Here is a 70,181-nt window from a genome sequence, read left to right as displayed (position 1 = left end):
TGATGATGTTCTATGTTCCAGATTATTCTGGTTAGGTTTAGTTCTTCCCGTGTAAGGTCCGTGTTTCTTAGTCTGCGTCCTTGTGTATTGTTTCCTGTTTTATTTTGAAGGATTGTATCTTATGTCAGTGCGTCCAGCTTCGCTCCCCCTGTCTCGTTAGCCCTGATCTCTCCCAGCTGTGTCTCCCTCCTATCTTCCATTCCCTGATTACTTTCCTGTGTATATTAGCCCTGTGTTTGCCCTTGCTTAGCGTCGCACCCTCAGATTTATTCCTGTGTGTTCCAGTTTGCGGTTTGGTTCGTTTTGTTTGGTGCCAGCAATAAAGCTGTGGTCTTCAGTTACATTTTCGTCTCAGAGTTCTGCATTTGGATCCACATCTCCACCTGCCCGCACACACAGCCCTGACAGTAATGTTTTCTATTAGAAAGGCTAAATGCAAACTATATATTATACAGTTTTCACCAGCAATGGGGAAACACCTGTGTGAAGTTATGAGACTTTGAGCTTTGTTTGCATAAGATTTTCAATAGTGAATGAACACTTCTTCATGTACAATGTACAGCACATAGTTGACATTGCACATATAATCCACCTTCACAACTGTAGACTTGAAGTCATTTCCTGAAAGCACTATCAGCTCACAGCACCCATTTATTTCATGTTGTTACAATGTTTCTGCGAGAAAATGCTATCACCGTTTAAATGTTTCTTACATAGTAAACATCAAAGTGATTTATTGTAAAATCAGTCATTTCATTTTTGCTGATCTTTATAACACCACAGGTATTTTGTACAACATCCATGTTTCCATGTTCAAACCTTATACTGGATTGTCTGTGGTGCAGTTAAAACCAGGTGGCCTGCAGTTTTTAATGCAGTTCAATTATCTATCTGAGAAAGGCCCCAGCAGAGCCGTGGACGGGCTCCGACTCCGCTGAACACAGCAGACAAGAATAAACAGTTCAAACTTAAGACAAACATGTCAGGTATACACAGTCTTCTAACTGAGTGGCCTCTTAAGACACAGCAGTCAAGACATACAATAAACTTATTGGATAATTGAAAATGTTTCAACAACTTTTTGCATTTTTCAGGAGCTGACATGACTGAATTTTGTGACAGGGGGTGCTGCAGCACTCCTACTTCCCACAGAGATGTGATTGATTAATTTTCAGTACATGCATTTATGACCGAATGCACAACCCTTGATAACCCAGGAAATTAAACACATGAGTTTCAACTTCTATTCAAGCTTCATTCCAACAACAGAAGCATTTGCCGTAGAGTTTTCTCACAAAAACATGAAATGAACGGGTGTCGTGAGCTGATAGTACTACTACTTAGTGGCTGCTGTTAAGGAATAATTGCTATAATCTCAATACATGTTCTTAATTGTAAATTAAGCTAGGCATTGTGTGCAAAACCTTTCCCCAGCTAGCTAAAAATGGTACCTTTCTTTTTACAACTTCCATAGTTAAAACCACAAATGTTTCTTTCCTGTTTTTTTTTTTGTTGTTGTTGTTGTTTTTTTTACAGTGACAGCTAGACTATCACGCCACATTACCCTGCATTAGTGTAATAAACAGTTTATCTCTCTTTATCTTTTAGGTTTAAATATTTTTCTTCAGATGTTTTGGCAGGAGTAGGTATACTTAATATAACACTTAATATATCAGAATCAGAATCAGAATACTTTATTCATCCCGAGGGATATATACCTCACAGGGTAAGTACACAATTTAATATAGTACAGTATTAATTAATATAGTTTAAGTAATATTTACTTGAAATTAACAAAAACTAAATAAAACCAGAATCAAGCAACCCCTTGATGACAACACGTGTGATAGCCTCCAGCCCCCTTTCGCTATTGGAAAGGCAGTTAAGGCAATGGATGTATAGTTTCTAACATTCATTCTGGGGGTTTGCTAGTGATCCCGATCTCTCCTCCGAGGCTGGTAGGATACAAATTACTGAAGGTTAAGAAACAGAGAGAGAGATACAGAGCGAGAGAGAGAGGGAGAGAGAAAGGTGGGATTTGCTGGCAGTCATCAGAGGGAGGTCGTGTGTGCGCTGATTGGATATAAACACTGGCATAATATGATTTCTGCTTCAAGGAACAGTTCCCGCTGACTGATTTAGACCTGTTCAACATTCGTCTCTTTGACGGAGAAACGTGATTTTCCCAGAGGTGAGGTATGTTTCGACTTTTCAATTGTGTTTACACAAGACAACTTGTGCCTTGCGTTTTATTCTTTTTTTTGGGAGGGGGGCAGGAGGGACTGCGTCATATTTCTTTGTTTAATAGGTAGCTCCTAATAATTATCAATCCTTAATTATAATCGTCATGGCAATGTCAAATGACAAAATTATTTCAGAGTGTTGTGTGAGTGTTTCCATAACCAACAGCCTTATGTTGGCTTATGTCCACAGATCCTGTGTTGATTTGTTTTCTCAAAATTTCTCCTTCTAAAGTTGATTCTAATCAGTCTAATGGTTGTAGAAACCGATAAGCACACTGAGTTCCTGACCTCTGACCTCCATGGAGTGGAGTTGGAGTAATATCAAAAAAGACAATAATAGTTCATTAAATTCTCCAATGATCTCTCAGCCTTAGAGTCATATAAAATAACAAATGAATGCAGACAAGTTCACCAATTAAGAATTAACAGTATTTTTAGATGGTGATAGTTTAAAATCTTTTTGCCACAGTAATGGCATAAAATATTATTAAGACTATTGTTTCAGTTCACAGTAACAGCATAGGGACCTTGGCTGGATATTCCTCAGGTCCTCTTGAAAGAATTCGTAGAGTTCCTTCAAATCAGTTGGTTTCCTGCAGAATCCAGGATCATCAGTTTTATTGGATGTGTCACCTCTTTCCTGTAAAGGTCTGGAAAAAACCCAAACTGTCACCCTCAGATGAGTCCAAATTGGTTAGGATGTTCAGGAACAACTCAAAACTCCTGGAACACCAGCATGACAGACAAAGATTGAGCGATTTCCTAAAAATGACAAGAGGTATTTTTATAGGAGTAGGGGTGAGCTCTTCAAACCAAAGAACACTGCATCAGCTATCAAGCACGATGTTGGTACAATCCAAAAAGTGGTTGAATAATAAAGAAGGAGAACTACCCCCAAATTCTTCAGCTTCACCTCAAATCAGCAGCCAGAAAGTCAAAACTTTGACACAACTGAATATTCCAATGGGACAATGATCCCAAACACACATCAAAACTCGTGTTGGAATGGATAAAGTGGTTTAACATTAAATTTTTGCACCAGTCTTCCCAAAGCTCCAACCTCAACAATATTTAAAATTTGTTGACTGTACTTAAAGGCTGCTAGAGGTTAGGAAATCATTCAATTTAGATGAACTCTGCAAAGAAGAGTGGTCAAATATTTAGACAGAATTATGTCAGAAGCGTCTTGAAGGCAAACAAAACCATATGGTTTGGATGCAACTTTGTAAGGGATGTTTAACCAAATATTATTAGTGGGTGTATTGATACTTTTGTCTATGTGGATTGGAGAAAATCTAAAATAAATAAACTTAAGCAACCAATTCTTGTTTTTTAAGTCATTAGAAATGTATGGTGTACAATCGTTCCAAAAGGAACAGTTCAAAGAAATTATTAAAAGCCTAAAATGACCATGATATGCATGATGAGTGTATATGAGCTTTTGAACACAACTGTATGTGTTTCATCATGTGTGCAGTGAGAGAGAGAGAGCAAGCAAAAGCCTGCTAGTCCTGTTACATAAACTAAAACCTGTTGGGTGCAGCATCATGCGGGCTCATGTGTAGTTGTGTGGGTATTTCTGATGCTTTGGGGATCTTAATGTGTTTACAGAGTCACTTTATGGAGGCTCATCTCACTAATGAAGAAGAACAGCAAATTCCCACAGCTGAAATTACATGATGACAAGTTATTGTCATAGTTAAAAACTCTATAAATATAAATGAAAACACAACTATGCATTTGTGCCACAGCAAGGCAGAGCTCCACTAATATGTCTGTCAGTGGGGTTGACCACCACAGTTTTTTCTATTTTGCTGTAAAATTGTCCACAGCTGGTTACGGTGTAAGAGCATGGAGTAAATGGAAATCACTTTCATTTTTAGTTCTTGTTAGTCTTTGCATGCTGCTTCCACTTTTTAGATTTTTGGATGCAGATCAAATAGAAATTCGTTTAAAATCGTTCATGGGGTCAAACTGTTTTCTCTGTATTTACAGGTAGAGAATAGAATATGTTACACCACATCCTGATTTAATCTTTATTTACTCACTAATGACCTCTGAGTGACCTTCTGTAGCTTTGTGATGACCTATGCATGGCCAGCCTGGTGCACCTCTGAATGATGAAGGCTTCTTACATATTCATCATCCTCTTTCTACTCGACAGGACTGTGGTAAAGTATTTTATTGTGCCAGCAATGACCAAACGATACCTGATACTTGAAAAAAAAGCTCTGTAGCTGTAGAACTGCAGCTGTACAACATCCAGTGAAATGCCAGTTTATTAGGCACTCTTTGCAAAAAGCCCTAGTGGGGATTACCAGAATGAATATAGATTGTGAACAGATAGTAAGCATTGGTCTAAGAGTATCCATAATAATGTTAAAAGTCTATAAAAGAAAAGCATGCAAAGGAAAAAAGTATATAGATGATTTTAAATCTCAGTCATTTGTAAGCCACAGAACTTGTGTCCTTTATCGTCATGTAATTTAAATGCAAGTGTTGACTAATGTAAAGCTAAAATATTGTCATATGTTCACTTTTGTATTTTAATATACCAATTTGAAACCAAAAGGACATTTCTGTTAGTCCTCATTTTCACATTCCACATTCAAAGAGGTGTTTGTGGGTTTAGACCTGGTTTAAGGGTTAAAATTGGTATTAGGCTTAAGTGGTTGGGTCTGACTGAGGGTACAGGTTGGGTTTAGTATTTAGTGGCTATAAATGATCATTTCAGGTCATTTGTGTGTATGTGTGTGTGTGTAGAGTATATCAGCGAGGACTGTTGAAGATATGGTGGCAGAATGGATCCGCTACAGAAATGAGTGTCTGGTCAGGATGAGCGCAGAACCCGGACCAGACGGTAATCCACACATATGCTCAATAATCATATTAATGCTAAAACATACATTAATTAGATTTAACGCTTAAATATAATCCATTAATTTAAGCGTTAAATCATTTAATTTAGAATAAATGTGCAAACATGGTGAAAGTTTTATAGAACATTCATCCATCTCACCGACTGATTATAAAACACAATTCATTCATTCTTATTCTGTCTCCAGAATTGGTATGCAGTCGTATGTTTGACGAATATGCTTGTTGGTCAGATGGACAACCCAACTCTACAGTCAAGGTGCCCTGCCCCTGGTACCTACCTTGGTACAACCAAGGTAGGTACCAGGTTGCAAACACACATATATAGATACATTTAGGTAAAGGTTTTTTTTGTTTTTTTTTTACAATTACACATTTTCCTGCATTTTTTCCCAGCACACCACAACAATGAGTTTTAAATGAAACAACTCAGATGTGACTATGTGACTTGCAAACCTTTAGCTTTTAGCGATTCAATTCAAATAGCTTAATAAAAAACTTTATTAACTGTTTTGGAATTACAGCCATTCAGAAGCTCAAAAAATAATTGGACTGACAAACACTTTCATGGCCATGTGAGAGCTGTTCCCTTGTTATGTTGGGATAATTTAAGCCGATAAAAGATTGTTGATTTTAAGTGTTGAACTTGTATTTGATAACTGTTCATTACAATTCTCAATATGAGGTCCAAAGAGATGAAGGTGACAGACATGGTGGCCATCATTATGACAAAATAAAAAATAAAAAACCCAAAATAAACCTATAAGAAAGACGGCAAAACTTTAAGTGTGCCAAAAGAAGGAACACAGTATAGAACTCAACAACATTAAAAGGTCAGAAAGACCACAGAGCATAACTAAGCTGGATGAATGCAGATTAGGTACCATTGTAAAAGTCTACAATTAAGAGCCACCTTCTGATACAAACTGATACACATGAAAGAGCCGGCACAGTTTTGGAAAACCATTGATATTTGGAGAGATTAAACCAAGATTAATTTGTACCAGAATGATGGGAAAACAGAAACAGTTCAAAGCATACTGCATTATCTGTCAAATATGGAGGCCATAACGTTATGGCATGGGCATGTATGGCTGCCACTAGAACCGGGTCACTGGTGGTTACTGATAACTGCTGATTACTGATAAAATGGTGGTGACTGCTCTTAGAAGAAGCAGGGATAATTCTGAAGTGTACAGGGCTATTCTATTTGCTCACAGTCATTGCTATTCAGACAATTTCTGCAAAACTGATGGGGCCGTACTTCACAGTGCAAATGGTTAGTGATCTAAAATATGCTTTAAAAGCAACCCAAGAGCTTCTCAAAACAAAGAAATGGGATATTCTTCAAGTCAGTCGCCTCAACTAAACCCACCAGAGCAAAGCAGCTTTTCCGTTATTCAGTAAAAAACTGAATGCAAAAAGACCTAAAACAGGCAGCAACTGAAGATGGCTGCAGTAAAAATCTGGCAGAGCATTTCAAGAAACAAAATCCACTATTTGGGCATGTCCATGGGTTCTAGACTTCGGTGACTTAAATGACTACAACTGATACTTATTCAAATATTCAAAACAATACTTCTATCCAATGTCCAAATAAGTGACTGTATTTTAAACCCATGTTAAATATTTGATTTTAAAATCTGCTGTAGTGATGTACAGATAATAAATGATTAAAAAAAATATCGCTATCCAAAAACACATGGACATAGCAACAGGCTATATACACACAGATAAAAGCATTGTTTTAATCACAGGCATGTGTTTTAGCCTCTTTTCTGTTTTCCTGTAGTGCGTAGTGGCTTTGTGTTGCGTGAGTGTGGCCCTGATGGCAAATGGGCCACCAGAAACTCCAGTCAAACCTGGAGGGATCATTCTCAGTGCCAACCTGAGGACAGCCAACAGGAGGAGGTATGCCAGGAGCATATGGGAAAATTGGTCAGAAAATAATTAATCAGAAAACTGTCACCAAAGTAGAATTGATTTAAAATTAATTTAAAAAGTGTGAAACTGCAAAATCAGTAGAATCAATGCTTTATTTTTCCATTTGAAAGTGCACAACTATTCTGAATAACAGATTTTAAAACAATTAGGGTTTAGTAAAAGGAAGTTACGTAGGTTCATATTTAGTGGCCTCACAGTAATAACCCACCCTTGTCTTTTTGTTTTCTTCTGTGTAGGAGAAGCAAATTATTATTTATGCCTGCTTTCGGGTCATGTACACAGTGGGCTACTCTCTCAGTCTGGTCAGTCTCTGTGTGGCTCTGATTATTCTTCTCTTTTTCAGGTAGGTAATCTGTCTCATACTCTAACATTTCTCCAAGTAGCATTTAAGCAGACTTTCTTCTCAAAACCAACTTTTCTTAACTAGAGCTGTGAAGCTCTTGCAAGTGCAAATACCATAACAACAATAATCCATGAAACATGGGGAAATTACATGAGCCTTAGCACTGCAGCTATAAGCTCTGTTGTTACAAAAAATTTGAAACGAAAAGTGAAATCAATCTCACTCTCTATGAGCCACATGTTTAGCAGGCTGACTTTGTTTTGTGATTATTATGTTTTTAACATTATTTAACCTTTGTGAAACTTGCAGTAAGCTCCACTGTACCAGAAACTACATCCACAGCAACTTGTTTGCGTCGTTCATTCTGCGAGCTCTCTCCATCCTGACTAAAGATGCTCTACTGGGTAAAACCTACCTGGAGTTCGCAGACAACAGGGAAATCTTTGAAGTGAACAGTAACCAGGTTATAAGCATAAAAACTTGTATTATTTCAGTGATACTAATATATGTGTCATTTCACAGATGACATAGTTGAATATATTTCACACCCCTTCCTTGGACCGCTTCATCATTCATGCGAGATAACATATAGTAATACTAAGTGATAATTAGTTATTAATTTGACTTTATAAATTGTTACATTATAAAATAAAAGTGTTCATTACTCGGGCAGTTTTTTTTAATTTCCTCATATAGACTTAAGTATAGCCAGGGACTCTGAAGATTCATAACTGTTAGAAGTGACGGATATTTCTTAATTCTACTTTTTTGTATCTCCTCCTAAAAACACACTTAAATATTAGGCATTGTCCAGCTGCCTTGTGGCTCAAGTGCTGATGCATTACTGTGTGGGAGCCAACTACTACTGGCTTCTCGTGGAAGGCCTGTATCTGCACAACTTGCTGGCGCTGATGGCTTTCTCTGAAAACTGCTTTTTTGGTGGATATCTGTTGATAGGCTGGGGTAAGCCAAGGACACCAGACAAAAGTAGCTACATACAACACAAAGGAAATGAAGTAGTTAAAGGCTTGGCTCACATTATGGCAAAATTGGTTAGGTCAATCTCACAATCCTGAATTTTCTCTGCTTACCTGAACTGTCGTTGTTTCAGGCACCCCAGTGTTATTTGTCTTTCCCTGGATTCTTGTACGTTACATGTATGAAGACACAAGGTGAACTTTTAGTCTGACTTTTTTAATAATTATTTTGCTGACTTTGTGCTGCCTTGTACTTATTTGTATTCTTTTCTCGTCTCTTCTTTAATCTCTTAACTACACTCTACATCATAGCTTTAGTATATGTATGCAGTAGTTTTAACACCATTTTGTTCTGTAGTAAGTCTCCATGCTTTTACCGTGATAAAAAAAAGTGTTGATGTAATGGTAATATATACATAATGCATATGTTATTACAATGCATGAAGTCAGAATGGAGCACTTCAGTAAATAAAAACTGCTTATCATCTTCATGCAATGTCTGTGTTTTTCAGGTGTTGGGAAATAAATGAAAACATGGCTTACTGGTGTATAATCCGTATCCCTATTCTCCTGGCCATAATGGTAATAGACACAAATATAAAGGTTATAAAGTAAATTTGTCAGTATGAACAATCATGTGTGAGTTATGTGACCATAAACAGCCCTGTGACCTACAGGGGGCGGGGCACTCTGTACATCATAGTCACCTACATATCACCTCCAGCTTTCAAATTAAAACTAAAATGACTAAAATAATAATTACAAAATAAATATACTAATGAGTCTGTTTCTCTTATTTTATCTTTTCAGGTTAACTTCTTCATCTTTATTCGCATCATTCTGATCCTTATATCTAAACTGAAAGCCCATCAGATGAGATATACTGACTATAAATTCAGGTATGTAGATAACAACAAAGTAATGAACACTGACAATGACAAAAGATACGGTTTTTCTCGATCGCCGCAATTCTCACAGCAGAAAAAGTCATTCTAGCATTTTTCATAACATGTTGTCACATGCACCTGTGACACAGACTGACAGTATGTATTTCTATGTGTTCCAAGTAAACCTGTGAGAGTGTGTAAACTTCTGACAGTATAAATATTTGAACAAAACTTGAAGTAACTTGACTGGAAATACTAATACAGTATCCAGAGAAGTGAGAGCTCCAGAGAGAGAGTGTGCTGATGAGTTTTTTAGATTCAAGTTAGAAGTGCCTCAACACAGTAACAAATATCTTTAGTAGTGAAGTATGTGTAGTAACCATAGCATTGTGTGTAAAAACGCCTGGAATGTCTAATGTGGGTGAGGGAAAGCGTTACTGATTTGAGAACTGCATTATGTATAGTGAGAATTTTTTATTAGCACTAAGATGAGTGAAGGTGCTTTCATCTCCTTGTTGTCTTGACATAATTATCTAATGTTTGACCTAATTTGCTCACCTATCTTTAATTTAGTTTAATTTTAGTTTTTTTTCCTTTCGTTTTTGCTTAGCAACTACAAAAATCAGGTGAAAATAAAACATGAATTAACTAATTGATAGACTTTTTTGTAAGAATCTTGTGTGTAAGTGTAAAGATCAAAACTCACACATATACAGACAGTAATTAAGAGAAGACAAGTGAGGGAACTCTGTTACATCGCTTGACATAACCTTTGCCTACAAAAGCATATCACTGCTTCAGTGAGTTTAATAACAGTTCAATAAGTAAACACCAGGGAACATTTGATTCTCATGTTTCTCTCCAGACTGGCCAAATCCACATTGACCCTGATCCCTCTGCTGGGGATCCATGAAGTTGTGTTTGCGGCGTTGACGAATGTGCAAACAGATGGAGTCTTTCACAATATCAACCTCTTCTTCCAGCTCTTCTTGAACTCTTTTCAGGTATAATCAAGAATCTGCACCTAGATAATATTTACCATCATAATAATTTGCAGATAAAAGTAGCAAAACACTACTAAATGACCTCTAATACAAACTCTTTACAGGGTTTACTTGTAGCCGTCCTGTACTGTTTTGTCAACAAGGAGGTATGTAGCATGTGATGTGGTGGACAAAACAAACTTCTCATAATATTAATCATTACATTTTTGAATGAAGCCTCAGTTTAAGGTTAGAGCGGGGCTTGTTTAAGGTCAGCGTACAGGTTATAGTTAGCTGAATTGAATGGACAGCCGAGAAATTCATGTAAGTCAATGTAATGCCCATCTGGAGTGAAAAGGGACTAGGTGACACTAGAAAAGGTGCAGGCCCTCTTGGTCTTGATGTCGTTCATATGTTCTACAGTTTAAGAATCAAGACATGCGTCTCTTGTAAATGTTTTTCATGTTCAGCAGAGGATGTGTTACTCATTTTTTGCAGATTTTAGCTTTTGCATTTGAGATATTTCCCTTACTTGCAAACACTCTGCAGTGTTTAGCCTCTTCATTTTCTTAGTCGTTAACCCAGTCTCTAAGTCAAGTTTCCAAATTCAGTTCTCGTTATTATCCTATTTCAAGCTTCTTTTCCTCCCCTTTCTTACAGGTGCAAGCAGAAATAAAGGCTACATGGCAGAGGCTGAAGCTGTGGTTGACTTACCTAGATGAACTGAGAAATAGTGACAGTAACACACTGCAGGTGGGTGTCAATACAGTGTACATAGGAAGCCACCTCATTTAGCTAATCAGCATCATATTTAATCGTTATTTCCCCTCTTCTCACCGCCATCTTGCTTTAGTTGGTTGTGCTTTTTGTGGCTTTTATTGTTGCTCTTAGGTTTGTTTAAATAGGATCATGCATGTCACTTGCCTCTGCAGTGAGTGGAGTCAGGGGTCGCCTTAGGGAAATAAGGTCTCTCCTACTGTCACTGAAAGCTTTCTATATTGCCACTGCCTCAATTTAAAGTTTGCCAGCCCTCAGATAAAGGATAAATTTTGACCTGGGTCCAGTGGCAACCAGTGCCAATAACATGCTGTAAATGTAATAATAATAATAATAATGTAAAAAAAAAACTTATTTTACAGTGGTTTTTGCTGTGTTATTTATATAATTTGTGCATTAAAGAGAAACTGAAAACTTGCATAAAGGCTAATAAAACAGGCAGAGCAAAAAACATATGATTTATATAGGAATTTCTGTTTTGTAAGAGAAGGTAGCTAGTTATCCTTTGATTAAGGGCTTGCCTGTACCTTCACACTGTGCTGGTAAGTTTCTAGAAATTTTAATAAAACTGATGTTTCTTCAAATGTGATTATCAGCTAATATTTGAAAATAATACGTGCTGTAATATAAATATTAGCCTAGTCCTTTCCCAAGGCCACACATTTTGATTATGTGCCCATTTGTAAGCTATTAATCAGCACGATGCTTGTTCACTGACTCAGTGAAATAAAATTAATTAAAATGGTTTCTTCCTTTTTGTGCTTATAGTTGTGTTTACATTTTTATGCAGACTCCTGTCAGCATGCCTCCATCTTCCCAGTGTCACCATCTGTCTCTTTACAAGCTACCTGACGGCTGCCCAGAGGTCAGCCACCTCTCTCCTATGCCCCACACCTCTCTTTCACCAGCTCCTCACCCTCAGGTTCCCACTACTGACTGCTACGCCTACCACCAAGACAAGATGGGAGACAAATAGGTGAAAACTTCCTGGCATGTCGCTGCTCATACTAAGGATAGAGGAGAGGATGATGAGAAATTACATGAAATGTATTGCTAAAAAATTCAAAATGGTCTTAATATTTCTTAAATAATTTGAAACTTTAAGTAATTAGCATGTCCAATCAAGACACTCTTTGACTAAGGTCAAGATTTCACAGCACAAATGGCTTTCACAATCAGAGGGTTATATTATGTTATCCTCTGTAGGTGGATCTGTATTTAGGCATCAGGCATTTTTTTGACTGCTCTGTATTTCTTCAAGGCAACAGAGTGAATCTCAAGTATGACTCCCTTCTCTGAGCACTTGATTAAACATAAAATAAAACAGTGACATTGTCACTTTGTGGACAATTAAAGGGTCATATCCTGCAGCATAAAAAAGCAGTTCTCATTTTATTCACACAGAGGAAATAACTATTTTATTTCTTTTGCTATTCAAGCGGATGTGAATTTTTTTCAATTAACAATATTATCTATCTTACTGTGCACGGTTGGATCTTAACTCTCCATGCAGCCATCCAAGGTACTTTTGCAAGTTATTATAATAGCTCATTCAATTCCCCACAGAACATATTTAGACATTCATTTCCACTTTTATAATGCAACTGATAAATGAGAGCAATTAAGCAAAAAATGAATACTCAGAACAAGACTAATTGCATAAAAATATTACACTGGTAATGAAGGTAAAACTTGTTTGCAGTCATTTATTTAAAAAAGCAATGTGATGTGTTGGTCTTATTTGAACCACTTTGACTGTGTTAAATCCCTCTTTCAAAAAATAATCTGTCACTGTAAATGTGTGTAAAACTAACTTAAAATTGTAACAATCCAGATGAACAATCCAGTAAGGTTTTACTGGCACTGCCACCATCTAGTGACAGAAACAGAAAACACACTGTAAAAGGGAGAATTTCACACTCCTATGAAATCATGCAGGTTTAATGAACTGCTTATTTTGCTGGCAGTTCTACTGTTGAGTAATGTCTCAACTCTACATCATATACATAATTTGCTACAGGTTTTATTGAACAAAGTTATAGCATAGATTCTCTATTAGCATTATGTTCATTTCCATAGGGGAAAAAACAAAACAAAAACTACTTATGTTCTCTTTTTAAATACTAGTAAAGCAAATGTGGGAAAAAATGTTAGCTCCCCTTCCAAAAAAGGGGAGTAGGTGAGGTAATGTACATTTAAATTGTCGTTGTCTAAAAGTCAGATTTTGAAAGGTTAGTTAAATGTGACATTTGGCCTAAATATATACTTTTTGTTTTAGTCCAACTACTGCTGTGTTTTATGATATAAGATGTAACAGTGTTCGTGACTTTTCTTATCGATTTACTTTTAATAATATAGTGTTACTAGATATACTGTTTATATTCAAATGTCACAAACATACAGTGATTGTAACTGAAATAACATGAATAATAAAAAGACTAGTTGTAGAGTCTTGAGTGATGTGCTTATTGGACCAAGGAAGCGCGTGCTTTGACAGAGGAGTGAAAGGACGACCATTTTCAAAAAGAAGTGATGGTTAACGACACCAGCTGTCAGCCACTTACAATGCAATCTTCAGAACCCTACCAAGGGGATTAAAACCCCACTATAATTTTGACTTCTGAGACTCACATGACGAGGAAATGTCACCCAAAGGGTGGCTCCTCTGACATAATGACCCACGCCTTGTGTCACACTTTGCCTCATGTGACAACACATGTGAGCTCAGAGTGGGTCAACAACAGTCAGGACCACCACCAAGGGGAAAACAAACTAGTTAAATACCTGGGGCTCTCTATCAGTTCTTTTAGACAAAGACACTTGAAATGAAGTGGGATTTGGGGCATCCTTCAATAAAGTGTAGCGACTTTAATCTCTGGGACAAAGGTAGGAGGAGACAAGCAGGCACATATTTACACATAAATATATAAGAAATGCCTTTTAGATCAAATCACTACATGGTGTTCTCGGTGTAATGGAAAATGAGAGTGAACTTCCAAGAACCAAAACTGCAATTCAGAAAACAGGGTGTGTTCTGTGTTGACTCATTTGTTTTGTTTCAGCCTGCCTTTCAGTGCCGTCAGTGATAATTATATCCAACTCCTTCTCATGAGATGCACTTCAGTGGTTGAATAATCTGGTTTTTTTTTTAATAAATATATGGATTCATAAAAACTACACAAACAGGAACCCAAACTGAAGTTACTTTAATTATATGTACATTACCACAAACCACACTGTCCCACTATTTATCCGTATTTGTTGAAAGTTCACAGCAGATGGACTAACCCACAGTCACATTTCATATATTTTTTTCTGGATTAGAGACAAAACTGGAAAGAACAAAATTTTGTAGCGTTTTGTTTTCAACAGCTTAAGCTCCATTATTCTTTCATTTATTTATTTATTTGGCACAGACGCAGAGATGGGATATCCGCAGTCAGTCAGGCCTCACAGCTTTGCCTCTGTATCTATCAGTGGTGTATACAAGTAAGCAGCATCGTCCTCCTCATAGATGATGGTGACCGTCTCACCAGCATCAGACACTGCTCCGTTGGTCTGCATGTACGCCTGAGAAACAAAGAGACAAAAAATTATTTCAGTTAAATGAAAACTTAAATGACTTCAAGTGATATATTGGAAGACAGCTACAGCTGCCAGTCTGAACTTCATTCCAATAAATACCCTCTCAAGTAACTGCAGTCGCTCTTCATTCAGCAGATTGCTTTGTCTCAGCTGGCTGACCGTGTTCTCCAGTCCAACGAGTTTTTCCAGGTGTCTTCGGTGCCGCTGCTGCAGCACTTTGACCTTTTTCTGTAGCTCACACACAATTCCCTCCAGCTGCTCCTTACTCAAACTGTTCTTGTGGTAGCTGATGATGTAATAAAAATAGAGAGTCTAAAAACCATAATACTGCAAAGGGATATAAGAAAGACTCTTTCATTGAATGAAAAAAAAGAAATTTAAATTAAGCATCAGAACTCACCAGTGCTCCTCGAGCTGGTAATCTTGCTCTGTATCGTCGTCCTCCGACTTGCCTTCATCTCCCTCTCCTCCTTCAGAATCCAGTCTTTCCAAAGTGAGGACCAGGGATGTGGGGGGAGGTGCTGCGTGTTTGGACACTATAGGCAGAGTGGATGTGATGGGTGTGGAGCTCAGAGCCGATGATAGTACCGTTTCTGGTGAAAAGGTAAACTGGGTAAAGGTGTCTTTGGGTAAAACATTCGGTATCGTCTCGAGGTAGGCAATGACTTGAGTTTCATGGTTGCCGTCGTCGCCATCTGAGAACAACTCTGTGGTATGCGTCACATCTTCAACTCCACTTAAAGCCACAGCCTCATCTGTGCACTCAAGGGTGGAGTCATTCACTACCAGCCTGTGTCCCTGAGTTAAAATGGCCGCAGTTATTTCATTCATAAGCTCATCTTGCCCTTCCCCAGCAGGACATTCAGACATAAGTACAACCTCTGTCTTCTCCCCACTGTTACTTAGATGATCTATTGTGTGTAAAACAGTTAAAGGGAAGTTTACCCCCGTTTCTAATCTGTCTACTGTTGCCAGTGAGTCTAGTTCTGGCTCAAAAGAGCAGTCAGATTCTCCAACATCACTCAGTTGCACCAAGCTGGTTTCTTCTTGTTGCGATGGATCGACAGCAATCTGATACAGGTGCACAGTGTGCACTTTGTTTTGCATGTCTGCTGTGTCAAAAACCATGGTCTTGTCATCTGATACCGATACGCTTGGATTACAGATAGTTCGAAGACGCTTTGTTTTCTTCTCGCCATCGTCTGTGGCTTTCCGTTTCTAAAAAGATAAATCAAAAAGCATAAAACAAGGTTTTATCTTAACTCTCCATGTTAAGATAGAAGCTATAAAATAATGTATTTGTTATTGTATATTCTGGTACGCAACAAAAACTTCTGTATTAGCATTCTGTATGATTCTGGTTAGTTTTGTTCAAGAAAAAACAAATGCTGTGTGACTCTAGCATAGAATCTCCACAATTACAATAACACTATTACTACTTAAAATACTGCAAGAGTTGCTCTCGAGCCTTATGAACTAAGGTAAACTGCTTAAACTAAAATCCAGGTAGGAGAATGAAACTTTCCTGTGTTTTAAAACAAGACCTCAGCATTCAGTAAAATAATTGGCGCTACTTTGCAACACTAAAAATCAAGTTTAGTTTCTTTTTGCTTTACCTCAGCCTCCTGAAACACAGTGGGCACAGCGTCTCTCTCAAGGTAACGGATCCCCCATCGCACTTTGAAGCATGAAGGTGCAAAATGTTCGTGGCAAATATACTGGTGCCGAGAGGGAGCCCAGTTCTCACGTCCCATGTTTCTCAGCCACTGCTGCAGCCTGACTGGGTCCTGAAGAGGGAACCTAGAAAACAATGAAAATTACACACGTAAAACACTGATCACGCTTCCTTCAAGTGAAATTGTTCATATTAATGTGCAACTAGAAAATAGCTTCCTAAAACTCAGTTTACATTGTGTGTGTGTCAGTGATTGGACAGTGCAAATCAGTGCATCTGATATGATCTGATCAGGTAACTGACTGACTCTGTGGACTCATCACATTTTGGCTTGCTCTGACCAACTACATCTTGCAGCAGCTTGCAGCTAGTGTAACTGTGTTCATATTTACTTTTGTTCTGAACCTGTTGTAAAGTTGTGAAATCTGTGAAGTTGTTGCATGTTCTTTTAGACATTAACTGATACTGAAATTACACAGCCAAAAACAACAACAACAACAAAAAAAATAATAAATCCCCCAAAACAGCCAAGGTGTTAGGCAATATTCTTGAGGTACTCTTATTATTGCTGAAAAGTTTATTTTATTCGTAGGATGTTTCATCTTTTGAATCTTTACTTGCATGCTATAGCGACTTACACAATCTAGCGGTGGGCAGATTGATACTTTAACAGACATGCCAGCACATGTTGCCCCTCCCCCCTCCTGCTGCCATGTTTTGTTATTGTAAAGTCACGTGACCCAGACTGAGTAGACACGTGTAGGCTGTAGTGAGTGAGGCAGAGGAGCATCCTGTGGAGGTATTTTATGGCTGTAACTAAATATACTGCAAATATCCGTGTAGGAATTAATAAAGACCCAGACGAACATCATCATGGTGTGGTAAAAGTGATGTTTCAGTATCTTTGTGTCAGATATTTTTCAAAGTTTTCTTGGTCATCACAGATGTTACCAGAAGACTGATTACCATGGCAATGATATATATGAAATACTTTATTGGAACTTAACAAATGAAGTATGAACTAACTACGATAATAACGTAGTAATACCGTTTGTGTCAACTGTCAAGGCATTATTCACATATACAGCACAGTAGAAACCAACACAAAGTGCTTTCCAAGCAGGCACATTCAAACTCTCCAGAATAAAATAAAATAAAATGTTTCAAAACAGGTGAAGCATTTTGAGATGTGTGTTTTTAGTCTAAAGGGCTTCTTTTCTTTTAGTCTGGACTTCTTCTCATCCGAGAAGCTTCTTCGGTTCTGAACTGAAGCAACTCAAAGAAGTCCGGACTTCTTTCTTTCCAAGCTCCTTTAGACTACGATGACCTGGATGACTGAGAACCTTCACAGACGTGTGTTTTAACTTAACTACTTAATTAATTAAAAATATAAGGTGTAAAAAAATAAAATAAAATTAGCTGTCAAAGTATTCAGATTAAGCATATTGATCCACTGCTGTCCTCTACATAAGCTGCCTTTATAAGTTAAAAGTATCGTTGATACTGGCTGCAATATCGTACAATGGTTCTGCAGCTCTAGGAGTGCATCAGCTTAAAGATAAGGATGACACATCACTATTTCTGCCTGCTCTTCTGCACAACTTGTCAATATAACTTACTCACCAGAATACCTTAGAGCTACAAATCAGACAGCGTTGATATAAACAAAAATGTCTTGATTAAAAGTTTGCTTTAATCGAGACTTCACCGTGTTGACGGCCTGGCTTAAATCAAGTCAAGTGCTGTGTTGATTAAATGAAGGCTTCTTCAAAATCAGAAGTAGAAGACACAAACTTATCAAACGTATAAAAAGCGTCTCCTGTGCGGAGATTTTCTAACCTCGGTTGTTATTTTCCGTCAGTAAAAACGAGATTGTGAGACTAACCCGTCGAACAGGAAAAAGTTGCTGGAAATTGGATTGCGCCTCTACCTGTCTCATCTGAGCATCGCGTTTAGCTGGCCTGCTAACACCGTTTTAAAACACCTGCTCACCTGTAGAAGCTTTTCCTGTTGCTGTCACTCGCGGAGTCATTCTTGCAGTTTGGGACCGAACAATATTTTGGCATCTCGGAGCGCTACGGTAACTTCTGCTGCTGTCTTCGTGTCCCGCTGAGTTCATAACAAGGTGAAACAGGTCTGTGAAACTCGTGCTGTGTTGTAAACTCGTGGCGCCTTAGATGACGAAGGAGGATCAGCTGTTGGGAGTCTGCGACGTCAAACGAGCGCGACCGCCACGCCCACAGGAAGCAGGTAGCTTTGCTTGAGGAGTCGCGGATGAGTTGGCAAACTGTTTGACTTTTTCTAGATGTATACATTTTAAACGTTGTTTCAGGAAATAAGCTGTTTCGTTGTTTTATGGGACTCTTTCGTTAGTAAACCCAAAAGTGATAGAATTACATAAATATACAGTACTGTGAAAAACGACGTCGTTTCTTTATATTTTGCTGGGAAAATGGGTTCAGGCTGTTATTCTTCAACACAGCCTGTTCGGCTGCTTTCTTGTCATTTCTTCAGGACTAGCTCCCCAGGCTTCGGAGCTCTTTTGATATTGTCTGCCGTTTGTTTCCTTCTCAGTGAAGATGGTGCATCAAACTCTGACTGTATTCATATTTCCAGCATTTTGTTTCCAAACAATGCAGACCATGACAGAGCCATGCTTTACAGATGGCTGTAGACACCCAGTGTTGCACCTTTTTCCTGAGATCCTCCGTACAGAAGAGTTTCACATTTGGATTCATTACAATAGTAAACCTGTTACCACTGATATTTAGTTCAGTTCTTGTGTGACTCTTCAGATCTTCAGTAAGCCTGGATAAGTTATTTGCTCTAGTTCCTTGGAAGCAAAATATGATGCAATTAAGAGGGGTTCAAAACTTTTGCACAGTACTGTACACTGCTCTTTCTGCTAGCTTGTCCCCATCTATTTTTTACATTTTGTTTTAAATATTAGCTAATGTATTTATAGCTAATAGCATCTCCTCCACTCTTGCTCTTTGCTACCCACGTATTGGCTTGAGTTTGGATCTGTGATTATTATTTACTTCATTTAGTCTCCAATTTAATACTCCTTGCCATCTTCCATATTTTCCATGGATATGAAATCAGAAACAAAATGAATAATTTTTGAAGAAAAAAAACTTATCAAACCTGCTGTCTTCCATTGCTTTTCCAGTCCTTTGTGATCTATACTTTCCATAGCATTCTTATTTGTAGCCTTTGCTGTTTCTGAAACATATATTAAGTATTTTATTGAAAAAACAATCTGATCATTGTAATTAAACAAAACAAGGTAATATATTTGAAGCTTGTTGAAACTGCAAAGCTGCAAGCTTAGACTATTAGCTGACGTAAATAAAGATATAGGCATGTTTCTAAAATCACTGGACTGGCTTTTTTATTCAATATTTTTCTCCAAACATTACACAGAATCTTTAAATGATACAGTTATATACATACACATCAGTGTATTTCTTTATCTAAAAAGTTGAGGGCCACTGGACAATGCAGCTGTGCGTTTCAAGACAGGATTGCATTTCTGATGTTTGTGTACTGAAGAAATTCACATACGGGGTTAATAAGTCACTGGTAATTGAACATGTATTGGAGACTAGAGTGCCAACAGTGTTTGCTTTACAAGCTAGTTTGGAGAGAGTGGACTGTGCGGGAACCGCTGGGTCAGTGGCACAATGACGACCGAGGAGATGAACACATGGAGAGCAGCAGTATCTTCCTTACTGGGAAGCAGTGCACGTGACCGAACCAGCTAAATACACCACTAATGGCAAACAGCACCTTTCAGTGTGTACCCAGAGACTCAATATCTGTTTTTTAGACTGGAATCATACATGTAATAAGATTTTGGATTTGTGAGAAATAAACCGACATACTGCAGAGTGGTTTGAGAAACACTGATAGACATGCTGCTTTTCAACCAGTTTCCAAAGCTCTAATCTCTGTGTATGCAGGCCAACAGTATACAATGCTAGGTTTCAGAGTCACAAGATGCACCTTGCAAAAACTGAACAATCATTTTCATTACAGATCTTTGGTAAATACCAGCTATATGATGCCGTCTGAGGAGCTCACATATTTAGAAACAAAGCAGCTTGAAGGAAACTCGTCAGAAAATGTTGTGGTTGTTTTTGTACCCACTGATGGAACACAAAAGCAGGCAAAGGGACAACGGAAATTGTAATTTTTCAGTTTTAGCCGGTAATGTGAAGGAGTATATCCAGGCCTGGACTGGGCTGGTCTAAGTGATCTCTTCCCATCCGAACTAAACCACACACTTTATGCGTACAACTAGCTGAAGTTTTTTAGGGAGAGGGATCCCTTAGGCTAAGCATGAACAACAGCATGTCCGAGCGCTGGAAGGAACGAGGTGGCTGGGATGGTTCGGATCCGATGAGAGGTCATCAGTGTCACAGACAGATTAGATGGGTCTCTACATCATCCCCAACTGCATTAGCGTGTTGGCATATGCCATGGGCTTGACATTCGGATGAGGCTGTAAAAGGAGATGAGAATTAGATTCCAATTTAAGAAGATTTTTAAAACTCTTAAGACACTACTAGCTAAACTTTTAGCAGTTAATAGTAGTTTAATGTTTTCGGCTTTATTCCACTTGGTTAGGATAATATATGACTCTACTGCTCATCTCAGGGTGTTATGATTTCTAATGCATCATTTTCACAAATTGTCAGATTACTTATAAATTAGGAATAGGGAAAAAAATGGCCTAAACATGAGGGAGAAGTTCATCTCAGTAGTCCAGCAGATGTCACTGTGCATTAAGCTAACCACATATTCAAAATTTGTATAGTGATGATCTTCATTAAAATATCCACTTAAGTGATATAATATCAATGTTGTTTCTAGGTTTCTTATCTTTAAAATTTTTGTTAATGAGAATGAAGTACTTTTAAGTTTTTGTTACACTTCAACCACTTTTCCATTAGCGCAATTCAATCCCTGTTTCATGTAGAAACATCTGAGATATCGCTTCTTTTAATTAAGGACCTGAAAGTGATGTACCTTACTGACTAAACCTCAACATGCACTTTATGTATTACGGGTAAATTTTTAATCTTTTAGGAGACACTGCCTGCACTGTTTTATTTATTAAATAACTATTTATTTCTATATCATCATCATTATTATTATTATATTATATTGATTTTATTAAACTCAAGATAACAGGACACTAACCACAGCTGTGAACTGGTGAAATTCTGGTTTGAGGTCTGATCCCCTGAGGTGGATATATGCTCCTTTGTTTCCCATCTGATCACTGAGGGAAAAAAAAGGAGAATACAACAGTTAAAATGTGCCACTTTTTTAACAGTCAACACTTAAGTTAGGTAACTTGATTACTTACCAGTAGTTGGGTGCTGAGAACACGGTGATGCACTTCCCTGAGTGAGTGACCTCGTACCCCTCAGCTTTGACCTCATGACTACGCACAATGAAATCCAGCTTGTTCTGCTCCAGGAAGCGCTCCGTCACATCGGGCCCAAACTGGCAACTCACCCCTCGCTTACTGATCGACCGGCCATTCTGTGTAAGAGGGAGAGAGAGACACAAACTATAAAGCAGGTACTGCCACAAATTGCATCCAGATCTGTAGGAAGCACTGAATTATGCTTCAGTATAAACCTGTGGGTGAGAACTCACCTGTGGCTGTGGATCTGACCAGAGGAGGTCACACATAGGACCTGTGAACGCATGGGGAAAAGTGTTAAATTATACTTGTCATCCCTTTTAAAGGTTATTTCTTATAGCAATTTAAACTGATAATGACTTAAGAGTCTGGCCCCACCTGAGTCTGGAGGCTGTCTATTCCTGTCAATCTTCCTTAAGTCTTCCAATGTGACACCATCTTCACTGAACAGCCCACCGTGCATAACCTGACATGGAGAATTTAATTAGAACTGTGAGTACAGCAATAAAAACACATGAAACATTGTGCAAGAAAAGTGATGAATACAAAAAAATAGTAATCAGTAAGTTATCTTAACAACACATACTATTTCAGAAGCATAACTGAGGTGACAGAAATTACATACATTAGCATACTCCTATATACTTTATATCTCATCATTTTGAATTAACTTCCACTTAAATGACAACCATAAGAATTAAATCCATACATATTCACACCTTAAGCACAAATAAATTACTCGCCAGTGTCACCTTTTAGTTCACATTCTCAAAGCTTACCAGTACTTTATTGTTGATACACTGTGCAAGAGGAAGCCACTGGAAGACCTCGCTGAAAAGCTGAAACATCTGGGCTGTGTACTTGGCTTTGACCTCCCCTTCAAATCCATACATCTGGTTCATGTTGTCCGTCTCATGGTTACCTGCAGATTTAAAAGTGGTTACTGCGGATTACACAGGACACTTAAATATTTTAATCAGTCATTACTATGGAGGATCAATTATCCAGCAAAAGACTTCTGGGTATCGCTCTTTAGAAGAGTTGTTTGCGATTACCTTCTGCAGAATTTAAACTTTCACCACTAGGTGACAGCATTTCACCCCCTATTTAACAACTTCTGCCATTCACCACATTGCTGCTATGAACTAGAATTTACTCCCAGTTTCTTGTGTGGTTAAATAAATGTTGCACTGACATGTTGCACCATCTAATGGTACAAATTTGTGTGGTTAGTGGTCTGTATTCCATTAAAGTAAAACATGAACCTTTCTTGTTTAGTTGACTATTCTTCAAAACAATATTTTTACAATACATAGACTATTTGAACATAATGCCATAGCAGTTGTTGTTTGATATTCTATCAATATGTTCAGTTAATCATGAAAGGTGTTAAATTACTGATAAATTATAGGACTTTGCAGTAGATGCCTTTAAACCCAATGCCAACAGAGATATGTAGTTATCATGATGTACAATATGGCACGTTACAGCAGCCTGAGATCCATGCACAACACTCTTGAGCGCTCTCACCTCTAAGCAAGTGGAAGTTGTTGGGGTAGAGCAGCTTGAAGCCAAAAAGGGTAAGAATGACCTCAACAGAGAAAGAGCCACGATCCACAAAGTCACCATTGAACAGCTGAATGCTGTGGTTAAGCATTATGACGCACAAGTTCTGGACAAGTTTGTGGCATCTGACTGTTACAATTTTAGACACAGAAAAGTACTCCAGTGAACACAAATTTAAAACCAATGTGTGTGAGCGTCAGCAAAAACAAAGGATACATAAGGGTTGGTGTCAGAAGGTAAGCCGTTCAACTTGAAGATGTTGAGGAGATCGTAGTATTGGCCATGAGTGTCTCCACAAATAGTTATTTTTTCTGTCTGTGACAAAGAGAAACAGAACATCTTTAACAAAGAATGGAGAACTTTAAAAAATGGCCATGTACAATCATCTACTACCTGTACTCCCATTATGGGTTTTGTTAGTGTTAGCACTTAGAAAATATGACCACGCTCTAATTTTGTACTCATTACTTGTGAACTAAAAAACTTCACTTCATTCTTGAGTATATGAAGAAAAATCCTCACCTCTTTTAACGTGATTTCAACAAGACTTGGCAGTTTTGACAGAACATCTTTAACTTGCACCAAAATCTGGGAAAAAAAGAAATACATACATACATACCAGTTTAATTTGAAGCATACACATATTTCCATTTCCTTGTCTTACTCTACTATATGTCATATAAATAACTATGGTTACCTGATAAGCACACTTTCTGTGCAGTTTCTTCTGATCTTTGAACCAATCCATCATCTCTTTCATGAACTTCAATGTTACCTTCCCGTCTTCAAGTTTTGGGCCTGTATAGTCATCCTCAATCGCTGCACAGTCAAGATTAATATGGTTCACATCACATCTTTCACCTTATTACCTTCTGAATTAAATATTATTATATGACACTAATGTATATTCCTCAAATAAGAAAGCAAACATACTCATGTTTTCAATGTCCAAAGAGTCAACAACAGATTTCTTTGTCTCGTCGCTGGCAATGGCTCTCTCAAAAGCCTTCTGTTTCACAATCTTGTTACATTCTTGATACTTCATCCTTGCATCCTTGTCATTCGGTCGAACCCTCACTACCTATTATCAGGACAGAGACATGAAATAAACACCCTGGTTAACCTTTAACTGGCATTAAAGCATACATAGGGACAAGGACTTTGTATAGATGCAAAGCTGAGAATATAAATAGAAACAGAAACATAAAGGATCAAATCTCTCAATTAACATACGTAAAATGAACAATGGTTTTAGTCACATGATGTTCTGTCCCATATCTCTTAAGAGTTATACACATTTAAATCTAGCCCCAACCCTTCTTTGCTTACAGAAGCGTTGAATATGCTTTTTGAAATATCATGGTTAGTGGTCTGGTTTGTGCAATAAACTAGAGACTAAGACAGAACTTCAGAGATCCCTAAGGTCTATCGTTATATTTAAATTATATTGCTTATTATGAGGAAGGCACAAACCCCATTAACTGTGGTATGAGAGCCTTCAAACTGGATCTAATTGGCATCATGACAGGATTACAGGATAATCCCCACTTTGTGCTGTTAAGGCAACACAAAGAGCCTAACTGGTGGTGACAGAGCAACAGATGGAAGTGGAGAGCTCTGTACTTTGTTCTATTCAAGGTTAGACTGGATGGCAAGTGTACATGATGTGTCTTCTAATAATAAAAAATGCTATTGCTTCTTACCGTTTCGTAGTCTTTTAGTGCAGCTTTAAATTTGCCCAGTGCCATGTTGGAGGTGGCACGGCGGTAATATCCCTTAATGTAGTTTTTGTCTACTTCCAGGGCCTTTGTGGCATCCGCCAGGGCATAACCATAGCACTCTGTGCGTAGGTATGCCAGGCTTCGGTTGCTGTAGTATATGGCATTGGATGGATTGAGTTCCAAGGCTTCTGAGTAGTACTTGATTGCATTTTCATAGTCTTTTTCTGAATAAGGAAAAGAAAAAACAAAGTTGGAGTTTAACTGGACCTTGATCATACACTCAAACATAACGTAATGAGTTACCCACTAGTGAAAGAAATTGTAAAAACTACAATGGTGTGTGTTTAGCAGTGTATATCACTGCCATGATACATGGTTTTCTTAATCATAGGACTGTTGAATTATAGCAAAAATAAATTGTTGATCATTTTGGTCAATCACGATTATTTAACATAACTATTTATACACACAGACACACACACAAACATAATATATACACATATATATTTAATGGGTTTATTTTGAAGGGCATAAACTATATGCAGACCAGTCACCAAACATATTAAGAATTTTTTTTTTTAATTCAGCATTGTTTATGAAGAAATCATATCCCCACCTTTACAAACAGACAACAAACTAAAGCAGGTTTTACAAGTTTTGCAATATATACAACTAAGAAAATAAAACTGCCAAAACGTACTAGTTCTAGACCATATTTGCTTTCTAATGTGTGCCATATATTTCTCTTGTTTATATATCCCTCTTGATTGTATATATTTCTCCTGTTGGCTATTTATTCCTGCTATCTACCATTTATATTTCATTCCAGCACAGTTGGTGTGGAGCACCCACAATTTCATTGTACATGTAAAATGACAATTCTATTCTAGAATCTGACACCAGGAAAAAATGTGTCTTATATTAGGAAAGTAATGGGACTGCAACCCCGGGGAGTGCATGTCTAACATGGTTATATGAATTATAAAGCAGAAAAATACCACCCCGTCCCTCACATAACAGTCTTTTCTTTGCACCTACCGGTACTCTGACTCATCAGTATCAACCCCGCAGAAGTTTCCCAATTAACCAGCGACAGACAGACCTGTCGTGGGCGTGAAAAATACATCCTGGACAATGTACTTAATACAAAATGTGAATGACGGCTGATAACCTCATATGCATGTTTCACAGATCACCACTGTGTCCAAGCTGGATTTTATATGCTTTGATTTACTAAGGAATCTACCTAAATGAACTAGAAACCCTAGCGCCGGTTGCTTAACAGACACTTTCATTATCTATGTGTTTTGAATGGGGGCGCAACGTGACTACCACGTTTCAATGCTAATCGTACGATATTAAAAGCGCCTCTTCAGTGACTTGAAATCTAATTGCATTTCAGATAAACGAATAAGAGTTGAGTTGCATTGAAGATTTCGTAACTGCTGCCATGAGTTTAGGGAGCTCTGCCTCGCTGCTCTTCCTGTTCAAGCAGCCGCCGGCTAACAGAAAATTCTAGTTCTATGTGAACCTCACCTTAAACTACAATATTAACCCGCTGCGGCGGCTAAATGGAAACAAATCAGTGACTGTTAAACACAGCGCATGGTCATAAACCTTATAACTTCGAGACATTGGATAAATAGGGAAGTTGGTGGTGTAATATACACGACACGAGTGACGGCATGGGTTAACGTCGGTGCTGTCGCTGCTGAGTGTAGTGGCTACTAGCTAGCTGCTGTTACCCATCAGTGCCGCGGATCCCAATGAATGGGGTTTACCATTAGCATGCTCTCTGAGCAACACTAGCTTAGTATTTGCGACCGGCTTTGCTTGAGGTGTACTGCAACACAATCACGCCGCTGCTAACCAATGGTCACAGTGTCAAATTATAAAAAAAATACTGAAAAAACACACTGACTTGACAGGTTTTAGAAATTACCTTTAAAGTACTTATTCGCCTTCTCCTTGAGTAGCTCGGCATCGTTACCTCCCTCCGCCATCTTCTTCTCACTGCCGTTTTCCGATATGTGCGCCATTGGGATGGACTGTCGTAAAGGTCGCAAAGTTAGGTGTAGTTTTTACCATTTGTCATATTGAAAGTAATTTTACGGGGTGATCATACGTGCGACATTACGAAACTACAACATGTAACCCTTGCACACTGTTCGGGTCAAAGTTAATAACATTGATGTTATACCCAATTTCAGATCCACCAATGTGGGTTAAATTATTTCTGGAATAAATAATTCTGGATTTATTATGAGTTACATGTGTATTTCTATGGGATAGTGGTAGAGCTTGACACTGTCATGAGCGATATCTGTGTTCTCATCACATTTGCCCAGGTTTCTGCAGGGACAGACACCATCTGGTTTGACTGATCGTGGAAGAATTTCTAAACAGTAAAATACTAAAACAGCATAGCCGTTATCATATATGGTGCACCCAAGGAACCGAGCTGAGAGGGTGCCAGGAGATCTGAAACAGGTTAGCATAGTGGTGGAGTGGTTAGTGCTGTCCTTAGTTAAGAAGGCTTCTGGTTCAAATCCTGGCAGGGGGCTCGTTGTGTGTAGTTTGCATGTTTGACTCACTCTAAAGTACCTGTAGTGATTTCCTCTTAGTACTCTGTCTTTCTGCCAGGGTCCGAAGACATGCATGTTATAAGTGCATTATAAATATGTAAGTGCTATATATATTTGTGCTTTGCAAATGAAAGCAAAAATACCCACAATTTAAAAGATCCCAATAACAACCAAATTAGATTCCAATTATTCTGATTTATCTGAAATTAATATAATTTAGAGTCAGCTGAGATTCCAATAAAAATCAAAAGAGGAACTTGTGGGGTTATAAGATTAGTTACCTGAGCAGTGATTTCAGTGAGTGTGGAAAACACATGCAAATCCCATACACACATGGTTTCCTACCACTGCTTTAGACTAGTTTGCAATAAGCACGTTTTGTGCTTTGAGTGCCTAAAAAAGTAAATGCATTTCTTTGTTACATTAATATTTTGCTAGTTGGGTTTTTTGTGTTTTTCAGTGTCCACTAATAACTTCCTTTGGTGTCCTATCAGTAAATAGTGAAAGTATGGTTTTGTAATTGAGGTTCACATCCGTGATAAAAAATAAATAAATAAAAAGCCCCTCTAGTGTTTGTTCTCCCTTCTACAGTATTTAAAGTAGGATTTGGTAGCTGGGGAAACTGTGAGAGAATAGTCACCTGGAAATAAGTCGCATAGTGAATTGTTTTGTCAATTCAAGGAGATTTTTATATGTGTGCAGGCTGTGATCAGCTGTCTTGTGCTGCTACTCCAGTATTCCCTTAAAAAATAATGAGATAATCAGATGTTACATAAGCTGTCACAGATTCTTTTCATCCTTTAGACACTTTAAAGCTAATGTGACAGGTAGAATTCCCCTGAGTGAATGTAATCAGTATCATCACCTTCTATTTAAATTGGTTTGCTACCCTCAGTGTAACCTAAATTTCACCATGAACTTTAGGCAAGCAAAATTTGGCTTCAATTTGTTTTCCAAAATGTTGTGCAAAAGCAAAATTTCCGCAGTAATGTATAGATTCAATATCCAATAACTGATTTAAAAAACAAAACAAACAACAACTCTAAAATAAATGAGGATTTTATGCTTTAAGTTTCCCCTTTAAAAGATCTACTTCCTGGACAATCCTTACCTTTGAAAATAACCCTTTCTCACTCTCCCTTCCTCTCTTTCTTACATATTTCTCAATTTCTGAGTTTCACATATTAAAGTTAATTCTGCATCTGTATTTAACTCAGCTGAGACACATTATGTAACAAACTGCACATAAACTGTGTGTTTGCTGATATTGGTTCAGCTCTTCATTTGACTTGCAAATCTAATTTCAATGTCAAATTGTATCCACGTTTGAGTTATTTTAGGTTATCAGCCAGCAGGGGTCAGTAAATACATTCACTGATATAGACATAAAACCGGTTTGTTTTGTAGGCAGCCTTAAGCCTCGCGTGAGGTTAACCATTGAAATTTTAAGATGATGAGTAATTTGTTTCAAAAGAATAATTAGTGAAAGACTGACTTAATGATTCATATGTGGGACAATTTGCCATGGTCTGTCTGGATTAACTGCTTTAAATACCCTGTCTTTAAATATGCACCTGACTGAGCTACAGAAAATTCCCCATTTAATAAATTGTTGGCTCAATAACAAAAAAGTACAGCCTCTGGCACAGTTACTTTGTTTATGTTACATATGCCTCCAGGCTATGTGGGGTTTACATTTCTCTCTGTCACTGTTGTATGCACGCAACAAGACACACTAATGAGGGGACAAGGCACAGGTGCATAGCTCCACAATGTTTTCACTCACACATGACATCTGATGCACCTCAGTCTCATATAATTGGCTTGTAAAATGTCACATGAACCTAAATTTAAATAGAAACACCTTTCCTTTTCTAGTAGCAATGTACATAGTCACATATGTCTTGTGTACCAGAACATCAGCCCTTTCAGATATAGCTTTGCAGTTTGGTGTATTTGGGTTTTAACTGGTTAGGGTTAGAAGTTCAACAGAACTTGACATGGTGAAGAAAAGCATATGACACAGAGTATACAACCCAGTCCAGTCTGTTGCAGTGACTCACAAGCGACATCCCACCATGAAGAATAAGAGGCCAAGTACTTGGGTGACTCACTGTCCGTGACCTCTACCATACACTTACTAACCTCAGTGTGAGTTCACTTTCTCTTAGAAGATTACCAATGACTCGCCCGCCTTTCTGAGCCATGGCGTGTCTGTGATGGTTTTACTAGTAGCGCTTCAGGGATGGAAAAAAAATATATTAAAAAAAAAAACACGTCAAGATTGACTGAGTATGAGCTGACGTTATAGCGTCAGCCACACATGAGAGTAAACGCAGACAGTGAGTGGGAGAGACAGTGTGGGAGGGAGAGAGGTAGAGAAAGTCTGGCTTGGTGGGAGGAGGGAAGAGGGAAATTGCTGTCCTCTCGGGTGCACGATGCATGGGCGTTTTGGTGGGGGGGGGGGTCCTGAGAAAGTTAAAACAAACACAAACGGAGGAGCACAGAGATATACGAGCAACCAGAGACAGACACTGATGAAGGTCAGTGGGAATGTGAGTGACATTCCAGCTCCACAAGCCAATAAATGATGAGGTCTCAGAGTGCTTGGAGTATATTGTTACATAGGCTTGTTCCAGACCTTCTTAGTATTTATTGTTTTGTAGCGCATAGTAGTAGCGATTGTGTGATTGTGCCCTACCCCCCAACTCTTTTACTATATCCCTTTAACCATCTTATCAGACCTGGCGAGTATTATGTATAAGTTGAGACAACAACAGTTTCTTCTGCTCTACTCTGTGAAAATAATTCACTAATGAGCGCTTGACTTCAGGGAGTCTGTGGGGGGTCACGTTTATTTGAACCACATGTTTTTCTAGTAGGCAGGGCACAGGACTTAAAGCCAAATTGAAGATAAGTTGTGATAAAAAAAAACCCCATGAGCTTCAGTTACCATCCTAGTTCTCATTTCCGTCATGGTTAGTTTAGACATTGGCTTTGACTGTAACCTGCTGCTTTTTTCTGACAGTGTGAGTCATAAATTGCAGGGATTGCCCACATTGTACAGCAGCATTACAAAGTCTCCTGTTGATTGGTGTAGCCATCAGCTAGTGTGTCAACCAACATCCCCGAATGACAAATTGCATGTTCACTTGTGCCTCAGGAAAAGTGTTGGAAATTTTATGTAAATGGAAAAGAAACGTGATGCATACCTGCTTAAAAAACACTGCTGCTTTACCTTTCCACATTAAAATCCTCTTCTGTTTTTCTCCTGTGTTTCTTGGACTTGTAACCACAGTGGTTAGGGTGGAGACTGAAGGAGGGTATAGAAATCGTTAGTGTTTATATTCTGTTGAGCGTCTGTTTGCATTTCTTGCAGTGCTCTTCTAAGTATAAAATACAAATTTTACCTTTCGGCTACAGTTTGAATTTTGATGACTAGAAATCCTTAAATGAGCATCTGATTTCATGTTGATGATGGTTTTTATTGCTTGTTTTATTTCTTAATTTGTAACTCTTCCATTCAAACACAGATTTTAAGTATGAAGTCATTCAAAAGGGCAAACATTTACTGGTAATTATTGTTCTTTCCTTACCTTGAAGATATATAAACACACAACGGTTGTAGCTGAGTTTATGTTTAGTTTTGATTTGTTTTTTAAGTTGTTTTTGTTGACTTTTTTTTTTTTATCATTTTCTGATACATAGACAAAGAAAATCTATGTTTTGTTTTGTTTTTTGCAAAAAACCCGGCCATGAAAAATGAAAACGACTAGCAGAATAAATGGAAACTCTTTAACTTTGCATCAGGATTCCATTCGCTTTATTTCTTCACTTCAGTTTTTAAAAGCTGGGTTATAAGTTTAATATCAGATTTGGTGCTACAACGAATGACAGCATATTTTCCAGTAAAACAAGCAGTTTTGTCTCATGAAACAAATACACTACAGTTAGTTGCTTTAGCTACTGAAACCACTACTCCATACCTGAGTGTAAGCCCACACACAGCCTGAGTGGAATCAGTCCTTTATGATGGAAATGTGAAGCAGACTATGGGAAGCTGTATTTTTAATGGCCATAGCTCAGCAACCCCCTCCTGTTTGACTGGCACCACAGCCTTGTTAAAGGAAATTTGGAAAATGACTGACTAAACAGATAATTTGAGTAAATAAAAACAAATTGCACAGGGAAGTGAAATCAGCTCAGATTCCTTATAAATTAGATAAAGATGAAACGTGATCTTGCAGAATGAACAACGCCTTTGACATGAGCCTGACCTTTTTTGAGGCATATCTGTGGATATTATAATTAACCGCTTTGTGTTTCCTACTCCTTTTTGGTTTTCCATTTGCTTTCTCTGACAGTGGTCAAGATTTTTCCTTTCCATTGTCCTGACATCTTCAGCCCGATTCCTTTCAAAGTCAACCTCTCCCATTCACCTCAAATTTTGCCACGATTCCCTCACTTATATACTTTCTGTGTGCCCTTCTTTCGGTCTCTTTTTCTCGCTTTGAGTGTTTGATGTGTGCTGGGCACGAGAACAAGGGATCGGATACACACCCCAAACAGGAAATGAGAAATTCAAGCAAATAGGGCAATGACTCTGCGCCTCAGAGAGAAAGACAGAAGCTCATGTGGAGGAATGCAGATAGATAGAGCATAGCAGACAGCGGAGGATGTGAAATAGACATGCTGAATCAACATGCTATGAATGTTTGAGGTGAAAAGTTTGTTATAGTCTGTATGTGAGCATGAAGAAAGGCAAGGAGAGGAACATCCTCAGTAAAAAGTATTTATACACAGTGACCACCCATGACGCTGCTCTTCATTGCCTTGTGATATCAACCATCATGGTGAACTTGGCAAGTTTTCATCTAACACACGCAGGCTTTCACCTTTTTAGAGTTCATTACCAGCTCCGCCAATTCACTTGGATGTGACGCCAACTCTTTGACAGACTTACATCTTAAATCACACAATAACCTTCTATCGTAAAGCGAGAAAGAGCAAGAGGATAATCTATCAAAGCGAGAGTGGCACGTAAGCCGAGGAGTTGTGTGACCGGCTGCACCCCTTTGATCTGGCTCTGTGGTTGTTGTTTTCACGCTAGTTAGCGGTAGTGACAGCATGTTGTGGCGGCTAGTTTATTTTACATTGCAGGCTGTGCTCCTACTGTTTATGAGCAATGAGCGACTGAGCACAGCACACATGGTCACGCTTTCCCACAGAAAGGAACCGGCATCATAAGTGACTCAGGATGTCTGGGTACACACATTCTGACCATTAGATGACTATGGGACTTGAAAGGAAAGGAAGACTTCAACAGAACTCTGCAAATAAGGTGGAAAGAGGGACGGGTTGTTGAAAAATCTGCCCCAGACTTCTTCTAATGTGGTGGAATTATCTCAAGAGACTAGAATAGCTGTAACAAACAAGCAGCGGAGCAGACAGTTAGAAGTATTCAAAACAAGCTGTAAATATCTGTCAGTAGAATAACATTACTTTGCCAACCACAGCATTATAGTGTACACACAGATGTTTGCAAATCACTAATTAGACATTATAACTTTGCCATGACAATACCAGCTATGAGGCACAAACAAAGACCCTGAACAATATCTGAAAATATTCAGTCACACATGGGCAGGCCATCCAGGATGTTGTGGGGGAGAGTTTCCTCTTCCTGTTGCTCTTACTGTTGGACTTTCCTGTCAGTTAGCATTGACTACTGACAGCACTTTGGGAGCCTTCCAGACTCATCCCTTAACTTTATTTTTATATCTCTAGGGAGTAATTCATTACAGCAAAGTATTAGTTCACATCCTGAACTCTTGGGTGGCCAGTCAGAGGAGGCAGCATTAGATGTAGGTGCCTTTTGCACCAGATGGCCCTTTCTACCTATTTGCAGTGCAGACCAGCGGGTGTATCTAAAGGAAAATGAGGACCACACTCAGTCGTTTAGTCACATGTGTTCATCAGGTGCTGTGAACCAAAAATCCACCACAGATATCATCTTCCAATTTCTCACTGGACCTCAGTAGAATGAGTCAGACTTTATGATCTTTGCCTTTATCATCAAGTAGTCGGCCTTCCAAATTAATTTAGTCACAAATACTACTATGGAAGGCACGGTGTGTGTGAAACTCTCGGCCATTCCAGTGCATTAAGGGTGAGTCTTGATGATTCAGCAGTGCCAGAGGGGCGGGACTGTGGTGCTGATGCTAGGATAGACTGGCTTGAATTAGGGCCTTCTTTCACAGTCTGGGTTCTGTTATACCTCTCTGACAAAATGCCTTTTTTCCCCCCTGGTTGTGTGTTGAGCACGTGTGTATATGTGAGGATGCCAAAGCTGTTGTCGGGCCTGTGAGAGGAGAAATCTTGGTTGTTACAGGCTAAAAAGAAAGGACCAAACCAAAAGAACAAAAACAGAAGAAAAAGCTTTACTTAAAAAAAAGCAGCAAAATCATGTTATGGAAAACCCTTCATTAACTCCTTTAGTTATGAATTATTTTAAAAATGAAAGCATCTTTTCAACATTTCTTTTTTTTTTTTTTACTCAGACTGGACAGGGAACGTCACCAACTGACTACTTCCATTGTTCAACACTGCCTGAACTCTGCTAGACAAGCTTTCTTATAATATTTAAGCAGTCTTCAGGAATAGTTTTCCAGGCTTCTTGAAGAACATTAAAAGCTCTTATTTTGATGTTGGCTGCCTTTTGTTCTGTTTTCTGTCTAAAGCCTTCCAGGTGATATTGCACAGTGCATCAAAATCTGACCGTACTTTTCAGCGTTCATTTCCATCCAAAAATCCCCAACACCACTAACTTAAATACAGCTTCAGACCTCCAGAGCCTCCAATGTGTTGCACCCTTTTTCTGATTTAGTCTATATAAGATGGCAATTTTAATTAAGGATTTCTAGTTTTGATTCATCGCAGTGTAAGATGCGTTGCTAATAATTTTCAGTACAATTATTGTGTCATTTCTCCCTGTTTCCCTTCCTTAAGAATGGTTTCTTGACAGCCACCATTCCCCTGAAGTCATTTCTCACGACACTCCAGCAAACAGTAGCTCAGCCGAAGGGCCATTTGTATCTCTCATGTCCTCTTTGCTGGATATTTTTTTCTTATTTTTCAAGAACATGACTTTCAGGTACTGCTTTCAGACTTCTTCTTCTGCCCTCTGCTTTTTTTTCTTTCTTTTTTTTTTTTTTTTGCCAATAGCTCTTTGGGAATCTCCCTGTTTTTTGTTGTTTTGTGTTGTTTAGCATTTTTTATAGATTGGGCAAAAGAAATGTGAACAAGTTATATGCTTTTGTGGTTGCTAGTAACAAAGTGTCTAATATAGAGTTTAAAATAGTTTCTTTGCCAAGTTGTGTGTTATGTGCAGATACAAGTCTAGTTTGAGTCTTTTTTATGATTGAATGATGCACATCATCTGGCTTAACATATCAAATAAACAGTGCTCTGAAAATAATTAGGTGCAAGAATTAGACTGAAAATGACAAAAAAAACCAAAAACGATCCTAGAGCATTACAAGAGTTCTAACCTCTGAAAAGCAAAATATAAGGAAAAAGAAACGAGGAATGGCTCAAGGCTTTTGTTCAATATTTTATATTCAACTAAGTTAATATATCTTGTTAAATTTGTACTAATTTGCAAAAATATCAAGAACAAAAATGTAATCCAAGTTCAGAATCTTGTTTAGTTATAATGACATATTTAAGTTGAACTCTATAAAACTATTAAAACACAAAAGGTTTTGCCATGCTTTAAGATGTGGAATGTTGTTATTAATAAAAAATATAAAAACAAATATGATCTATAAAAAATTGGTATTTTTTTATATATCTGTTCCATTGCTGATTTTCTAGAAACACTGACTTTTTTTTAGTTATGTTTAATCATGCAGCTAATAACATTTACTATTTTATACACATATTCAAACATACATCAAAGGTTTGGGACAAACTTTTGACTGATACTTTGTAAGGTTAGAACTCTATATAACAATATTACAAAGCTGCTATAAAATAGTGGAATAAAACTTTTATGAAGAAGACTTGTTATAAAAAGTGCAAAGATCTAAAAAAAAAAAAAAAAGAGAGAGAGGAAAAAAAAGGCATTTTTTTGCATTTTCGGATGCACCTTCTATACATTTTCCAGGTCTACTCATCAATGTGTGCCTGAATAAAACATGGTAAATGCGTATTACCGTTGCGTGTCAGAGTGCATTGATTGGGAGGAAATGTGAGGAGGGTTTGCATAAACCACAAGTAATTTCTGCCCGCTCCTGAAGCGCCCCAATCACAGGAAATGGGTGTTTTTAGAAATGACTCAGCTAGCTTTGACCTCTGCCCCCCTCCCAGCTCCCTAACACCCCCACCCTCTCCTTTAGGGCTGCTTTAATTAGAAAAGCAACTCGTTTGTTTTTCTTTGTCTCAACACCCAGTTTTCCCCCCTCTCTCTCTGCCTTTTAAAATGAGCGCATCCCAAGTTTGGTGATGACTCACAGCTTTTTCCTCCACCCATTGCTCTCATGGACTCTCCATCTCAATGTGTAATTCAATTGGCCTAGATTCTAGATTTTGCCATCACTTGAGGGATGCAAGGAAACAGCTGTCACACAGATGTATGCCCTTATCATACCTGCTCAGGTGTTCCACAGAACACTTAGACCTTTATTAAACTCACAGTCCAACTTTGTTATTGTCATGCTGGAACATTTATGCATTTACCAAGGCTCAGTTGCTCAAGGCTGTGCGCGCACACACACACACACACACACACACACACACACACACACACACACACACACACACACACACACACACACACACACACTTGCACACCCATCTACTTACACGTACACAAACACTCACATGTTGCTTCAAAGGATACCGTGTCATAAACAGTGGTACTGGGAAGGAGGAATGTGTTGTTCATTGGGGAATTCAGAGCTAGTGGGGAGAGAAAGGAGGGGTGGGAGCGTGCTGACCAGTATCCCTCTGAGGGAAGGCAATGGAGGAACAGGCTGCCAAGTTTTTCTCTCTGCTGTCATAACCCTTGCACCTATCAATACAGCTGAGAGCTCCACTGACACAGTAGGCCACAGACTATGGCAGACTAATCTAAAACAGACCCTGTGCAGAGCTAACCTTGAAAACCTCACACCTCCCTAACCTCCCATTTATCCAATAAGAAGAGTTATATTACTGTGTGATTTAACCCAAATTTGTGTGTGCATGTTCTCGGGATGATATTTCTTTCTGTCCACCATGTCAGTTTAACACCAATGTGTGATTTGTGAGTTCAGTCACACCTCACTTAATAGGAGTCAGCAGCCTTGCCCGTGTTTTAGTGTGTGTGCGTGTGTGTGTCTATGTGGACGTGAGGGTGCGTGGATGAAGTGAAGTAGTAGGATGAGTAATAGTGTGTGAATGAACTTTTACGCCCAAGGTATGGGTCACAGCCTTGGTTCGGCCAAGCTTACTATGGGGTCTGTAAAGAGATTATGCCTTGTACGCTTTCCCAGCATGCCTCTATTCCACTGGATTCTGAAGCCGCATGGCTGCATCTGCCTAAAATCATTAACTTTTTACTTTACACAGGTGTGTTTTCATAATGACTGTTTTCTCCAACTAAAAGGTGGTCATAAGGCAAAATGGTTAAAAAAAAAAACTCCAAAAGAAGTACTGGAACTGGGACAAGTGTTTTTATTTAAAAACTATATCAGGACAGTTGAGCTATTCAGTGAATGAACTAAACTAGTGGTTCATGGGAAAAGTGTCATTCAGAGTGGAAAATCCCCTGAAAATAGTGGCCAAAACATTGCTTTGCTTTCAATCAACCTTTTGTCCAACAACAGCAGGCAGCTGTTTACCAAAATAAAAAGATTGCAGTATTTATGCCGCTAGACTAGTAAGTCAAACGTCTTGCAAAAGCTAGATTTTTATACAGCAGATGGTGGTGAACAATACAGAGCTAGCAGAAGACTGAGTGTTAGACCTAAATTATTGTTAGAAATAAACATTTAGACTATATCAAGGCCATCTGGTCAACAGCTTGTTTGAGAATTATTCTTTTCCCAAGCAACCAAAACAACAACAACAACAACAACAACAACAACTGATATACAATTAAAATTACTGCTGTGTTCGGACTTTACAAGCCAGCCCAATACAGCAGGATATCTAGATCTAGATTAGAAGCGTTTAGTTTTTATAGAGCCCAGAATGATGTTTGGAGTTTTTCAATTATAAAGTCATTGAGCAACAGATGCTATTGCAATAAATGCTTGATAGTGATTCACCAGGGGAATTAAGGTTCCCTCAAACACCACCCCTCACCAATTCGTCTTCCCCATTGCCGTCACCATCACCCACTGGGGTATGTTCTTCAGTTGGGATTGTATGATTAAACTGCTATTTAGAGACTGCCTCTCCTCTGGGTGTAGATCCTGCTCGGACATTGTTGTTTTTTCAGAGCCATGAGCCAGGTCCTCTCCTCTGTTTATTACCCAGGGACATGGTAGCTGTTTATAGCGGCATATCTGTCCCTGTGTGTCCAGGGACACACACACACACACACAGAGGGAGAGAGAGAGAGGAGGAAGGAAGGAAACGGAGGGGCGGTGCCACGAGAAGGAGCCAGTCCAGAGATGTAATTGGTACCTTTCCTTTTTTAGAAAACATTTCTTACTTACAGAGGTCCAGCAAATGAGTCAGGGCCCAGCGTGCTTTATAACCACACTCACTGTCATATGGTTTATCATACTTTCCCTTTGTGGGCTTCACTTTGAAGAGGCTTTTTTTTTGTTTTTCCTCAGTCTTTGATCCTTAGAATTTTAAGCTATGACGCTAGCTACTGGTTATTTACATGACAAAGGAGCACAGCGGCCATCTGGTGAAGTGGAAATTAACTACTCTCTTTTAAAAATGTTTGTTCTACCCTAGTTTCTTTTTAGCTTGTAGGGAAAAAAAGCTAGAAAGAAAAACGTGTGTGGTATTTTATTCTGTCTCTGTCCCTCATTTAGTCACTCATCTTTTTTCATCCCCTATCACTTGCTTTGTGTCGTGCAGGTGATAACACAAAACTTTCAGGGACTCTTCAAAGAGCTGGCAGCGGCTAACAAAAAGATCAGAGAGAAAAGGAGAGAAAAGAGGAGGCGAAGCGAGCGATATGGGCGGCTGACTGTGATAAACATCTACTGCAGGTGTGAAGGAAAAAGATGGCAATAAAAGCCTGACAGGTGGAGAAGGAAATCGCTGTCAGCTCATGTCTAACATGTTCCAGTAAACTTGTCAATATTCTGTTGATCTGTACACCCAGGTATTCTGGGGACTTATAAATCAAAGTTTAATTTATATGTATCAGAAACATTTTATTTAATAAAAATACAGGTAGAGCAGTAACATATATATCTACACTAAAGTTATTTCAAATCTTGCCTGTACAGCGAAGCAAAAAATAAGTTAGGCATAAAAGTAAGTTAAACATGTACAAAATTAAAGTCAGTACTGTGGTAAATTTGTTCAGCCTGACCCCTTATATCAGTAAGTATGGTAACATAATTACCCTGTTATTTTAAGAGAGAAATCTCGAATTTAATTAGACTTGTGTAAAACTGATGCGAAAATAAAACCAAAATCTTAAACTGCAAAACTGCGTCTTTAAACAGAAAGGCATGTTTGTTGATGTTTGTGTATTTGTGTGTGTTTGCACACAGATTCAGCACCTGGAGCAACAATGGATTTGCACAGCTGTGTGTTTGCAAGGCAGAGCTGAGCTGCAGCAGGACATCAGCGTCTGTTATTAAGGTCGCAGTCAGCTCCGTCTGAGTTCACAGGAATTATACCAGGTCGCTTTCCTGCTCCACTTTTAATGAGCAGTTGTGCTGGAAGACTGGTGGACGTATAATCGCACATTTCATGGATGTTGTAATAAGACGCGAACCCAAAATAACATTTCAAGACCAGCGGCATGACGAATGAGCTCACATTTAGCATGACTGCATTATGAACCTAGATAAGTAGCATACAGGTAGAATGCTTCGAAAGTCATCACATCAACAGATATAAAAGGGTTAAACACTGCACTTGGATGTAATTAAAGGACCAGTTGTGTCAAAATTGATGAATAGCAACAACAGAACAATTTTCTTGTTACTCATGCAGTTGTATAAACTCAACACATGGACTTAGCTGTAAAAGAACACCTGCTTGACCTTCAAAAGCTGCCGCCATCTGTCTTAAATCTTCTCTGTTGGGTTGAATTGTGTTCAGTTCAATCCTTTATTTTTCTTCGGGTGGGCCGAATTCTGCGATGTGCTTCATTTTTAGCAGGAGGTGTCAGCAGTTTAATTCAGTCCCATGAAAAGCCAGAGGGCTTGAGAGGAAGCAGCTGCTGAGAAATGAACATCACTTGGAGGAACAAGGCTACTTAAGTTTTACTTCCCCCATAGGGCTGTTCCATTAGCACCACAGATAGATTTATGAGTCTCTTGACATTCTTACTCTTTGTTTCATCTTTAGGAGGGAAAGTGAAAAAAGCAAAATTCAAGTTCAAGCACCTTTAGTGTCTAATGTTAATGATCTTGTCTCCTGCATCAGATCTTGGGTTTTCCTTGTTTAGGTTGGGCAATGATCCTGTTTTCTTGGTGAAAAAAAAGCCCCATTAACATTCCAATTACATTTCCCCTGTCACGATAACACGGTACACATTGTACTTTGGCAAGATTATGACCTGGCAACAGATCACTCAGAATCATTTTGAGAGGTGAGACTGAAGAGGATTCAATTATTTTTGATGATGTTTCATTATACTTTGTTTAGCTGCCTTTCCAAACAGGCGCTTTGTGTGTTCTTTCATTGGGGGAAAATTGCTGTGCTTTCTGGGTAACATGACCAGCCTTGGAACAAGATAGCACTGATCACTGTCACTTTGTTAACAGCACAAGCATCCCCCACACGAGTCACTAGCACAAAGCTTATGTAAGGCATTTGATGTTGGTGTGCTTGAGCTGTGTCTGTGTGTCAGTGGGTTCAGTGTTTTCATATGCATGTGCACAGTATGTGTGTTTAATTTTCCATGTAGTCACTGCCCTTAAGTCTGGGACTTACCAACGGGTCTGGACCTGCTCTCCTCATTCCCAATTCAGCCTCATGGGCTGACAATAATCCCTTGAGTACAGAGTGAGAGGGGTGGGGTTGGGACGGTGGGGGTGTGGTGTACAGAGATAGCATAAAAACTGGAAAGGCATCCATCCCTTCAGGTTAAGACAGTGCAACTAAAGAACCTGTACATCCGAGCATTCTTTGCCACTGGTGAAGCCAAATAGGACTTGTTGCTGCTGTTCTTCAGTCATCCCATAATTGCCCTGCAGTTGGCCTGAAATAGTCCACATGGTGCCATAAGCCAAGCTTTTCCATCGGCCGATCTGTTCCCCGACACTGGAAAGTCATTGTACAAGTACACAAGTACAAGTAGTGTTTTAAAAAAACTGATTGTGAAAGACATCAAGAAAGAGAAGTAGTCACACACTGAAGTGTAGAAGGAAAAGGAGGTGCAAGGGGTGGGGTCCCAGTCTGTCAAGTACGGCAACGGCCCTGAACTTCAAATCACTCTTAGTTTCAAATTGAAGTCACAGTTTTATCTCAACTAGCGTTACATTTTCATCTTATTTTTTTTTACCTAACATGACTGTACTCTAAAAATGTTTTAGTTACAGTTTTTTGAGGAAAACCACGTCTAACAACACGACTCTTTTGAACTGTTTTTGTGATGACAAAGACAAGATGATGAAATTCACGTCTACATCACTTTAGGTGTGTTTCAGTTTATGCTTTCGTCAAGTCGGCTTACAGTTAAAACAGACGCATACATGCACTGACAAGTGCAACGCAAACCCGCACACGCACACACCTAATCAAGGCAACTCTCTGCCAAGTGGAAACATCTCCTGTGGTTTATTTTGCTCATAAAATCTTCCACCATCACAACATAATTTAACATGTTTATTTCTTTTTTTTTGTTTGAATATTTACAAATAGACATTATAAAAGCAGGTGCACCAGAAAAACATAGAAAGCTGAAATCATGTGTTGGTTTTATTCCTAATGCGAGTCATAGAAGCCAGACCAGTTCATGAGTTTGAAAGAAAAAACATCCTTGTGAAACTTCCTGAAATTAAAATAATTTACCATGATTTTAAAACAAAATAAAATAAAACAATAAGTATTAATAGCCTTACTCATATCAGCACTACCACCATGTGTCCATTAATAGAGAACATGTATGGCGGTAAGTCCCCAGAGGGATTAAAAGCATGATGTCATCACTCTCAGCTGATAGTGCCTCTGGCTTTGAAAAACCAGTGGGGTTAAAGGACAATCTGACATTCAGTTATGAACATTATGAACAGAAACATACTGATAAAATGCATATTAGAAGTCACGTGGGTTGAAAAAAGAAAATAAAACTAATGGACGGTTCTTGTAAAATGAAAGTCCAGCCTTTCAGTCAAAAGGGATTTTCCCCAGGTTGGACTCTCCCTGTGTCTTTTTCTGTCCTTTATGATGTAGCCATGCAAAAACACCTACAGCCTTATCTTTGAGGAAAACCCCAACATCCCTGGTTTTCCACCTGTAATTCAGCACCTTTCACCAGGACCTGTTTTGGACGATGATGTGGTCATCTGAAATGTCCCACGTTTTCATCCCTGAATATGGATATTCTTCCATGAACGTTCATTATTGTCCTCGTGCTTTTTTGTCCAAATTTTATTGTCTCACACACTTCTTTTATGTACATTATTATTCTTTAGACACCTGTCAGTGCAACAAATAAATTAATTCATTTCAAGACCGACAATTTTACTACTGCAAGGTAAATGTACGTATAAAAACTATAATCGTTAATATGTAGAAGAAGAAAAAAGAGGTCCATGGCTTAATGTGCATCAAATGTGACAACTGAGGGATTGTTGGAGAAAAGCTTTAAAATATTTTGTTCCCCATGTCCACATTATCTCAAATTCTCTGTCACTTGCTCTTATCTGTAGTCTCCAACACAACATCTTCTTTCCCTCTGTGTTTTGAGAAGAGGAGGCAGAGCTGTGTGCCATACTATATTTTTAGCTACACTTGCAAGACTTCACGATCATATTGGACAGCTGCTCCACCTGCAAGTAGAAAATAACAGTGATGTGATCAATTATATATTGTTTTCACATAAAATGTTCTGCAAACATTTGACCTGAAAGTGACTGCAGTATAGATACCTTGTGTTGCCTCCCCACATAGTAGATGATTGGCAGTGGCTCTAGTGTCTGTGGAGCACAGCAGGGCTGGGCAGAAGCTCCGGGGTTATGATGTTTGTACAGTGCCAGAATCTGTAGGCAAGATTTATGAGAATTTACTCACCAAGACAACATGGTCCGAAGCAAATGTAATACATAAGCACAACATTTCTAAGAATTTTCAGTGTGATTTTAGAAAAATCTTAATACAAACTACAATACTTTACTTTTTAAAGACATTTTTGCACAAATTTTTGAAAGACCCAGAGTTTCCTCAATGAGTGGAAAGTGTTAAAAGTATTAAGGGCCATAAAAAGGATATTTAGCTTTTTAAAAGAGTAAAAACAACCAGAGACAAAGTTTTTGTCATCATTTCAGCCCTAACCTAATCAGGTTTGGCACAAACAAAGCTCCTGCTCCTTTACTGACGAGGGGGCAACGCATGAGGTAGCTCTGTGTATACTGATTTTTGGCGGATTTTTCACACTACATCCTCTTCCTGCAACCTGCAAGGGATTTGTGTTTTTGTTTTTCTCATAAAACCATTGGTTTTCCTTCTGAGTGGGATTTGTGTCTACCAGAATTTTATATAACCGGTTAAATTCAGATAGTCCTAGTGCCGTAGTGCTTAGAGCTAAAATAATACAAGTAGTCTTTGCATTTTGGTTTATTTAAATCATCAAGAATTATTATGGCAACATATAAATACAACATTGCCATTAACATTTTTTCCAGACTTTAAGAAATTGCCTCCTGGGATTTGGGAGAAATAACACTCATGAAAATGCACACAGTACCTGAGAATATTTGTTTTCTGCATCCCAGATATAGGTGCAGGACCCCATGCAGTAGTTGGCATAGTAACCCGTTGGCTTATGGATCCACTTCCATCCTAGATCTTTCCTGAAGTCAATGTACAGTTTCTTCAAACAGCAGTTGTGTGATTGGCTGCAAAAGAGAAAACAGTGTGAAGATGAGATGGTGCAAAGAGTATTGAAATCAAGTCAGTTTTAAAGCTGTAGGACGATAACTGTTATGTTGGGAGACAACATTACACTCAATTTAACCCTATGGCTGGGCCTTGGAGGTATACTCCATCTTGTGTATATGTGTGGGGGTAAATGAGAGGCACACTGTAATCTGTCTAAGATTATAAAACATTTATAAGCTACAGTCCATTTATTATACAGCCACTAAAACGACCACAGAATTACAGCATGGATAAACAGGGATAGTTGATGTTTGTTGTTTCAGTGGTCTGTATTTTGAAGCTGCTCGTGGTTTAGTAGGTTACTATTGCAGCTTTAAAGCAGAAATGGAGTGGAATAAATCATTAAGTTCAGAATTGCTTACGTGCTGCAGCTGTCCGTCGTGTCAGTGGAACGTTTTGTGCGTAAACTCTTAGAGTGGTTGGTTTTAGGGATGGACATGGTAAAGATGTAGGGTAGCTGCTGGTTCAGCTTCTCTAATTCTTTAGTGTCTCCCCTCTTGCTCGTAGTCCCAGAGATGATAAAACTTAAAGTACCATCGTCATGCGGCATGCCGCATTCACAGTACCGCCGAAGTTCAAACTTCTGTTCATTCTCTAGTAACAGAAATAAATCATGGAGGAGGGAAATATTACCTAGAAATTATATGATATCACACATGGGCTGAACTAAATAAATGGAAAGATTGACAAATACATGATGATGAAGTAAAAATAAATGCTTATCTCACCATTCCCTTGGAGCCAGGTCCGCAGAGGTTCAGTGACATCAAAGGACAGCCATTTGTCCTTCAGCATGTTTGTGACAAAGCGAGACGCATGGTAACGAGTCGAGGTCCCCTGGCTATAGTATAGCTCCACTCTCTCCTCAGACAAAATCATGGGCTCCTTGATGAGCATCCGTAGCTCTGCTCTGGTGAGTAGCAGATTGCCCCCGACGTTACTCCGTATCTGAGCGATGTTGAAGCTCATTGAGATGACCGTGGGCTTGTAGTTGGTGTTTGAGTTGTTTTTTTCTGTATGATGTAAGAAGAGGAAATTATGTTTTGATATTTTGACAAACAACCCATCTAAGTGCATTTAATGTTTAATGGGCAGATGTACATCTCATGTATATCTTGTGGTACAATATTTCAAAAGAACTTCATCCATCACGAAGGGAACCAACTTTCATGGTAGATGTACTTTAAACTGTCTTTTATTAAAAGCTAGTTGTAATGTGTTTTTAGTCTTTTAGGAGTTATTATTATATTTAAAAACGTAAAGAAAGCTAATGTGGAACAGTTTAAATGTTGGACCAGGACCAAATGTCAGTCAGCACAACATAGAACTTCCAAGAAATCTTTTCTTTGACTGTCTCAATAACTCCGTATCAAACTTGCTTTAAACATGGCATTTGTATTGCTGCAGACCCAAGTGGGTGCAGTGTTAAACTTGATGTTGTTCAGATGAGGGGTTCTCTGTGCTTTGTTCTCTGCTAACAGTCTTTCTCCTACAGTTACTGCTGCTCCACTCTGTATTTAGGGGGAGGGGCACATATGTACAAAAGAGGCATGTTTCTTTGGCTAACTTTGCCAACCCTTTGACCTCTCCGTTGAACCATTCCAACTAGGCCAAGTTTACCCTAACATGAATTTAATTATAACTTTAAGCATAAAGCCAGGAATGAACCCTCAAAGTGCCTTTTTGTAGAATGTGATAAAATAAGAATAAGCCACAATGTTACTAAATGTCATCACGCCTAGTTTAAAACTAAAAAGGCTCTCACAAAATACCTTTTTTCAATTTTCAATTTAACTTTATATGATGATTATTGTCTGTGGTTTCCTGTGACAGACAACTTCTTGGTACTTAAATGTGCAGTTCTCAAGAAAGCTGCAACCCACAATCTGCCTGTCTACCACATTTAAACGTATGCAATCATTCAAACACGTTCGAACCTTATAGCTGATCTCTTTTTAATACAGTAATGTTATGATGGTTTATGACCTACTTTAAAAGGCACTGCACTAGTATATTTAAATGCTTAGATGTGAGCTAGTCCCAAAAAACCTTCACTCTACACCTCTGCTGTTTCTCTGCTCTCCCTCATTTTGCCATTTTCCTCTGAATTCATTAACATTAGGCAAAGGCAACAAGTTTTGGCATTAAAACATTCTATTTGTGTTTAGGATTTACTAATTTTTCATTACACGTTTTGGTTATTTTTAATCATGAATCTTTACTTGTTTTTTTTTTGTGAGACCACTCCTAGAGCTTATTTGGTAAGTCATCCTATCGTTACTTTATTTGGTAAATGGTATTTAATGTAAATGGTCTTTAGTGTAATATCTGTAAACACAAAGAAAAGAACTATGATTTTTAAAGGGATGACTGGGCATTGTAAGGTTAGAATTAATGGACATATGGCTCAAAAACATCAGGACTCTCGAATTAGCGGGTTCAGATTTTTCAAATCAAGCCAAGTTAATTACAACTTTTAACTTCTAAACTGTTAACAACACTGATATTTAGTAAACATTACAACACTTAGATGTATATCAATGTTTTTTATGAATAAAGTAAATGAAAGGCTTCTTTCATAAGTGCTTGTCAGGATTACACATTAATCAGATAAAATGGCTGAGCTCAGTGTTACTCAATAATCATAACTGCAGCCAAGTGTTCATCTCTTCCAGCTGTTGCTAAAGTTGACCAACATGAATATTTTGTTCTTTTACAGTTTTGCTGCCCATATGCGCAACTTTAATCATAGCATGAAGATGCCTAGAGGGCTTGATAAAAAACAGAGACAAGCTACTGGAGGCTTTAACACCATAAATGTATGAGTGTTACGATCGAAAAGATTACGTCGAACAGTGACATGCAAAGATAAGCACAGGAAGGCAGAAGATCAAGAGTGAAACACTATAGAAAGCGAGTGAGAGGCTCAGAGAGGGGCAATGTAACTGTTAAACACAATGGTAAGGAAACAGCACAGGGAAGAATGCACTCTTGAATATAACTCACAGTTGTGAGGGGTGAGAGGGTGTGAGTGGGGGTGTGGAGAAATTGGAGATGTGTATCAATGGAGCGCAAGTACTGGCCGGGACCCAAACCCTCTACTCTGTCTCAGCCTGCCAAAGCAAGGGTTCTCTGCTCTCAAGTCCGGGAATTACTCTCTGATAGGAATTGCAACCCAGCCTTGCATACTTGTGCTACATATTCAGCCCAGGCTGTACCAGGATACTCCATGTCACGGCTGCTTGTATATCATCTACCATCTGCATTGTGGCTGAGGTAGTGTTTCACCCCTTGCAGTGAGGCCGAACTGAAACCAAAAAGAACTGATGTGGAGTGTAACGGGAAATGAGATGACAGTTTACTGGTACCACCCAGAGCAGTCAAATATTTGGTTTGAAGCATATGAATGGAAACACAGACGGTCACAACAACGTACAGTATGTCAAGTGGAATTGGTGTGCCAGGCAAACGCATGCACGGAAAGTCAGAGTCTCCATTTAGTTTGAGAAAAGTGAGATAAATGTGTTAAGGGTTAGAGAAGTGTTTGCAAAACAGGAAATTAAGTCACTTCCCCTAAGAAGCATATTGGCTGCTGCACCATAATTACGTTGACGCTTTATCTTCATTTCTACTTTCCAATTAACAGAGTTTGCATTGGCTCTGTGATCAAAATTAATCATTTAGAGTAGAAAGTGTAAGAAATGAGCTCCATGCTCAGCTAAAAAAATCTCTCTCTCTGCTAGACGGGGTAGAGATAGCATCCTAGCCTGCATATAAATGTGGGTGTGGGGGGATTTGTGTGTTGAATCAAGGCCTATCCACAGGTAAGCCGGGGACAGCTGTTGTGACAGGTTGAGTAACAGCTCTATAATTACCAGTAGGAGGAACCAGATTCCAGCAACTGACTAAATATTGGCCTTCTTCCCTCTCAGCTCCACCTTCTCACAGCCCCCTCATCAATGTCTTGTTTCCCCACTTCACCCTATTTCACACTTGACTTTGGTCCCTTGTTGCTACTCCTTTCTACAATACAGCTTTAAGTTCATTTACTTGTAACTACAATAATTACTTCAGAGAAGTGAACTACTTTCATCCCAGAATAGCACAAAGTGGCTAGCTTCCAAATGAGAAAAGCGTTCCCTCGTGTAAATTGGACCAAAACTCCTTTTAATAGGAGGATAACTTGTGTGGGCTTCAAGGGAGATATATGAGTGCTAAACAGCAAAAGGAATTTAGCTTAAACTACCACACAATTACCACAATGAAGACTAAACCTATTATGTTCTAAATGCTCTGCACACAAATATGTTTCCCCCGTAGAATGATTTTGAGAGTCAGGAAAGTGTCTGCTGCCCAATAAGATTTAAATGTAGAAAAGAATTGTTAATGGAAATAAAAATATTTTTCCCCCTGTATTCTATTTCTGTTGTTTCGTTCAAACAACGTATTACAGAAAAGCAGAAGCTGGATAAAATCCTTGCGTGTGTGTATGTGTGGCTTTTTTTGAATTCACAATTGCAAAGCAGTACTTGATGGCCTTAACATTTATCCTCATACATTTGTCATTCTCCTTTTTCAGTGTGCAGAGGTTGACTCAACAGTGGCTCCATAGTGTAATGGTTTACACATTCCCCTAGCAAGCGAACCTCCCAGGATTGAAACAGCAAAATCCCTAGCTTGATCCCAGGAGGAGACAAATCCCTTGTGTCTCCTCCCAGAAAGTCATCCGACATAAAAACCTGCCAAATCAAATACGTGGTGCTACATGCTGTTGTGACCCCTCGTGAGTAAGGGGGCAGCTACTTTCAGCTGTTCCCTTATTAGCTGATTCAAAACAAGGCAGCGGATAGATAAGGCAGTGGATGGGTGTTCTGTGGCATTCCAGAGCTATAGGAAACACATGCTCCCCATGGGCACCGCTTGCACCGGACCGGACCTGAGTCATTCAAGATCTCAGTGGCCATCAGCCTGTCTTCCTTCCTGTCAAGCTGCCCTGTCACAAACACACTGCAAACACATTGATATAATAAGCTCAGGAAACCCACAGATAGAGGAGTGCAAAGGAAAGAAGTGAGAGAGAGAGAGAGCGTGCAATATGGATAATCATGGTTCAAGGGACACACTGAAACTAGTCAGTGACAAAGAGAAGCAAAAGTGATGGAGAACAAGTGACAGGTTAAGCAAGGGAGAACTCAATGCTCAAGTTACAGGAAAACCCCAATCCCTGAGGGTCAAAGTCAGAGAGAAAGAAAAAAGAGAAAATGAAAGAGAAAAAGAGCAAGCATGGGTGAAGGAGTTCATTTCATGTCTCTTCCTATTGCTTTTCTACTTTTCATCCTGTTCTTTGGTTGTTACCTAAGCAGAACAAAATTGTGCTCTTCATTTTGAAGGTTGCTTTGTTCTCTCTTTGGTCTACACACTCCTGAGCATGGTCCATCCACTAAAGTGTGCTGTTTGAAGTGGTGGATAAAAGGGGGATAGTGTGGATGGCTGCCTGATAGGGTGATGAGTATAGACATGCAGAGAACAATGGAGCATAGAAGCAAAACTAGAAAATATGTTTATCGTAATAGTTTGGGAATCATTAGGCAATTACAGCCAGAAACCATTTGGCTGAACAAACATCATATGCAGCCTTGCCAGACAAAGAGCAGTAATAAAGCAGTAAAAATGCCATAGATATCATGTAAGCAACACAGCATCAGACCAGATGCTGCACAGAGTTCTGCTAACTTGTAATGCCTGTGATCTCTGAACCCCTGAAACTGCCTCAGGATCTTTGGTGGAGATCATAAGGGTTACACGTGTTGAGGGAATTTATGGTCAAGATTGGAACTGACACCAGCCATAAGGCATACGGTGAATGCTTGGGAGTGCAGCTTGAAACTTCTGGACAGCACTGTGTGCACTATATTTAATATTAGTGTTGATCAACCAGACAAAGAGCAGTAAGGACTGTACAGGGGGACTGTAAACAATGCTATTGTTGTGTTTCTGCTAGTAATAACAACATTATTACCGCAGTATTGCCGTAGTGGAGGGATTAACAGCAGCACTTCATGTGACATCTGGACAATAACTATTTTTTCAGAGTGGAAAGTGTCAGTGCAATGCTAGTGTTCACCTTGAATTATGTCTCAGCTTGTAAATGTAGTAGCATAAATAACAGTCATTACTTGACATTCAACTATAGTTAAGCCATCAGGAATTGCCCCCTTTCTTAATATTCAATCAGGATTCACAGATTCAAGATTTATATATTGCTGCTAAGGGTAATTTTATACTCACCTTTCATGATGAACCTGTTAACCACCTTGGCAAAGTATTCCTCCTCCTTTTGTTCTGTGGGGATGTTTTCCTCTTCCAGAACCTGCTGCTCCTTCAGAATCTCACTGGTGCTGTTGTAGAGTGATAGCAAGTTGGCAGGGATCTCTTCCTTCTCCCCAGCCTCTTCTGGCGCCTTTTGCAAACGCAGTTTGGTGAGGATCTGGCTCCTAATGGCCTCGATGCGTTTTTTCTTCACCATCTCCAAGTCCACAGTGTTACATGTAGACAGATTGTGTACACTGCCCACCATGTACACTACCATCAATATCAAGAACCACAATTTCATGTTGACAGCCTGTCTGTGCAGTCACTTGTGTTCTTTGGTTCTTAGTAAAAGCTCCTCCAACTTCCCTTTCAATGCCTTCGTCCAACCGGGGATCCTTTGGGAACAGTGAATCACTCAGTGGAGAGGTGTCACTGACGCAAAGTGTTTACACACGACAAAACAATTACAGCAGTGTGGAGAGTCCTGAAAATTCACCACCACGGCTGTCACTGCTGCTGTAAAAAGTACCTAACACATCTGTCTTATTTGCATAGAAACAGGTGGAAAGAATCCCAGTGAGCAGACAGACATCCAGTGACGACCCAGCCTCTGACTCAGCCAAACAGGTAACCCAGTTACGTCCCACAGGATGAAGCAAGTCCAGAACAGAGCTGTCAAATGCTAAAAGAGCCCATGCACACAGTCAGTGCCCTTTTGTAAGTTTCTACAACACCTCTAGGTCCAAAACAAACTACTACCCATCAAGGATTCAGCAGATTTGTTTCTGTGCTCACAGACCAATGTTTGACTGATATGTTTTCAAACCTCCAAATCCAAGATTATATTATGTTATTATATAAACTGAATCCTGTCTATTTTAGAGCTAGCATATCATCCTCCACATGTCACCACAGTCTTTCTTACAGAGGCAACCTAAGTGAATGTGAAAAGAGTAGTATGGCACTCAGCAAAATGAAGACAGGTGTTTACAGAGCCCAAGTTACTTGTTATCTAAGACTAAGACGTTTAAATTGGCACAATTTCTTATTAGTGCTAATGACAAATATTTCCCCTGTAATGTTCTGTAATAAAGAGAAAATATTAATAATAGTCTCTGCTTAAAAAGTTTGAAAATGATCTTCCTATTTTTTTTAGGTTTGGTGAGATGACCTCAACCTTTACAGTCCAGATAAAACTCTCAGGCGCTTTTAGTCAGTCCGGAGCTAATCAAATATCAATGGTTAAAAGAAAGAAATTGTTCTCAAAGAAGTTACTTTCATCAACTTATTCAATACCAGTCACAAACCTGCACATGCCCCTATAGAAAAACATTTCACAAACATGTACTGCTCTTGGCTCTAACTACCTCTTTTTACTAGTAACAACATGTGATCTGTATACAGCTGCACTACACCAGAAATTGCTTTCAACGCCTCTGTCTCATGCCTACTTCACAGACAGAGCAGCTGTCTCTCTATCCCTCTCCTCTCTCTCAAACATGATAATACGATAGTGTATGCTCTCTGGGTTCCACTTGTGAGATTAAATGTCTCAAGCGCGTTTGCTATCAGAAGATTAAAATGTCAGTCTCAATGAAACAGTGTCCTCCGGTAACAGATTTTAAGTTTGACACACCTTCTTTAAATGGTGATGTACCATCCAGACACAGCGGCAGTAACAACAGCAGTAGCCGTCCCTCTTAACTTATGCTGTTTTGGGAACTGGATTTTAGTCTCGTCTCTCTTCTATCTTCCCTCTGTCCATCCAGCAGTATCGCCTCGTTATTTTCCTCTACAGTTTCTTCACACCTTCTTCCTTCGAGGCTCCACCGACAAGACTCCCTATTCGCACCTCTGTTTAACTCGGAGTCTCTGCTCGTACTCTTTCTCTCTCCTCCTGCTTGTCAGAGCTTGCTGGTGACAAAGTGATTTGTGGGAGCTCTGCGCTTAGATAACTTCTTTTGCCTTGCTCTGCCTCTTTCTCTCCCCCCCTCTAGCTCTTCTCTTTCTCTTGTTCCTGTTACTCTATTAGAGCGAGCAGCTCTCCGCCCAGGAAATGAGGGTAACGGCCGCAGTGTAAAACATCTGCTGTTTAACAGAGCTGACTTCTGTCCACATCAGGAAGCCAGGAACTGAACATGCTTAATAACTGACTTTAGAAGCATTACCTCTGTCACACTGCGATGTCTGCAACCAAGGCAGTGATGATATGTCAATAAAGTCTTATACAAATTTTTCACCGAATGCCCACCACATTTACCTGGTGGATAAAAAGGTGTAAGCCAAACCATGTCAAAGAACTGAGCCACTTGAGACAAGCTGGTTTAAAAATAGAAAAGTGAATTTCAAAGCATTGGGAGCCAACAGGGCAGGGCTGTGTGGTGCACTGTTCTGCGTCTGGGTGCTTTTTAGAGGTTAGATTGTATATTTTCAAAAGAAGGGCTAGACTAAAACAAACTTAGATTATTTCAATCTTTTTGTCTCATTCTGATGGATGATTCAACAGAGAAGTAAAGATAGCAAACTATCGTTGCACAGTGGAGACTCTTGGAATTTTTTAAGGTTTAGCCAAATGTGCTCATGAATAAGCTGTTCATTACAAACTGAGAATAAATAGTGACATTCAGCATTGGGGAAAGTCAGGGCAAAATCCCCTTGTATTTCAGCAGTACTATAACAACAGTTGTCAGTTAAACAAGGAACCTAAAGGCTGTTTAAGTGTCAGCTTTTCCATGGCTCTGATTACCATTAATGATAAGATAGTGAGAAAAAAACAAAAAAGGGTGATCAAATGTCAGCAGTCATTACTGTAAACCAGTCAGCCACAACATCAACAGCATCTTATTTAGTGTTGTTAAATCCTCCATACACTGTCTGGGCATGGAGACAGGACCTCTGGGGCTGTCCGCCGATGCCTGGCACAAGTAGGGTCTTTGGGTCCATTGGGCCTTCACGGACTGGGCTTGTTCTATGGAATCCTGCGGTTGCTCAGTCTGACTGGGAGTATGGAAAATAAAGCCAAAGCCTGTGGATCTTGGCTGTGTTGTTGATCCATTTCTGAGCAGGTTTTTGCAGTGTGGCAGTGTGTTGTCCTGCTGGGGGAGGCCCCTGCCATCATGGAGTCCCTATGACATTGGGGGATCTACATTGGAATTTAGGTAGGTGGTATATGTCAAAGTAAAAGCCATATGAATCCTAGGTCCCAAGGTTTCCCAGCACTGTAAACAGATTATGCTTTTACTGTTACCTGTGTGTCTGTTTTTAATGTTGTTGCTGATCTATGTCGTTTGTGTTGTGACACCTAAACTTTGATTGGCATACACTGCCATCTGGTGGGAAAATATGGTATAACGGTTATAGAACTGACTTTCTTATCGATAGTAAGTTTGGTGGTATGGATATTTGGTGTGGATATTTCAAATTATTTCCCCTACAAAAATATCCATTACAAATGTATACTGCTGTTTTAACAACAGGAAAACAAGATAGACAAGAGTAACGATTGAAAATTACAAGAGGAAAAAATCTTACACACAGCCTTAAGAAGCAGACCTAATAAACACGCAAATCCAGAAGAAGTGCGATTGAAGACAAACGAGACAGACTGTTTTATAATGGCTAAAAAAGACCTTTTATGTCGTCATGCTTTTAACTGGATGTGTATTCTGTAATACAATTAAGAGTGTCACAGTGGATAGAGTATTTTGGGAAACCCCTGAACAGAAGTTGTGTGAAAGTTTGCTGTAGCAAGAAATCTCAGTTACATAAGTGCTTAAGAAGATGGCATCCATCTCTTACTGACACTGCACAGCCATCCTGTCTGACCAGTCTGCCATGGGGCATTTCATACCTGTCACCACATAGCCCGCATGGCAGTAGCTCAAGGTGTCTGTGTGTCTCTGAGCACAAGAGTGCAACTTGGACTGCTTTCCCATCATTCACATTGAAGAGCTAAATGATTCTCTGTGTTATTCTGCTAAAGATCCCACACAGCTGTGGTAAACACTGAAGTCTCTGAAAGAAGTGAGGTAAAAGATTCACAGTCAACAGAGAGAACAGATAGTATATGAATCATATCACCACATCAGATGTTGTAAGGTCTTACAAAGGTCTTTCCAACTGATGACAATATTGAGAACTGGCATGAAGTTTGCTCTGGGATTTGGTTTGGATAACAGCTTTTACTCTCAAAGCTGAGGTCATTCGTTTTTATGCTAAATGTTTTATAATAAATCATTGATGCTGACTGGGTGTTGTTGATTGTGTGATCTAAAACTTAATTAGAGGAAATTAATTTTAGCTGTCACAAGTCTTGGGGTTATTTTTGTACACTTTTCTAGCACTGGGTTGGACCTCATTTGCTTTCTGAATTGCCTTAATTCTTTATTGCGCAGATTCAACGAGGTACTGGAAGCATTCCTTAGAGGGTTTTGGCCCATATTTACATGATAACATCACACAGTTGCTGCAGCTTTGTTGGCTGCACATCCATGATGCAAATCTCCTGTTCCATCACATCCCAAACCTGCACTGTTGGATTGGGACGTGGGTATAGATCAGGGGTGGGCAACTCCAGGCCCCGAGGGCCGATGTCCTGCAGGTTTTAGATGTGTCCTTGATTCAACACAGCTGATTTAAATGGCTAAATGACCTCCTCAACATGTCTAGAAGTCTAGAAGAGGCCTGGTAATGAACTAATCACTTGATTTAGGTGTGTTGACCCATGGTGAGATCTAAAACCTGCAGGACACCAGCCCTCAAGGCCTGAAGTTGCCCACCCCTGGTATAGATGGATGGACATGGTGAAGGTTCTTACTTGAAGCAACAATTGTCAAGTAGGATGTGGTGTTTAAATTATGCTCAGTTCTTCTAAGGGGCATAACATGTCACAAGAAATAATCCCCACGCACTTTTACATCAGCAGCCTGACCCACTGATACAAGGCAGGATGGAACCATGCTTTCATGTTATATAAGCAGAATTCTGACCCTTCCACCTGCATGTTCCAGCAGAAATCAAGACTGGTGAGAACAGGCAATGTTTTTATAACTTTCCAATTGCAGAAAATTGTACCCTCATTTTCCTGCTCTTAGTCTACAGGACTAGCTCTAAGTGTAGTCTTCTGCAGCCCATCTGCTTCAAGGTTCAAGACATTGTGCATTCAGATTTGCTCTTATGCATACCTTGGTTGTGACAAGTGGTTATTTGAGTTACTGTTGCCTTTCCCAGAGAACTGTAGTATGTTGGATACCTTCTTTTTTTTTTTGGACCAGTCTTTGTAAACTCAGGGGATGGTTTTGTAGGAATATCCCAGCAAATTATCACTTTTTGAAATACTTTTTGAAATCAGGCCATTTGCCACCAGCAACCATGCTATGTTCAAAGGCACTTAAATAACGTTTCTTCTCCATTCTGATCCTCAATTTGAACTTCAACATATGAGATTTTACTTATGTCTCCATGCCTAAATGCAATGGATTGCTGCTAATCACATTAAAACTTGAGCAAGCACCTGAACAAGTGTGCCTAATAAAGTGGCCGAGGGTTGGGGGGGTTTTTTTTGGGGGGGGGGGTTGTTAAGTTCCTTTTTGTATCTTCAATATGCATCAAAAATGTGCCATATAATACATATTTAAACTACTCATTAACTTTTTGCTACTACTTGCTTCTTCTCAGGCTAGTGTCACCTGTCTCCATAGTTACAACGAAAGTGTATACGTGCGTGTCTTACGCAGGCGGCTTTGTGAATTGATGTTCTGTGTTTGGGACGCATTTCTGCCCTTTTTGTGCATTTTGCCACAAGTAAGGTAAAAGGTGAGTTTATAGAAGTATTATTTCTGTGTCGACACGTTTCCGAGGCGTCGTTTTAAAGGGACACTGCGTTAAAAATGACTCGCACTGAGTTAGTGGACTGTGCCGATTGGAAATAATACCTGTTGGGTTACCAAGGTGGTGACGACGCATCGGGAGAGGAAACAGCAAATAGCAATGAAAGCGAGAAGGCGAGAGTCCTCTTTAGTGTGACATTAGTAAATTCAAGACCAAGGAGCCTGACAGGTAATACCAGAGATGGCTATTCTTTGTAGCTTTGCTGACGTTTGATGGACTCACTACTGACATAAAGACAGATTCTGGACCTGTGTGCCTCTCAGACGTTGAAAACGGTTACGTCTCCGTGAGTTAATTTTCAAACATACATATCTTGCCCTGTGACTTTTATTTGGGCCCACCTTTAAAAAAATATCCCCAGTAATGAAAGATTGCAGTGAAAACTGATGAAGTATGGCACCGATAGCGATTTTAAATAAAATGGGGAACATTTATTTTTTGACAGGTGACAGTTTTCAGCTGCCATAATGGAGAAATACGAAAAGCTGTCCAAAATTGGTGAGGGTTCCTACGGTGTGGTGTTCAAATGCAGGCACAGAGATACTGGCCAAATAGTCGCCATCAAGAAGTTTGTGGAGTCTGAAGATGATCCAGTTATTAAGAAGATTGCATTGCGAGAAATACGTATGCTGAAGGTGAGAAGACATTAGTTCTGGTATCAAGTTTTCCACATGTCACACCACACGTGTACACTTGCACACACACACACGTGCATGCTACATGAATTGATGAAAGAAACTTGTCAGGCTGTGAAGCACTGACACTGAAGTGTCTGTGATGTGTGCTCATCTTTTAGCAACTCAAACACGTGAATTTGGTCAACCTGCTCGAGGTGTTCAGGAGGAAAAGGCGGCTCCACTTGGTGTTTGAGTTCTGTGAACAGACAGTCCTAAATGAGCTTGACAAACATCCCCGAGGGTAAGTCAAAGCAGCACAGGAACAGCATGTGACAAATTAACTTTTTAAAATATCTGTTCACTCTTTGCCAGTTTAGGATTAGTGGTTATGTTTGTTGTGGTAGAGCTGCTGAAGGGTAACATACTTGGAAATTCAAATAATCATTCCCTTCAACCTCCAGATGTGTTGATAAAGTAACATTATAACTAAGGAATTTAGGTTTAAGGAGTCATCTATTTGGCAAATAGTTTGCCAAAGAAGTATTTGGTATTTCTAACAGGAGAATGACAGAAGAAAGGAACAGGGTGAATTAGAAAGAGGGAGCAAGACTGTAGCTAAGAAATTCTGGTGACAGAAAATGCTGGCAGTAGAATGAGGGCGTAATAGGCAGTCTTAACATGAAGGATCAAAAAGTAGGAAAAAATAGCTCTTGTCTTTTCTCTGCACTTTGAGCAATGTATGGTCGCAAGCCAAGATTTCAGTTTAGCTTTTGTCACGTGAACTCACGTAAACCACAATGGCTATCTGTTGTCTTACCATTTTTCTTTTTCCCACGAGACTGTGCAGCAGAAACTCTAGCTGGTCTTGAAAACAAGGGCGCTGCTGCTTTTAAAGACAGGCCTAGGATTACCCGGGTGACCGCAGGGCCGAGTAAAACACCACTTCTTTTATTGAAATGACTGGAATGACAGATGAGGACATTGTAATTTGTAAATAGTTTGTCTGTTTTTCCTTCCTTTGTCTCTTGTGGTCTCTAGGGTACCTGAGGCTCAGCTGAAAAGTATAGTATGGCAGACTCTGCAGGCTGTCAGCTTCTGCCACAAACACAATGTCAGTATATTTTATTATATGTTGCACTTCATCTAAATGATTTGCATATATTTATCTGATGCAGGTGAGCACATGCCTTATTTTTGTTAAATTACTCATTGCTGTAATACTTCCTTTCCTCTGTACTGGTATTTGACTTAGTGGCAAATGACTTACTGTGGAGGATGGTTGACGCATTCCTTTTTATATTAATCAAACCAAGTCTTTATTGATTTGATTTATATAAAAATGCTGTTTTGTTGTTTTTGGGGGGTTTTTTTGTGTTTTTTGTTTTTTACTCAGCAAAATCTCACGTATATAGTTATTTTATAAGTTAAATTATCTGATATCCGTAACATATTCATTTTTTAAATATATTTTTTCAGTGATTGTTATTTCCCAAACATTTATCTGTTTTTAAATGTTATATATTGCTCTTTATGATACACAGTTCTGCTTAATTCTGTAGCTAAATCTAACTACCGACTATATAAGCACCTTTTTGTGCATCATTGTAGCAAATATACTATTTCATAGTCATTTTTAATGTTCTCAAAGCTTTTATTGCAATGTTTGTTACACGTCATAATAGGTTCCCTTCTGAAATGTCAGTCTGTAAAACTAGTTGGTGCCTGTAGGGGGAGCAGTTCGCCTTATTGCTCCCTCCTATACACGCACACATACGCACACATATATATATAGAGAGAGAGATAGATAGATAGACAAGCATAGGCAGTCTATCTGGTAAATAAAAAATAAAATAAACTCTTAGCCATACAGTATTAAGTTAAAAGTGTGACGGTTTCTAATCTCTTGCTCTTGTTCTTCCCCATTCATTTTTAATTTGCCAGCCTTAACATAAGCTTGTGGCTCTGACACAAAGAGACTGTATATCATGTTGCCTAAATCCCTGATAATGACTGTTTGTCTCACAGTGCATTCACCGTGATGTAAAGCCAGAGAACATCCTCCTCACTAAAACCGGAGTCATCAAGCTTTGTGACTTTGGCTTCGCCCGTATTCTGAGTAGGTCATTCAAGGAAGAGTGTTAATTTGTCTGTAATGACTTATTCAACACAGATCCTATATGTCAGCCCTGCTCATGGCCACCTCACTTTTAGAGTTCCAGTGAATGCATTGTACAGTGAAATGACACTGTACAGTCTCTCTTTACCCCTGCTGCGTAACGTTTCAGTGTCATGTTTCCATACATTAACATGTAATCTTTCACCATGTCTTGTAATCCCTCCCTCAATTATGTATGTGTTATTTAGTGTGCATTATTCAGTATATTAATGTTTATGTGTATAAGTTGTCACCATGTGTATTTGTGTTGGTATACTAGCGGGACCAGAGGATGACTATACAGACTATGTAGCAACCCGCTGGTACCGGGCTCCTGAGCTGCTGGTCGGGGATACTCAGTACGGGCCTCCTGTTGACGTGTGGGCTTTGGGCTGTGTCTTTGCCGAGCTCCTCAATGGGAACCCACTTTGGCCCGGGAAGTCTGACGTTGACCAGCTCTACCTCATCAGGAAAACTCTGGGTAGACTGAAGAGCTGTTTAAAACACTAATGACATCAGTAACATCAGCATAAATTTACATCTACAATCAGGAGAACTGTCTTCTGTCAGACAGTCTGGTAGCTTTTTTTTTTTTAACTAGAGAACTAGTTGCTCAAAATAGGAGCTGTTTCCTCTTATTTAGTTGCTTGAAATTTTTTCACAGTATTGTTAGCTCATTGCACCCATTGCATGCAAATTGCTATTTTGTGTGAACTGAGCCAAACTGGTTTAGGTCCGAACACACCCTCAGACAACAAGAAACTTTTCACAGACAGGCTGGGTTAATAATCAAATTTCTGACCGTAGGTGACCTGATCCCCCATCACCAGCAGGTCTTCCGCTCCAATGTTTTCTTCAGTGGAGTTAGCATTCCTGAGCCTGATACAATGGTATGAAAACTATTAAAACCAAATCTGTGTTCGTAATGAAGTCATAATGAATGGGGTTATATACTTTTTTTTTTTTTTTTTTTGCTATAGGAACCTTTGGAAAAGCGCTTCCATGGAGTGTCTCCCCATGCCCTTCAGGTTATGAAGGTATATTTAGTGTAATACAGACTGGCTGATACAGCATCATGATTAATGCTACTGGACAATTTGTCAAAGACAATTTTTAACCAAATCAGTCCTTCAGGCCCAGCCAGTATAAGCGAGTCAGTTTTTGTCCACATATTTTGAAAAGCCTTTGCTTCATGCTAAGTCTCTGTGTTAACAGTCATCCCTGGTGATGGATCCTTCTTTGCGCCTGTCCTGTGAAGAGCTGCTAGAGCTGCCTTACTTCCAGGAGGAAGGAGGACTCAACTATGGCCGTGAGGGGGAGCGCCTAGGAAGACGACATGACAGAGGCTCCCGCCGCAGACAGGCTGGGGTCAGTGTGACACACAGGGGTTTAATCGTGCAAGAAAATGATCCAAAGCCCAAAGAGATTGTCCACACTGCTACAGCTACAAATGTCCTTAAACCGGTGAATGCAACTCTACACAGGCTGACAAGACATTATCCTAATACATTGTTTCCTTCTCTCTTTCACTCTCTAGGCTCAGTACCTCCCTCAGTTACCAAACAGTAACATCTCACCTGCACCAGAAGTCAAGAAACAAGTGAAGCAAAAATATCACCTGCCCAACATATAATAAATAAATTCATCTAGTGTTTAGTGGCTGAAATGTGTAAACGATGGAGTAAAGTTCTGCTTTGCGCAGTCATTTAAATAAGCTGATTTGAAGGAACATACGTTAATGTTGTGGTAAGTAAAATACGATTTTAATTCTGTGATTACTTATAGATATAAACGATATTCTTCATACAAAAAACAATAGTTTATATATTATGAGCTGAGATTAGGGCAAAGAATGCACAATCTGTTCGTATCATAGCTAAAGATACATCTACAAGATTGAAACAAATGTCTTGTAGTCACCACTGTGCCATTGCGAATTGGCTACAAGACTATACCGGTTTTCTGATACATCCAGTAATTACTAATCATACATTAAAATAGTTGAGCATTTTACCATATATAAGAGAAACAAATGCATCTATCTTCAGATTCTGTAAACATTGTTGATGTTGTTAATGTAAACCAAAAAAAGAGCATTTAGTACTGGATATTAGCCTGTATACTTGATGTTTAACTTCCTCACACAGTCTTAAGGTTTAATAAAAACCCACCACGAAAGCCAATACTTTAAATAATTTGATGGGTTCTTAATGTACTCCAGCCACTGTCTCAATGGCGATACCTAAGGTCAGATGCAGGCATCCACTGTTACTCAGCCATCCACTGGAGTACGCATCGGCACACCAGCATCCTGACACATGGCTTGATTCATCACCTGACCTCAAACTTATCAAATTACAGATTTAACTCCTTGTTATATAGTTCAGTGATCTGTGCTGTAGACAGACAGGGTTTACCATACACTATAAACAGCCCTACTTTTTTTTCCTGGTCAAAGCAACTTTTCACATAATGATTAATAAAATTTCCCATTCATCAATGAAATTACTTCATATGGATCTCTTCTCGTGGTTTATTGTATGATTTCTTTAAAAACAAGAGATTTCATGGAAAGATAGGTGGGAAAAGAAAATATACCACACAGAACAACATTGGATATGCTGTAAAGAAGATGATAGAATTTATATAGACAGAAAAACACACTGAAGCACGGGGCATGAAAATTGATTGTAACAGCTAGTGATATCAGTCTTAAAAGTTTAGAAGATTGAAAACCCAGACTATAGTTTAAATCAGCATTACTACCCGGGTGTTGCAATAATTGTGTATCTGCGAGGCACGTTGGCAAAGCCACTGTACTCAGGGCTGAGGTCTATGCTGTCAGGCCCGCCAGGGCAAGAGAAAGTGAAATGTTGCAGCAGTGACACCAGGAAGAGGAAAATCTCCATGCGAGCAAGAGACTCTCCAATGCAAGATCTCTTTCCTGGAAGAAGAGCATAAATAAGTCAATGAGAGAAACAATATACATCTAACTGTGATGGAAAAAAAGATTTTTATGATTCTTCTGTTCACAGAAAAAAATCTTAGAAATAGTTACTCAGAATATTCCAGGAAAGGGCATAATACCACAAAAATGTGTTAATAAAGTAGATCCAATGAGGAGCACATTTTCTAAAGGCGTGGAGGATAGAAGGAAATGTGCATCATTACCTGCAGAGAAGGGCAGAAATGCAGGGTTTTTCTTAAAGTTCCCATTGTTGTCCAGAAAGTGCTGGGGGTTAAAAGACCGTGGAGTTGCCTACCGTTTTTCATCTTTTAGCACAGAGTGCAACAAGGGAATAATTAGTGTATCCTGTTGAGAAAAGATGTTCAATCAGATGGGACATTTCTTATCTGGGAACATTCTGCATAAACAGCACTAAAATAGATTACATCAAAATACCTTGGGAATTGTGTAACCCCTGAAAGAAATGTCATGTAGTGCATAGTGAGGGATGCTCAAGGGGATAATATCTAGAAAACGTTGAATTTCATGGAGGACTGCGTCTGTATATGGAAGGGACTTCTTGTCTTCCATACAAGGGCAACGCTGTCCAACTAGAGTGTCAATTTCCTGCTGAATGGTCTCTTTGGAATGAGAAGAAAATTGCAACATAATTAGTGGAGAAAGCTCTAAAGTCAGTAGCAAATCAGCAAAAAATAAGATTAAATAAAGACTTTCAAATATTTTAGTGCTGCTTTACAAAGAATTTTGGAGTGAACAATTAACACAAATTACCAATTATAATGTCATTCAGTCTGAAGTTTTATTTATTTTTAAGAGAAGAAAATCATCAGAGCAAGTGTGTAGAATTTCATTTGCTTTCTGTTTCTACCTTGTATTTGGGGGTATTTGATCAGAACATTTGATGCATATCTGATAGTTGAGCTGGTGGTTTCAGTTCCTGCCAGATAAAGATTCAACACTGTTGACACCAAGTTGTCATAGTGGAACTGGCTTGTAGGAATGTGCTTTTCCAGAAAGTAAAAACAATTTTATCAGTTTAACAATACAACCTCAAGATTAAAATTAAAGACTTTAAAATGCACTTGCAGGGGAATACCAATGCAAAGGAATTGTCTTATAATAGGGGGCATGCACATTTGTAAAAGAGCAATTATCAGCAGTAAATAAAAGAAGCCTAAGTGAGGTAATTCACAAAGATTTAGTCTGGTTATTAAATTTAGTTCTGTCACACCTTATTGAGTCTTAGGAGGAAGCAGTCAATGTAATCTCTGGGTGAACTTGCGTCCAGTGTGTCCTGACGTTCTTGGATTTTATTCATAATAAATGCTCTCATCTCCTCAAGTTTGGCAAACACATTGTGATGTGAACCTGGCAACCACTCCATCAACCGTGGGAAGATATTATAGAGCTGTGATGAGAGAAACAAAAAAAGACTCGATTGCTGTGTTGCAATGTTGCTGAACTCTAGCTATTATTTGGGCACATTTGGTTTTTAATTGAATCACTCACCCGCCATGCCAGTTTCATGTTATTGTTACTTTAGCTTTTACCTGGCCCTGAGAACTGCTGCCAAATTTCAAGGTGTCTGAGATGATCTGCAGAAGGTATAGGAAGTGTTTATCATCATAACTGAAGCGCTGGCCAAACACCAAACAGCAGATAACATTGGACACGGTGCAGCTCAGGAAGAAGGTTGGATCAAAGGGTTTAGCTAAAAAAAAAGAAAAGAAAGAAAGACATTCATCAGTGTCACCCATGAAACAACAAACCGACACTAGTCAGGAGTCAACAATTTTCATTATAGTCCTTTTTTATTATTATCAAGAATTATATGAATACTTAAACAGTTGCAACAATGGCACTCAATCAAAAATATATGTTTATTTGTGTTAAATGCTTTTTTTAAGTTTAAGGTACATTTTTAAATGTTAACTAATTTTGTATTTTATTTGAAGCAGTAGGGCATGCAAAGATTAAAATTGTAGTATCAGTATTCTAACAGAGACATTACAAAAAGTCCCTGTGTAAGAAAACGCCTGTTCTGTTCTCTCTGTTGAGGTCAGGAAAGCGATTCCGCTCCCTGAAGACCAACACAGAGAGACTGAGGAGGAGCTTCTTCCCGCAGGCGATACGGTCTCTCAATCACACCACCACACAGTACTGACCCACACATATGGTTCTTACACACACACTGGACTTTCTGGACTTTGGTTTTGCACAACACTGGTCACTATATTCTTCATTTCTGGTTAATACTTGTACAGCTGCTGTTATTGTGTATATATTTATTTATATTTAGATTTCTTCATACATTCTTATATAGTTCTATATTGTGTATTGTGTATTTTGTTGTACAGTTATTTTATTTTCAACTTTAATTTATATATTTATCTTTATCTTATTCTTCCCAGTTAAATTTACCCTTCATTCTAATTTGTGTTGTACAGTTATTTCATTTTTAACCTTAATTTATATTTTATTCCTTCCTAGTTAAATTTACCCTTTTTAATTTTGCATATTTATTTCCTATCTTATTCATAGCCTTTTCCTTTTTTGTTCTCTTTAGGTCACGAGCAGTTGTCCAAGCATTTCACTACATATCGTACTGTGTATGACTGTGTACGTGACAAATAAAATTTGAATTTGAATTTGAATTTGAATTCAGATGATAGGAAATTGTCTTTTGTTACTCAGTAATCCAGCAGAAAACTAAAGAGCATCATGACAACTGACACGTACAACAGCCCTGAGAAACTGTGAACTTTAAAATTTACTGATATTTACTGGGAATTGGGCTTACCAGCAGTCAAAATCGCATCAAAATATATGACACTGTTTTACCTGAGAGCTTTTAGGATGATGTAAAAATAGGCAACATTTACTTATATGTGTGCAAAAACAGATCCAAAAATTATGGTGTTTCTGGAGCAACTTTTGATTTATTTATAACTTGATAATCACATGATTTGTGACTGCAAATCACTTAGTGTTGGTCAAAAAACAAACAGCAAGTCACAATGGACATGGTGCAAAAGCTCAAATGTACAACATCATTTAGTTTAGTTTATTTTGAATGTGTGAATATTAGTTTATAACTCTGTATATGACAAACTGAACACACAAGACAAGCACAGTCACCTTTCCATATTCTATACCAACCATTCATCTTTTTAATGCAGCCCACCAGATGACTGCTCTCCTCCTGGATCCACTCTTCCATTCCTTTACATCCCATCCCAAAGTCTCTCAAAGTTGTCAGGGTAAACCTTTGTAGCTGTTGCCAACACTCTCCATTGCTAACACCCAAACCTTTTGAAAGGTAGAAGTAACGCATAGTTTCATAAACATGACCTTCACAAAAAAGACACATTGTAACATTAAATCCTCTATATTACCGTAGCCTTTGGAAGCTTTGAAAGGGATAGGTCCTCGGCCAGAGAAGTCATCTGCTTGGTCCACCAGCGCCTCCTTCACAGCATCATACCCCAACAAAATCACTGTGCGTTGGGGGCCCAGATACATCGTCATCACCGAGCCATATTTATCACTGAGCTGAAGGGTTAAATGGAAAAATGAGTGAGCTTATACAGACATACCAATCCCTGGGATCTTTAACACCAAAGCATAATCCTATGCCACAAGCAATGAAATATTTTGACAATCAGTTGAGGCTGATGTCTGTAAATAAATAAATAATGGTTTACTGGTATACTATAATGCTGTCTTACACAATAAAAATAACAATCAGCTTAGTGGTTTTTCCATAAGAATGCACAAAAACATGCACATACACACTGCAATCAAAACAGTCAGAACATTGTGTTAAACATTATGTGGGGGTTTATGTGTTAAGAAGTAATTCAGTCACCTTTAGCATAGTTTTGAATGGGGCCCTTTTGTCCATTTGCAGCACATTTCCGATGACAGGCAGGGCAGAGGGTCCGGGAGGTAAGGCAAGTTGCCTATGACTCTTGATGCTGAAAAGTTACAGTAACGTCAAGACAGCCCCTATTAAAATCAACGTGCCAGAAAACTCCATGATTTTCCAGGACAGAAACTCTTGCTGTTCCCTGGAGTTGAAATGGCTGAGAGATCAAAAGAGAACTAATTGAAATGCAGCCATTTACGCTGCTTGTCAGGCGCTGGTCAACCTTTTGCCTGGATTTCACGCTGTGCTGCGGAATGCTGTTGAGCAATATGCTCAGCCTTGTAGTCATACTTGAATCTGTCGGTTACATGTTTAATTTCAGATTGGTGTGAGAACAGTAAGTCCTGAAGGAAAACCCCTTTTTTATGCTTATGTTACTAAACACCCACATGAGAGCGAAGGAAATCAGCTCTGCAGAAAATGCCACTGTACTGCAAGGAATAACCTTTGTCTTAGAGACAGTGGCAGCAACATTTGCATTATTCCATAGTAAATACGAAGCACCTTTTTGTTTAGCCTCCAATCTGTCATATCATCTGGGTTTATTTGAAAAGGTTAAACAAACAGAAAAAAGAACAAGTTACATTAATAAATACAGACGTAATCAAATGATCAAATAATGAGTTTCAGTACAAGTATTAAATACTTTGTGGTTTGTGTTTAAAAAATAATTTTGTTTTTAGACTGGTAAAAATACGAGTTAGTATTTTCATTGAATAATTAAGAAATGTGAAAAAATGTAAACAACAAAAATGGGCCCAGTTGACATATGAAAAGTCAGCCCTTTACCGTATAATTGAGCTAACAACAAACACCTCTTTGTTAGACATAGTACTTCCAGTCATATTAAATTGAGTGGAGCATCAGCAAAGAGGCAGCAAGAAAATATAATTTTGTGGTATTAAATATTTATATACATGAGCTGTCTTATTTAAATTACAATTTCCTCTCACAAGGAAATGCACAAGAGCAAGAACATTCACAGGAACACATTCAGCAGACAAAAACAATAGAAAAAGAAACAAGATTCCATTAAAAATTGTGGGCGATCGTGGCTCAAGAGTTGGCAGTTTGTCTTGTAATCGGAAGGTTGCCGGTTCGAGCCCCGGCTCGGACAGTCTCAGTCGTTGTGTTCTTGGGCAAGACACTTCACCCGTTGCCTACTGGTGGTGGTCAGAGGGCCCGGTGGCGCCAGTGTCCGGCAGCCTGGCCTCTGTCAGTGCGCCCCAGGGCGGCTGTGGCTGCAATGTAGCTTGCCATCACCAGTGTGTGAATGGGTGGATGACTGAACGTGTAAAGTGCTTTGGGGTTCTTAGGGACTATGTGAAGCGCTATACAAATACAGGCCATTTACAAAAACACATAATAAAGGAATCTAGACTGACTGCGGTTTGTAGTTTGTACCTGAAGCCAGTTCTATCAGGTTTAGTTTGTACATCAAAGGTTAAGTATTACAGTTGTAGTAAATAAATGGAAGAACAGGGTCAAGTAGTTTAAATCCTTCTTTCTTCTTTATACAAGTGATGTCATTGATATCTGTCAATATTTTTTTCCTGTTTTTTTTAATTTTTGAATCAGTTACTGAATGTTCAATCAAGGTCTGCTATGAAGCTATGGTTATCAGTATTTTTAAGCCAAGAGTGAGCAAGAATAATATGGGTTCAGGTTAACAATATTTCTACTGGGTTTAATAGTATGTTCAAACATACAACCATACAAACAAGTAGCATTACTCCAAGAATTAACCTTTGGAACAAATATCTTCTATGGAAGTGGTAGAGGACGTTGTGTTTATACATAAGCAGTGTCACTGCAGTGTTGCACAATTATGGATTTATTTAGATAACATAGAAGTTACATATTTAATTCTTTGATGACCGTAACAGAAAAGTTAAAAGTTATTCAGCTATGCCAAAGTTGTTTCTTCCTTAGAACTGTCTTGTTTTGTAGGCTAGAACTGGTGGATTCTCTTCCAGCCAAGATCCGGCTTTGCAGACAGCAAGCTGTCATAATGTCCTGAGAGGACAAATTGGTAACACTGCTTTGACACTCAAAATAGAGCCAAAATTCAAAATACTCACTTTATCTTTTTCCTCAAGTTTTGTGGTGTTGTGTTTTGAATTTTTATTTTTGTTCGGCCTTTGTGATTTTGGTTCCTCTCCCTGTCTGTCTCCCATTGTCAGGTTTCTGCCATGTTATGTTAAATGAGAGTTTTGTAATTGTTAAGTGTGTCTTTTGTTGTTCCCTATCTTACTTTGTCTGATGGTCCAAAATTATTATTTTTTTAAAGTCACGTGGTTAGCCAGGGGACTGAAAGAGTCTAATTTGAGCAGTTTGCAGTTCATCTAGTTGAAGGGTTATATTTATCTAATATCTAATGTTAAGTATCAACTGGATCATGAAATGCACCTTTAAATGGAAGAATAGATGACAGGTATTGTAGAAGCTTTGTGAATTAAGCTTCTACAATATATTTTCTATATGAGATTGCTGCAGAAAGTGCAGCCTTGCCTAATGTCCACCTTATATTAACCTCCTAAGACCCAAACTCTTTCATGGCATGCATTTTTAATTTCTCTTTCCTATTTGGGCAGATTGGGACCTGATGAATGTAAAAACAAAGAATTTCCAGATTTTATTTTATTTATTTATTTATTTTTTACATGATTTTTGTTTCTGAGAAAAATGAGATCCACATATGAGGACCCCAAAGCACTTTACACAACCAGTCATCCACCCATTCACACACACATTCGCACACTGGTGATGGCAAGCTACATTGTAGCCACAGCCACCCTGGGGCGCACTGACAGTATTCAGAATACGTTACTCTCATTGAGTAACGTAACGGAATATGTTACAAAATACATTTTGGGGCATGTATTCTGTAATCTGTAGTGGAATATATTTTAAAAGTAACCTTCCCAACACTACAAGTTGGTAATATTTTTTGTGTATTCCTACCCTGTATTTTGGGGTGTTTAATCAGCACAGTGAGAGCTCAGGGTGTAGCTGGTGGTCTCTGTTCCAGCAACAAACAGATTCAATACAGTAGAAACCAAGTTGTCGTAGTTGAACTCACTTGAGGGATTGTCCTTTTCCTAAGGAGACAAATTAGGAATATTTTTGTCTCAAAAGAAATTACAAAAAAAAAAACTAAATGCCTTTTCAGCAGCAGGCAACAGACCCACTTGAAATATAGTTTGAATAAATAATACATATTTGAATGCATCATCTCTACTGAAAAAGTCCTAAGTGTCCTTAACAAAGCAACTGATCCTTCAGTTCTTTCCAACCTGATTAATTCTGATGAGGAAGCAGTCAGTGTAGCCTCTGTGGGAGCTGGGGTCCAGGGTCTCTTTGTGCTCTTGGATTTCCCTCTTGATAAAATCTCTGGCCTCCTTTACATGTCCAAAAATAGTTTGGTGGTAGCCAGGAAGATGGTCCATGATCCAGGTAAAGATGTTGTACATCTTCCGGGGAAAAACAAAACAGCTTTATTTGTTTAAAGACGTGTGGAAACATGCAATAAATTTGATTGTGTATCAATTTTTTGGACAACACACTTCAGGTTTGTTGGTTTGGAGGTAATAATGCAGAACTATTCAATCAGTATGTTTGTCTTTTTTTTTATTATGCCCACTGACCTGACCAAGAGGACTACTGTTAAACCTTGTGACCTTAGGCATGATGGTCAGAAGGTGCAGGAACTGCTTGTCTTCAAAACTGAAGCGTTCCCCAAAAACCAGGCAGCAGATCACATTAGAAATGGTGCTGCTTAACACAAATTGGGGGTCAAATGGTTTACCTGGAGAAAAAAGGAAAACGACAGTTGGAAATAGTTAGCAAAGTTACGAATTACAAATACAACTATGTGAAATCTTTATTTAAATAAATCATCTCATTTATCTTATAGTTTCTCTTTGAAGAAAGATTTGACAATGAGAAACAGTCTCAACCATCAACACAAGACAGCATTATGATTAACAAAAGAAAAATATCCACCTTAATCAATTGAAGTCAACTAAAGCTAATTATCATATGATGATAACATGAAGTTCAATAATGAAGTCATCTGTCTGGATTTCTGGGCTTTTCGACTGCAACTCTTTTCTTTTTCTCACTTCCGCTTTCCTGTTTTTAAATCGAATTCTTTCATCATCACAATGATTCAATAATTTGATTTGTTTTTCTATAAATTTCTAATAAAAAAGTCTCTATTCAACGTGCTTTAAATCACAGTGTGTTTCTGTCATTTTACCTTTCGAATTCCCCCTCAGCCATGTCCACTTTATCATTGTTGCTCATCCAAGACTCCAGCTGTGTTATTATTCCACCAGCATCGAGGCCCATAGGTATTGTGCTATTTTCTGCCATTGCTGAATTTCCACCCTTCTATATTAGAATCTACTTGCCAAA

General features: G+C 38.8%; 7 protein-coding genes across 10 annotated transcripts in view; 2 read left to right on the top strand and 5 right to left on the bottom strand.

The window, feature by feature from the left end:
* The first annotated feature begins 4,360 nt into the window (after positions 1–4,360).
* gipr (gastric inhibitory polypeptide receptor) lies at positions 4,361–12,010 on the top strand. Its single transcript, XM_085478883.1, has 14 exons — positions 4,361–4,414; positions 5,007–5,103; positions 5,309–5,416; positions 6,913–7,031; positions 7,301–7,407; positions 7,717–7,870; positions 8,211–8,370; positions 8,519–8,579; positions 8,897–8,966; positions 9,195–9,283; positions 10,137–10,275; positions 10,380–10,421; positions 10,915–11,007; positions 11,822–12,010. The coding sequence occupies exons 1-14, from the start codon at positions 4,361–4,363 to the stop codon at positions 12,005–12,007; spliced, it is 1,479 nt and encodes a 492-aa protein (XP_085335009.1). The 3' UTR covers positions 12,008–12,010.
* Positions 12,011–14,218: 2,208 nt separating this feature from the next.
* Positions 14,219–18,493, bottom strand: LOC146694531 (THAP domain-containing protein 5-like). Its single transcript, XM_085430758.1, has 5 exons — positions 18,284–18,493; positions 16,233–16,416; positions 15,017–15,834; positions 14,716–14,902; positions 14,219–14,601 (listed from the first exon to the last, which is right to left on the bottom strand). Exons 1-5 carry the CDS (start codon positions 18,355–18,357, stop codon positions 14,482–14,484), a joined length of 1,383 nt encoding a protein of 460 aa, XP_085286884.1. The 5' UTR covers positions 18,358–18,493; the 3' UTR covers positions 14,219–14,481.
* Positions 18,494–19,560: 1,067 nt separating this feature from the next.
* ppp5c (protein phosphatase 5, catalytic subunit) lies at positions 19,561–27,072 on the bottom strand. The gene is made up of 13 exons (XM_085430757.1): positions 26,961–27,072; positions 25,001–25,242; positions 24,231–24,378; positions 23,995–24,116; positions 23,820–23,885; positions 23,514–23,612; positions 23,262–23,367; positions 22,511–22,653; positions 22,110–22,197; positions 21,965–22,005; positions 21,669–21,847; positions 21,500–21,581; positions 19,561–20,798 (listed from the first exon to the last, which is right to left on the bottom strand). The coding sequence occupies exons 1-13, from the start codon at positions 27,055–27,057 to the stop codon at positions 20,736–20,738; spliced, it is 1,476 nt and encodes a 491-aa protein (XP_085286883.1). The 5' UTR covers positions 27,058–27,072; the 3' UTR covers positions 19,561–20,735.
* A 14,533-nt stretch (positions 27,073–41,605) lies between these two features.
* On the bottom strand, positions 41,606–52,191 carry tgfb1a (transforming growth factor, beta 1a). The gene is made up of 7 exons (XM_085430756.1): positions 51,842–52,191; positions 50,182–50,600; positions 44,622–44,906; positions 44,256–44,487; positions 43,700–43,850; positions 42,885–42,995; positions 41,606–42,785 (listed from the first exon to the last, which is right to left on the bottom strand). Exons 2-7 carry the CDS (start codon positions 50,504–50,506, stop codon positions 42,738–42,740), a joined length of 1,152 nt encoding a protein of 383 aa, XP_085286882.1. The 5' UTR covers positions 50,507–50,600; positions 51,842–52,191; the 3' UTR covers positions 41,606–42,737.
* Positions 52,192–55,880: 3,689 nt separating this feature from the next.
* LOC146694528 (cyclin-dependent kinase-like 1) lies at positions 55,881–60,522 on the top strand. 4 transcript variants are annotated; one of them, XM_085430750.1, is made up of 11 exons: positions 55,881–56,019; positions 56,155–56,380; positions 56,540–56,729; positions 56,891–57,012; positions 57,750–57,822; positions 58,737–58,827; positions 59,147–59,347; positions 59,674–59,756; positions 59,847–59,903; positions 60,082–60,234; positions 60,404–60,522. In XM_085430750.1, exons 3-11 carry the CDS (start codon positions 56,562–56,564, stop codon positions 60,497–60,499), a joined length of 1,044 nt encoding a protein of 347 aa, XP_085286876.1. In that variant the 5' UTR covers positions 55,881–56,019; positions 56,155–56,380; positions 56,540–56,561; the 3' UTR covers positions 60,500–60,522. The 4 variants fall into 4 exon arrangements, with proteins under 4 accessions (XP_085286876.1, XP_085286878.1, XP_085286877.1 ...); XM_085430752.1 differs by lacking the exon at positions 56,155–56,380; XM_085430751.1 differs by having other exon boundaries at positions 55,881–56,262.
* An 862-nt stretch (positions 60,523–61,384) lies between these two features.
* On the bottom strand, positions 61,385–65,987 carry LOC146694527 (cytochrome P450 2F2-like). The gene is given in 9 exon segments (XM_085430753.1): positions 61,385–61,810; positions 62,038–62,179; positions 62,270–62,454; positions 62,703–62,838; positions 63,066–63,242; positions 63,385–63,545; positions 64,994–65,143; positions 65,230–65,386; positions 65,703–65,987. Coding segments are annotated over 9 exon segments (1,461 nt in total). The 5' UTR covers positions 65,874–65,987; the 3' UTR covers positions 61,385–61,628.
* Positions 65,988–68,733: 2,746 nt separating this feature from the next.
* The window catches only part of LOC146694526 (cytochrome P450 2G1-like), a 2,708-nt gene continuing 1,260 nt past the window's right edge, over positions 68,734–70,181 (bottom strand). Inside the window, exons 3-5 of the mRNA XM_085430754.1 lie at positions 69,410–69,570; positions 69,059–69,235; positions 68,734–68,863 (exon numbers count right to left, since the gene is read on the bottom strand). Of these exons, the coding sequence (XP_085286880.1) occupies positions 68,744–68,863; positions 69,059–69,235; positions 69,410–69,570 (458 nt within the window). The 3' untranslated portion in view covers positions 68,734–68,743. The remainder of the gene's footprint in view (positions 68,864–69,058; positions 69,236–69,409; positions 69,571–70,181) is intronic.

Source organism: Copadichromis virginalis, linkage group LG14 (assembly GCF_057382275.1).
Source record: "Copadichromis virginalis isolate Kocher_CV1m ecotype Utaka linkage group LG14, C_Virginalis_male_GT1.1, whole genome shotgun sequence".
NCBI lineage: Eukaryota > Metazoa > Chordata > Actinopteri > Cichliformes > Cichlidae > Copadichromis > Copadichromis virginalis.
The sequence above is the reverse complement of the archived record's forward strand: the minus strand, read 5'-3'. Positions and strand labels throughout refer to the sequence as shown.

Bases quoted from the DNA above. Each gene is read 5' to 3' on its own strand.
- ppp5c (XM_085430757.1), bottom strand. From the start codon at position 27,057: ATGGCGCACATATCGGAAAACGGCAGTGAGAAGAAGATGGCGGAGGGA. The intron at 24,379-25,000 runs GTAAGAAGCAAT...TCCTGATAATAG, and splicing joins CACTAAAAGACTACGAAACG to GTAGTGAGGGTTCGACCGAA. The intron at 22,198-22,510 runs GTAAGCTTTGAG...TCTCCATGTCAG, and splicing joins GTATCAACAATAAAGTACTG to GTTATGCACGGTGGGCTGTT.
- gipr (XM_085478883.1), top strand. From the start codon at position 4,361: ATGATGAAGGCTTCTTACATATTCATCATCCTCTTTCTACTCGACAGG. The intron at 5,104-5,308 runs GTAATCCACACA...TTCTGTCTCCAG, and splicing joins CGCAGAACCCGGACCAGACG to AATTGGTATGCAGTCGTATG. The intron at 7,408-7,716 runs GTAGGTAATCTG...TGAAACTTGCAG, and splicing joins ATTATTCTTCTCTTTTTCAG to TAAGCTCCACTGTACCAGAA.
- LOC146694531 (XM_085430758.1), bottom strand. From the start codon at position 18,357: ATGCCAAAATATTGTTCGGTCCCAAACTGCAAGAATGACTCCGCGAGT. The intron at 14,903-15,016 runs GTGAGTTCTGAT...TTACATCATCAG, and splicing joins TACCAGCTCGAGGAGCACTG to CTACCACAAGAACAGTTTGA. The intron at 14,602-14,715 runs GTATTTATTGGA...TTTGTTTCTCAG, and splicing joins GACTGCAGTTACTTGAGAGG to GCGTACATGCAGACCAACGG.
- LOC146694528 (XM_085430752.1), top strand. From the start codon at position 56,562: ATGGAGAAATACGAAAAGCTGTCCAAAATTGGTGAGGGTTCCTACGGT. The intron at 59,348-59,673 runs GTAGACTGAAGA...TTCTGACCGTAG, and splicing joins CCTCATCAGGAAAACTCTGG to GTGACCTGATCCCCCATCAC. The intron at 60,235-60,403 runs GTCAGTGTGACA...TTCACTCTCTAG, and splicing joins CCCGCCGCAGACAGGCTGGG to GCTCAGTACCTCCCTCAGTT.
- tgfb1a (XM_085430756.1), bottom strand. From the start codon at position 50,506: ATGAAATTGTGGTTCTTGATATTGATGGTAGTGTACATGGTGGGCAGT. The intron at 44,488-44,621 runs GTGAGATAAGCA...TTCTGTTACTAG, and splicing joins GACCTGGCTCCAAGGGAATG to AGAATGAACAGAAGTTTGAA. The intron at 43,851-44,255 runs GTAAGCAATTCT...TCTCTTTTGCAG, and splicing joins ACGACGGACAGCTGCAGCAC to CCAATCACACAACTGCTGTT.